This window comes from Arachis hypogaea, chromosome 8 (genome assembly GCF_003086295.3).
Source record: "Arachis hypogaea cultivar Tifrunner chromosome 8, arahy.Tifrunner.gnm2.J5K5, whole genome shotgun sequence".
Classification (NCBI taxonomy): domain Eukaryota; kingdom Viridiplantae; phylum Streptophyta; class Magnoliopsida; order Fabales; family Fabaceae; genus Arachis; species Arachis hypogaea.
In genome coordinates this window covers 10,671,998-10,744,086 of record NC_092043.1, presented here as the reverse complement: position 1 = coordinate 10,744,086, position 72,089 = coordinate 10,671,998, and the positions used below count along the sequence as shown (strand labels likewise).

The 72,089-nt window shown below is 31.6% G+C and overlaps 5 protein-coding genes across 5 annotated transcripts; 3 read left to right on the top strand and 2 right to left on the bottom strand.

The window, feature by feature from the left end:
- Positions 1–15,063: 15,063 nt before the first annotated feature.
- Positions 15,064–18,725, bottom strand: LOC112706055 (aspartic proteinase Asp1). The gene is made up of 8 exons (XM_025757146.2): positions 18,269–18,725; positions 17,587–17,701; positions 17,239–17,453; positions 16,763–17,014; positions 15,869–16,004; positions 15,602–15,769; positions 15,381–15,453; positions 15,064–15,280 (listed from the first exon to the last, which is right to left on the bottom strand). The coding sequence occupies exons 1-8, from the start codon at positions 18,484–18,486 to the stop codon at positions 15,141–15,143; spliced, it is 1,317 nt and encodes a 438-aa protein (XP_025612931.1). The 5' UTR covers positions 18,487–18,725; the 3' UTR covers positions 15,064–15,140.
- A 4,052-nt stretch (positions 18,726–22,777) lies between these two features.
- LOC112704989 (uncharacterized) lies at positions 22,778–25,809 on the top strand. Its single transcript, XM_025755852.1, has 2 exons — positions 22,778–22,804; positions 24,016–25,809. The coding sequence occupies exons 1-2, from the start codon at positions 22,778–22,780 to the stop codon at positions 25,807–25,809; spliced, it is 1,821 nt and encodes a 606-aa protein (XP_025611637.1).
- Positions 25,810–47,964: 22,155 nt separating this feature from the next.
- On the top strand, positions 47,965–48,730 carry LOC140174658 (uncharacterized). The gene is made up of 2 exons (XM_072200145.1): positions 47,965–48,159; positions 48,269–48,730. Exons 1-2 carry the CDS (start codon positions 47,965–47,967, stop codon positions 48,728–48,730), a joined length of 657 nt encoding a protein of 218 aa, XP_072056246.1.
- A 3,191-nt stretch (positions 48,731–51,921) lies between these two features.
- Positions 51,922–54,267, top strand: LOC112706054 (uncharacterized). Its single transcript, XM_025757145.2, has 3 exons — positions 51,922–52,204; positions 52,539–52,960; positions 53,602–54,267. Exons 1-3 carry the CDS (start codon positions 51,950–51,952, stop codon positions 54,041–54,043), a joined length of 1,119 nt encoding a protein of 372 aa, XP_025612930.1. The 5' UTR covers positions 51,922–51,949; the 3' UTR covers positions 54,044–54,267.
- An 83-nt stretch (positions 54,268–54,350) lies between these two features.
- LOC112706053 (aldehyde dehydrogenase family 3 member H1) lies at positions 54,351–60,794 on the bottom strand. The gene is made up of 10 exons (XM_025757144.3): positions 59,919–60,794; positions 56,886–56,954; positions 56,672–56,768; positions 56,367–56,573; positions 56,139–56,254; positions 55,931–56,035; positions 55,589–55,761; positions 55,402–55,492; positions 55,112–55,261; positions 54,351–54,746 (listed from the first exon to the last, which is right to left on the bottom strand). The coding sequence occupies exons 1-10, from the start codon at positions 60,138–60,140 to the stop codon at positions 54,504–54,506; spliced, it is 1,473 nt and encodes a 490-aa protein (XP_025612929.1). The 5' UTR covers positions 60,141–60,794; the 3' UTR covers positions 54,351–54,503.
- Positions 60,795–72,089: the final 11,295 nt, after the last annotated feature.

Here is a 72,089-nt window from a genome sequence, read left to right as displayed (position 1 = left end):
GTCCAATTTTCACTATATCAGCACATCATCCAAGCATGGAATAACCAGAGTAACATGGCTGATTACAATCATACTTTGCTAGCTCTGATTCCAAAAGTCCAAAGTCCCGAATTCATCAACAATTTTGTCCGATAGCTTTGTGCAACGTAAGTTATAAATGCATGACAAAAATCATTGTTAAAAGGCTGAAACCAGCTCTTGAAAATAGAATTGCCCCCTATCAAGCAAGTTTTGTGCCAAAGCGAAAAATACAAGATAATATATTGATAGCAAAATAAGTGGATCATATCATGAAGATGATGAAGGGGAGAAGAGGATTTATGACAATAAAATTCAATTTTGAAAAGGCATACGACAAGCTACGATGGAATTTTTTGGAGAGATGTTTAGAAGAATTTAATCTCCCTAGCTCTCTAACCAGGCTGATAATGAGCTGTGTAACTACTGCTACTAATAACGTGCTATGGAATGGCGGTATGACTGAAACTTTCCACCCATCACGTGGCATTAGACAGGGCGATCTGATATCGCCTTATCAGTTTGCCATTATCATGGAGAAGTTGTCACAACTCATAGAGGATCATGCTAAAACCAAAGCATGCAACCCAATTAGAGTTGGCAAAAACGGTCCACAAATATCACATTTACTCTTCGTAGATGACTTGTTAGTGTATGCAGAAGCTACTGTGGAGCAAATGAAGATCGTGAGCAAGGTGCTGACTGAGTTTTGTGCAGCCTCAGGATTGAAGATAAATTTAAGCAAAACTGCAATAGTTTTTTCCAAAAATGTGTCTGATGAAACCAGAAGGGCTATCACAAATCTAAGTATAATGAAAATGCTTATTTAGGGAGATATCTAGGGGCGATGCTCACTAACCATAGAAAGGGGAAGGACACATTTAAGAATGTGCTAGAGAGGATGCAAAATAAATTAAAAGGGTCGAAGTCACTGTCTATCACTAGCAGGAAGACTAACACTAGCAAAATCAATCCTGGGCACGGTAGCCAACTTTGAGATGTAGCACTCCAAGATCCCCGTCGAAATATGTAAGGAGATTGAAAAAACTAAAGAAAATTTATTTGGGGAGAAACTAGCAACCAAAGGCGCATCCATCACATAAGCTGGGAAACTCTATGTCAACCGAAACAACAAGAAGGTATGGAATTTAAAAGACTACAACTAGTTAATGAAGCTTTTATGCTTAAAGTGATTTAGAGAATCTGCACCGAACCCACTACCCTATGGGTACAAGTTTTAAATAGCAAATATGGCCAAAATCAATTGAGACGGAGTGGAGCAATTTATAAGAATATGGATTCTGCCTTCTGGAAAGAGTGGGTTAGAATATGGGGTGTTTTTAGTACTAATACTGCTTGGGTAGCTAGAAATGGAAAAGTAGTTAACTTCTGGAAGGAACCATGGGCTGTAAAGGTAAAAGGTTATTGAGAGAAGTAGCAAATAACCAAATTCCTGAAACCATATTAGAGAAGACTATTGTAGAATTTGTGAAAGAGAATAGAACTTGGAACAGGGATATTTTAGAAGGTTTTTTCGACCCGATGATGTGGAATAAAATTAATACAATTCCGCCTCCAACAGAAGAAAATGGAGAAGATAAAGTAAGTTGGAAATTATCAACAGATGGAAAGTTCACAGTGGCATCAGCATACAAACTACTATCCAATCAAGAAAGAACAGGAAGGGCTACATATTGGGAATATATTTGGAAATGGAAGGGACAGGAGAGACTGAAAGTTTTCATATGGAGAGCTACTCACGGGCGACTGTTCACAGCAATAAGAAAAGCTAGTGTGTTCGATTCAGATTCAAAGTGCCCCCTTTGTAAGGATGCAGAGGAAACAACCTTACATGCACTTTGGGACTATTCAAGAACCGCTTGGATCTAGTTTCAACTTATTCTACCTAGTGTGATTCCTATATTCTTCTCTATGGAGTTCCAAGACTGGATTAACTTAAATCTAAAGAATAACATGGGAAGAGGATCTCAAACAGAATGGCGAGAAGAGTTTATTACTACATGTTGGTGGATTTGGTATTGGAGAAACAAGGAAGTTTTTAATCCACCTTTCACCAGACCACCAAATGTTGTCAAGGTTATAAAGGAGGCGATCAAAAGAAGCAAAAAAGCTTTTGCCAAAAAAAAGTGGTATCTAATGAAAGATGGCATACTATCCTGATAAGATAGAAGCCGCCAAAATTGGGATGGGTAAAGCTTAATGTAGATGGAGCAAGGAAGGAGGAGGAACGTGCTACTAGATGTGGGGGTTTGATTAGAAATCACAATAGAGAATGGATTGGAGGATTTGAAGCCAGAATAGAAGATCAAGGCAGCATCGCCCATGTTGAAATTTGGGAAATACTCAAAAGAATGGAAACAGCACGGGATCTTGGTATGCAAAGGATGATAATTGAAACGGACTCGAAAGAAGCTTATGATTGTATTAACAGGGCTGAAGAAGAAGGAAGATATCACAATATCCTCATTCGGGACATTTTCAACCTCAAAAATAGGTCTTGAAAAATTAAATTTCAACATACTCTCAGATAAGAAAACAAATGTGCCAACTGGCTAGCAAAGGACAACTTAAAGTTAGACATATGGTTTTTATTCTTGGACATTCTACCTGTTGAGTTAGGATCTCTTCTTATTGATGATCAAAATGGGATGTCTGTGCCCCGTGAAACTATAGCCTTGTAACTCCTCTCTCTTGGGGTTAGGCCCGTTAAATAACCGAAAAAAAATAAAAAAAAGACAAATAGCGAAAAAGAAAAAGGCATGGAACAATTAGCTCAGTAATAAGAATTAAGAAGAGTAATAACAAACTCTGCAATAACCAAGAAGAGAACACACCAGCAAGAAGTGAACAGCATATCAAGAATCAAAGAGGAGAAGAACACCTAGCAGAATCTGATGAGGAACACGCTGGAACGCGACGGCCTGAGTGCGACTGAGTTGAGGAGCTTGGCAGCCACAACGGGAATGCGACGGCAGACCTGGCGAACAGAGTTCAAGTCGCGGCTTCAATCTCAGGGAGAGGACATAACGAATGGCCGGAAGAGGGGGAGAGCATGAGAAGATGGGGACGGCGTTGGCTGGAGAAGAGAGGGACGATGGCTGACTGTGAAAAAAGTGGAGAACGTTCTGTCAAGAGGGAAATTTAGAATTGATTCAATTAGGGATTTATTGTTTTTTATTTTTATTTTTATTTAAAATAAAGAATACTTTTTGCCTCTTAACGATTTCAAAAATTTTTAAAAAATGTTTAGTATTTAATATGATTTAATTTTATTCTTAATACTAGCATGATAAAACGTGTAGTTGTACGGAATTTATGTATTTTAAAATTTTTAAATGAAATATATTAAGATATAACTAAAATATGTCATAATACATATGTTGTATTAAATTTCGATAATACAAAGATTATCGCTATGTTAAAATAAAATAATAAAATATAACAATTATCTAGGATGTTAATGAATACTGTAACATGTTTCTTAAGATAATAAAATATAATGAATATTGTTAGACAAAAAAAAGTTCAATCGAGATGTATGTAGTTTACTATTATGTATAATCTTTAAAATATGGACCGTTAGATATCCATTGATAAAAAAACAAATATCTCCAACGCAATTTAACATATAATCTAAAATATGTGTAACATAGAATAATATATAGGAAGCCCTTTTTTATAAGGTCTAAGATCTTTTAATCAACAACTCTGTGCGGCAGTTTGATAAGGAGTCTAGCTTCAGAATAATATTGTTTCCTCTCTTTAACTTGTATAGTTTACAGTATTCTTTTCATTCAACCCCGAACTTTCATTCTCTATCTCTTCCTCCACTTTTCAGTAGGTGGAAAAGGCATATATTCTTGCCTATACCGGAAGGTGGACCAGTAATCTTCCAAACCAAACCATCTTTAGAGGGTTTAAGATATGCAGCAAAATTATAGGGTAAATACTGCAATGAATGATTCATAGTTAGGATCCAAAGAAAATTTTTCTATATAATGAATAACAGATACACAACCAATATTTCATAAATTTGTTAAAAAAAATAACTCTTTTAAGATCAACTTGCCAGTCTAGATTGATTCAAGTCCGAACATGTGGTGGTCTTCTTATAATAAGCATATGGAGTGTATCTGGTTCAGGATATTTAAACTTGTTAGTCACCATATTAAAAGATATCTATATATACCACGATATTAAAATGCAAGACATAAGAAAAAAAGTTGCATTTAACATTACCCGTTGTGTGACAGTTCTCTTGTTTCATTATTTTCTTCGCTTACCTCAACTGATGAATTGCTTGCACGAGACAAATCTATTAGATTATGAGGATCAACCCCTTCCAGTATGTCATTTTCATCGTCGTCTGACGGAAAGTCATCATCAGATAGTTTAGACCCAGACATCACCATCACATCAGGTGATAAAAGCTTTCCATTCTTGTTATACTTTATGTGGAACACTCTATATATGTTGTTCAGTATTTCTTGGTCTATTCGGTTAGTCACATAAGAGTTACGATCGGGGTGAACTTGAATTGATTGGTTCATGTAATTCTAAAATGAAATAAAAAATATTTCAAAATTCACGTATCTAAATTACACAGTTGCTCCTCTATTCACAAAACAGAAAAGTCTAATTTACTCAAAGGAGCTGTCAATTATAAGCAGTTGTTTCATGGTTTCTTTTCAACTTTAGCACCAGGCAATTATCCAGCACATCAATCACATAAAAAGTTGACCTTAATTCTTCTCCATAAGTTGATACAAAATTCGGTGAAAGAGCTCTCTCACCCTAAATTCGATATTATTGCTAAGATTAATTCATGTCTAACAAAGCACATTTAAAATGTATCGCATAATATTACATAATCATTTAGCAAAGAGCAGTATAAACACATTTAAATCTACCATTATTATTTATTGAGCAAGACCAGAAAATAAGAATCAGCTAAATAAAATATCATTGTGATCAACATCGCAAAATAGATAATTAACCTAGAAACACACATTAGGTGTTATTGAATGTCCAAAAAAAATACCATAGTTTTGAAAGAGGCTTTGTTATTATCTTGATACATTGTCAAAGTAAAATATTCTACCTAAACATCCAATCATGTGTTTTCATATCAATATATGCTGGATTTTCAAACTCACTATCACTATATATATCATTAGCAAACAATGTATTTATTTATTTTTAATTTACATTAATAATTTATCAAAATTAATCTTTTAGATGCATTTTGTAAGTCTATTAAGGTTGTTCTACTCTACACACATTTCAGATAAAAAAAATAACAGGTACTCAGAATTAGCTAATCAAAATTATCTAACATGCAAAAGAAAATACAGAGAAGAGAAAATTGAAAAGGCCACTAACTGAATATAAGCTAAAAACAAACCCTTTGAAGTTAAAGAGTAAACCCACCTCTTGAATGGATTAACATGCATCATATAATATTGCATAATATATTTGGTTACCTGATGATTAGATTTTTGACGGTTTAGAATTTCACCAATGAAGTCTCGTTGTAAAGTATAGTCTCTAAATCAACAATAATCCTTTCATAAAAAAATTTGTTTGTCACAAGTACAAACCCCTAAAATCTATAAACCGAAGTATTTAAATCTCGGGTCGTCTCTCAAAGGACTTGCAGGGTAGTATTCTTGTTATTGGCTATGGACTTGTTTATTTTGGGATTTTAGATGAAAAACATGAATAACAAATGGTAATAAAATTCCATTAACAAAATGGTCTTGGTAAGATTTTGGTTGTCAAGGGTCTTCATCATTATCACTAGCCACAATTATGATAGTTGCAAGGATTAATCCCACTTAGTCATCCTTTAATCAAGTAGCAGAGAAAAGTCAAGTGAGTTATATCAATCCAAGTACATAAATCCTAGCTTTCACTAATTTGATTAATGATGGCTAGAGTCAATGGCTATCAACTATCAATCGCTTGGGCATTAGCAACTCAAGAAATCCTAAGATACCTCCTCAAGCCAAGAACATAAAGTCTTACTCTAACATCCTTCCAAACATTTCATCAAACACTTGGAAGGTACAAAAGAAAAGTATAGCAGATTACAACAAGAATGAATTCTAACAATAATTGAATGCAAAGAATTAACAACAACAATTAAATAAATCACAATTATCATGAATTACCTCAAATTGCATTATTAAAAGAAAACTAAGAGAACAAGAGTATCTCAATTACAAAACCTAGAAACAAAATAAGAGAAATTACAACAAGAGAATAGGGATAGAAAGAAGAACCAAAGTGTAGCAATCACCAATTGAAGGTAGAAGTAGAAGGAGACTTGAATTAAACCTAGAACTATGAGATCCTAATCTAACCCTAATTCCTAATCCTAGAGAGAAGTGAGAGCTTCTCTCTCTAAAACTAACTAATCCTAATTCTAATGAGTGTGTAAGATCCAATGAATGAATCCCCCAAATCCCTTTCGATCCTTGGTCCTCTTAATCCTTCTCTAACAGAATTCCAGTGCCAAATGGGTCCAGAAACTCTCCAAAAATCACCAGGCACAAGTTGTTTTAATTAAATCACGTGCGGACTGTGATGCGTGCGCGCACGGCACGCGTACGCATCCCTACCCGATTTCGCAATGTGTGCGCGTGCGCGTCCTTGGCCGGGATCAATTCTTTGGCTTTTTATGCTTCTCTCCAATTGCATGCTTCCTTCCTTGCTCCTTTGACCCATCCCTAGCCTATTTCATCTTGAGATTACTAGCAAGCACATCAAGGCACCTTATGGAATCAAGAGAGAATTAAAATTATCAAATTAAAGACCTAGAAAGCATGTTTTTACAATTAAGCACAAATAAGGGGGAGATCACAAAATCATGCTAATTCATTGGCTAATTGTGAGAAAAGGTTAGCAAAATACTCTAAATTCAACACAAGATAAACCCCTAAGAATGAGGTTTATCATTACCTGCCCGTTGTAAAGCCAAAACCTGAAAATTCGTTCTTTTTCCTTGTTCCGGTGTTGTTATGTTGCTACAAACCTCCTGTTAGGACAGAATGGTATCATTATAGGTTAGAGTCCTCATGGTAGTTATTTTAAAATCTGATAAATGAAATACACATTTTTCATACTGATCTAATACCTGTTTATACAAAATAAAACGATTTGAACAAGTACATAAAGAGAATCAAAATCTAAGACTGGCACATTTTAAGCAACGAATCAAGTAACTAAGTATACAAAAAACACAAACTAATTATTGAACTTTATAAACTTTTACTGAAAGCTTCATCCCTCACTGACTACTGATTTTTAACAATAGCGAATACGAATAAAAAATACCACTACTCTTTAATTAGATACTTCTGAAATTCAAACAAACATAAAACTATCAACGGCATTAAATATTTAAAATATATTTTAATTTTATCGTTTATATTAATTTTTTGACAATAAAATGTATTTTTTAATTATATATTTATCACATACTCATCGTCATATTATACAATTTACTTTCATCTTTCCTCATTTCAGTAATCTTTTTCCACTTGCATCATTAGCATTAACTTCTTTTATACACTTTTCTTATTTTATCGCTACTCATTCTATTTCCGCCACTCCACTTTCATCATCAATATTATATTTACATATTTTCAAAATTTATCACCTTAACTTTCTCATTCTGTGCCATTGTCAGTGACCCACCTCTGCCCACCTTCTACTTTCAGCAAGAGAACCCAAGTTTACAATAGAAAAACTTAAGGTCCGATCAAGCTTAAATTTTTGGCAAATTAATCATAGAAACTTTGTCATTAGTATCACAATTGATTCTCAACCATTGACCTGAATAAGAGCTATATTCCGAGAATTATCTGAAACGGTAATTTAGATTTGAATGTGAGGTCTAAATTCTTTTTGATGCAGCGTACGACTTGTGTTGGTGTCGAGGTACTGCCATCCGAGTTTCTCATGCGAAATTAGGGGGTGATACCTGCAAGAGACTCCTATGCGTAAATTAACAAGGACTTTAAGCAAGTATTTAATAGATTAGATTTTGAATACACTTGAGGGTGTTTAGTATACCTATAGTATGTGGAATAACCACCTTTAAAATAATTTCACCTTTGATAATTGATGACCGTTTCTTTTATCTTAAAAATTTGCTGAGATCTCCCTTCTAGATAAAGTAGAGAGATAGAAGGAGATATTCCAAGAGGTGGTTACTTATTCATATAAGTAGGGTTGAATCACTCTTGTCATGCTAGACCTTTATGAAATCGGATAAGTAAATGAGACCACCTTTTTTGGATGGACTTTTATTCTCATTGAGTCTGGTTTTATATTTTTGAGTAAAGGTATAAATAAGTCATTATCAATTCAAAAGTATCCAATTTCATATTAGGTATAAGTCCAACTAGTTGGTTTCTGATGAGATTAATATCCTTCAATGAATCCAAGTCTCAAATATTCTCTAGAATCGACCCACTAAACTTGTTTTCGTGAAGCCACAAATTTGTCAGTAAAATTATAATGTCAACCACATCAATTGTCCCAATAAATTTATCATCCTATTAATTGTTCAGCCACAGAATTGTAATACGGTGCCATTTATTGGCAACAACGATAGAGTGAAAAAAGGTATGGTGATGAAGATTGGAGGATGCAAAAATAATATTAATTATAAAAGTGGGGTGTCGAAGGTAGAGTGAGCGGCAGTGGAGTTAGAAAGATATAGAGAGAGAATGTTAATGGTGATGATGGAAGTGGAGAGGCGTTGATGAAATGAGGAGAGATAAAAGAAAATGATATGATGTGATAATAAATATATAATAAGGGTATAATTGAACAAAAAAGTTTTGTATTAACAAAAAAATAATATAAAGAGTAAAATTGAAGTGTATGTTAAATATTAAGAATAAAATTAAATTAAATTAAACATTAATGATATTTTTAAAATTTTTCAAAAATATTAGAAAGAAAAAATATAATTTATTCTTTAATTTATTATCTATTATATTATATTAAAATCAAATTTTCATACTTATATATGAAATTGACGTGGTATACTTCATAAAATATTTATTTATTTATTTATTTAAATTTATTGAATTTAATTAATTATAATAAATTAATTATATCAATTAATTTTTAATTTATTTTTTTTAATTGAATAAATCAAATCAATTATACTAATTATTTTATATTAACTAATTAATTTGATAAAATTTTTTAAATATTTTATTTAATTTTATTTATTTAAATGCATTAATTATAACTAATTAATTATTTAATTTAATTAAAATAAAATATTAAATTTTATTTTTAACATAAAAATATAAAATTTCACTCCTTTTATTTTTATTTTATCATTATAAAATGTTATATATACTTAAAAAAAATCTCATCTTTTTACCAGTATTTCATTGTATAATTTTTTCAGCACTTTTTATTTATTTTGTTTCCTATGGTGCATTATTTTCACTTTTTGGTTCTTTGATAAACTATAAACCAGGATAAATGTTATTGTAGTTTATCTTTTCTATTTTTTTTATTTTGTTCTTATTTATTTAAACTTTTTTTTATTTTTTATTATGAATTTTATTATTTTTGTTTTTTATACATTAATTTATTATAACTTTTTATAGGTCATATGTTGAATCTTTTCAATATTAAAATTATTTCTCTAATGTAATAAATTTTATTGATTTATTAATTATGTAAAACGAAATTTAATTGTTACCAATTCGAATATTTAATAGTACAAAAATGATCAATTTCTTCATTTTATTTTTATTTATTTTACAACGATTTAATAATATTATGAAGTGTGAATTATTAAGATAAGACACTATTTTATAAACACAAATAGTTAGACATTAAATAAACCTCATTTTACCAGAATATTCATCTTCTTTTTCAGTTCCAAATTAACACTCCTCAAATAATAATTACATATGGAGCAATGCTAGGAAATCAAAAGGTATTAGTCAAAAATCAGCCAAATACTTTTGGGTGAATTCAAAATCTCTACGAGTTAATATATATGGATGTTTCTTCTGCTAAGTATCAGAATGTTTCTTTTTCATACTAAATGGATGTTCTTTTATATATTTTTCGAATTTTTTTGTATTGCAAATGTAAATGTCTCTATTTCTTTAAGAATTTCATATATTTTTTAAATTTTATAGATATTTAATTATTTTTACTAAAATGTAATTAAATGTTTCTTTTGTTAAGTATTAGGATATTTTTTTCATATTAAATGAATACTTTTTGAAGATGGACTATTACTCCCATGTTGTTGTTGTTGTTATTCAGTGGCTCCGCCACTTTCCATATTGTCCCTCCCAAACGCTAGGTGGAAAGAAATAAGCATCTGCCAGTGCAACAATGTGTTTATTCGGTTTCCTCAAAACTGCTTCAATGAAGCGCATACTGTCCCTAACTTGTAAGAAACAAATTCAATTTTTTGGAGATAGTAGGGGTTCATCGGCAATCATAATCACTACTTCGAGATGCACAAAGACGAATTTAATTTCCCAATAATGCAAAAATAACACTAAGATATCCTCTTCCACAAACAATTCAAACAAACTAATTCGGTTAATAATCTCGAGAGTGGCTCCAGCAGGCCTCACAGTTGCCACAGCCACAAAGATTTCCGCCCGCTCCTCTCCCTGGAAGGCCAGCACTGGAGACGTCCTCGCTGACCTCTCCGCCGCCGCCAAACTTGCCGGCGTTGACCTCGGCATCTACCTCTTCCTCGTGTTGAAGCAGTTGTCTTGGATGCGTTTATTGAGAGCGTCGCAAAGAGCATGGAAGTCGCAAAGAGCTTCCAAAAGCATTGGAGAGAGAGAGAGAGAGAGAGAGAGAGAGAGAGAGAGAGAGAGAGAGAGAGAGAGAGAGAGAGAGAGAGAGAGAGAGAGAGAGAGAGAGAGAGAGAGAGAGAGAGAGAGAGAGAGGTGTGATTGTTGAAGGTGGGTAGGTTAATGTGAGAGAAAAGAAGAAGGCTTTTATAGGTTTTAATTATGTTTACTTAATTAATTTTAAATTTTTTAAATTTTGAATTTAAAAAATTTAAAATTAATTATTAATATAAATTAATATGGTTTTGTTTAGTTTTTGGCCGGTAACATTTTGGTTCTATATACTTTTCCTTACATATTATTTAATTTTGTAACTCAAAAGCCTTAACAAAGTTCATAGTATCTATTCTTTCATGTGTAGAAATATCAATTTAATATGTGTTATTAAGAGATTCATCAAGTAATTAATCAAAAATTCAAAACCGAGGTGCCAAACAATGATTCTTATTCTCAATAGTCATCAACTAACCTGCATCATGACGCTATTTAATTTTATGGGTCTAGATATTTTAATGCTTCATGGATACTACCATCAAATAATTAATGACTCCCTTAAGCAGGATCTCTCCAAGATGAATAATGCTGACTTAGGTAACGATATGGTGTTAGGCTGTTAATATTGGGTATAATGCATGGGAGAATATATCATACATTCATACTTTAAAATTATAATAAAGGTAATCAAATTGTTAAACAACTGAAATTTTTGTAATGCTCAAATAATAATACATAAAATAAAGAATTTTGATTTTTGAGTGGATTAGTGATAATTATTCGTTTCATAAAGATAAATGTACGAAGAATAAAGTATTGTTTTTGTCTTCAAAGTTTAGGATAAGTTTTAAAGTTGTCCCTAACGTATGAATCGTCCTATTTAAGTTCCTAACATTTTCAAATTGCATTGACACAATGTTGTCCAGCCGTTAAGAATCTGTTAACGGAATTGACGGCAGGACAAAATTGAGATGATTTTAAAACATTAGGGACTTAAATAGGACGAAAATGTTGGGGACAAAAATGATACAAAAAAATAAATTTTAATTTTATCCTTCACTAATATCAATCTTTTACGGTACATATTTATTCAATTATTTTTTAATCACATTTAAGTAAATTACACTTAATCACATTACTTTGATCATAAATAATTTTTTTTATAATTTTACTCTTAAAGATTTTTATTCATCATGAAATATTTGTAAAATGACTAGAATCACATTACTTTATTATACATGTGTATCATTTTTTTCTCAAGAAATTTATGTACTAGTCATTATACAAATATTTTATAATGAGTAAAAATTTTTAAGAGTAAAGTTATAAAAAAATAAATTTATTTAGAATAAAATTAATATGATTAAGTCTAATTTACTTAGATGTGATCAATAATGGACTCAAAAATATTTAATAGTGGGGACAAAAATAATATAAATATAATTAAAAATAAATATTTAAAATTCAAAATATATTAATCACGTTTCCAATAACTTAATTAACATGCTATGTTAATTTAAAAATATTTTAATATAGTTATTATTAATACTAGAACTTTATTAGATATTCTATATCCATCAAATCATATTTTATTAATTTTTTATATAATACAAAAAAAATTATAGCTCAATAACTAAAAAAATTATTAGAAATATAATTTGAATGGACCAATTTAATTTTTTTTTTAGTTTTTATAGTTGTGTGAGAGAGATTAACAAAAAAAATTCAAATTTAATAGTTACATATAATTATATGATGATCGAATTTTGACGGTTTAGAATTTATCTAATGGAGTCTCGTTGTAAAGTATAATTTTTAAACCAATTAATAATTCTTTCATACAAAAATTTTGTTTGTCACAAAGAACAAATTCCAAATAAGAATTAAGCGGAGTATTTAGACTCCAAATCGTCTCACGAGGATTGCAATGAAGTGGTCAATTATTGGCTATGAAGGAATATTTTGGGATTTTTGGAATAAGAGACATGAAAAGTAAATGATAAGGAAATTCAAATAACAAAAAGGCCTTGGCAAGGGTTGGTGGACAAGGATCTCTATCCTTATCACTAACCACAACATGATAATTGACAAGGATCAACCCCATTAAGTCATCCTCTACTAATAAAGGAGAGTCAAATGAGCTATGTCAATCCAAGTCCATAAGTCCTAGTTCTCCCCCAATTCAATTAGTGAGATCTAAGGTCAATAGCTCCCAATCATCAATCACTTTGACATTAGCAACTCAAGAGTTCCTAAGTTACCTTCCCAAACCAAGAGCATAAAATTCTACTCTAAATCCCAACCAAGTATTTTGTCAAACACTTGGTGGGTATAAAAGGAAAGCATGGTAAATGTGCAAGAATAATAAAATCTACCAACTACCAATTGCAAAGAAACAATAATAACAACTCAAACCAACAATTAAATGAACATCAAACATCAAATTGCATTAAAAGAGATCCAAATCTAACATGAGCATTCATAAACATAAAAGGGACATGAAAGTAAAATTGACAAAAGAACTAAGAACAATAAAGGAGTAGAAGCAAGAAATTGTAAAGGAAATAAGATGGAAACAAAAATTGAGCTTAGATCTAAGATGAAATTTGGCCTAAGAACCCTAATTCTAGAGAGAAGAGGGAGCTTCTCTCTCTAGAAACTACACTACATGATGCTCATGCTACAAACAATTGTTCCCCCCTTTGCTTGGGCTTCAATCTGCATGAAATACACTCAGAAATAAGTTGGAATTGGGCCTGGGCTGCTCAGAAATCGCCCCCAGCGTTTGCCCTTAAGTGAGTCACGTGCGAGTATCGGCGCGTCGATTGGCTATTTCATCATCCGCGCGGACGCGTCATGTACGCGTGCGCGTCTCTATGCGAGATCACTTTTGCGCGTGCGCGCCTTGTACGCGTGCGCCCCATTGATGCATTCTCAATTCTTGTTTCCTCATGCATTCTCCACTTTGCATGCTTTTCTCCTCATTTCTTCCATCCAATACTTCCCTTATGAACCTGAAATCACTCAACAAACACATCAATGCATCGAATGAAATTAAAGTGAGTTAAAATCACCAATTTAAGGGCTTAAAAAGCATGTTTTTACACTTAAGCACAATTCAAAGGAGAATTACAAAATCATACTATTTTATTGAATAAATGTGAAAAAAGGTAATAAAATCCCCCAAATTAAACACAAAATAAACCACGAAATCGGAGTTTATCACACACACATATAATGTTTCTCTATTTTTTTATTAAATATTATTTAAGAATTTTTTTTATTTAATTGTAAAGTTAAAACCTATTATATTTATAATAGATGTTTGTTTGACAAAAAAAAGTCAAAACTAAATTAAAAAAATAATGAAAATAAATAAATAATATATAATATCATCTTAATTAACTTTTAAAAAAACTACTAAATACTAATAATATTATTTATATTTAAAAATTTAAGTTTGGTTTTGTATAATTAAATAATTGAATTATTATTATTATTGATATCGATATTATTATTATAGTTTCAATAGATTAAATTTATATATAGTTTTTTTCATTGTATTGATATTTAAGAACATAAATTTGTATCATACATCATAAATAAAAAATTTAAGCATGAGACAAATTTAATAAGATAATGGGCATTATATATTTCTATGTATATTTATTATTTTTTTTCTATAATTCAACGGGGGCAAATGTCTCCACAACTTAGTATGTGAGTTGGTCTTTAGATGTGATTAAAAAATAATTGAATAATTATATATTGTAAAAAATTAATATTATTAAAGGATAAAATTAAAATTTATTTTTATATATTATTTTTATCTCCAACATATATATTCGTCCTATTTAAGTCTCTAACGTTTTAAAATCGTCTCAATTTTATATTCCTATTAATTTTTGTTAACAGATTTTTAACGATAAAATAATATTAAATTAATTTTAAAATATTAAAGACTTGAATAGAATAATTTAGACAATTTTAAAATTTACCCAAAAGTTAAGAAGAAAGTCGATACTTTACTAATGAATGAAATATTGAGCTACAACTAACACTTGATGCTTTATAAGGATCCGTGTTTAACTTGTATTCTTGGTTAATAAATAATAATAACTTAATATGCGTATGATATCGCAAAAATAAATAAATAAAAATTCAAAGATTCTGCGTCCAATAACTCATCATCATTATTACTAATATTATTCTCATATCATAAGTTAATTACATGCATGAGAATTATTAGGACAAAATATTTCCTCTGTGATGAACTCGTAATGATTTGGCATTTGTAAATGGAGACGTAGCACAATTGTCAGGAACCCATCCAATCTGCATCTTCTCGTTGTCATAAACCACTAGCTTATCTTGAAAAGAGACGTCTATGGGGACCAAAAAAAAAAAAAAAACTCAAAATTTCCATATGCAAATAATTGTATATATGTACATAACATAATAGTATATTTGTAATTATTTTATTACCTCCAATTATGTTAGTATCTCCAAGTTCTTCTATTGAGCCATCTAAAATCCCTAAGCAGGTATTATGACGTTCCTGTTATTAAAAGACCACTTGTTAATTACACAAATTCATTTATTCTTCTTACCAAGAATATACTAAGAGGGTAAAATTGGCATGAACATTTTACAAGTTAGCTCCATTTATAATGTTACAATCAAATTCAGTATTAAAAGATGCTCACCGAGACAATGAGATAAGATTGTGGTGTTAGTACGAACTGAGATTTTGTTTTTGGGAAGTTCAGTACTATGTTTTTGAAATATCCAAAAAGATTTTGACCCTTCCAACATATTGCCAGTGTTGTATCCTCAGTAGCTCTCTGCACCTTATTTCCTAAGTCATTATTTATCTAACACACATAAAAAAGAATAATTAGTTATTGCATGACTAACTTTTGGCACATCAATTTTCAGATACAATAAAAGGACCACTGAATTTTCATTCTCACCAGACCAAACAAAACATTATAAGCTTTTTTATTGAGGTATGTGTATGTGCTTCCACTGTCAAAAACAACTTCAAGACCATTAACAGCTTGCTTCCCATTGAACAATAAATCTACAGGACCTGCCCTGTAGTGTTCTCTGAACAAAAAAAAAAAAAAAAACAGATTATAGAAAAATATATATAATTAGGGAAAGTCTAGGGATCAATATTTTTATTAAAATTTGGTCAACACTTAACCATAAAAAAAGTGAGTAATCTCACATCATTAAAAACACTAATAATGACTAATTAATAGATACAAATAACAAAATTTGTTGTCCCATAGTACTCCTCATTTAAATAATCTAAATCGAGGAATAATTTTATTTAATAGTTATGGATGTTTTTGGCTAATTTTCTTTGGTTACCAAACATTTCCGTAATATTTATACACAACGGTAATGTTATGGAGACAAAAAAAAAACAACTAGAACTTGTCTTATTTAACATTCATTAATTATCGCAATAATTAATGAATACTAAATACAGCAAATTATGGCTGTTTTTAGCTAATTTTTTTTATTACCAAACATTTTTGTATACCCAAATATATTATGACTGATTTTGACAATTGATTTTAATATATAAATAATATTTTTATTATTTAAAAATGTTCTAATAATAACCAACAATGCTAGGTATGTGAGTCACTAATATCAACTATTAGTATAAAATGCATGATAGAATATAAAATTAACATAAAAAATGAATTAAACAACACACAAATATACGTGATAATTGATTTTAGTAACAAATTTTAGCGAAAAAAAAAAAGTATTTTTGAATAACAAGTTAACAACATTTGGTTAATGAGACGGTTATTTTAAAATAGAGTGAGTGAACCAGTGACCCTTACATATTGGAGGAGGAGGAACTGCGCAAGATAGGTGTCCAAACAAGAGTCTTGGAGGTTTTAATATCATCATCACCAAGGAATAAACGACCTCCTCCTTTGGAACTCAAGCAATGGCCAAAGACATTGCGAATGTAGCCCAGAGAAGAAAGCTGAGACAAAATGCTTGTCTTGCCATTGCCAAGGCCAAACACACCCGCCGTTTTGATATGCGAGGAATGATGATGATTAGAAGGTGTTTGATCAAATCCACTCCTATCATATACACTAAAGTTAGAAAATAAAAAATACTATTTATAAAATCAGCCATTAAAATTAGTTATTAATGTATTTATATATAAATACATATATAATTTAATTTATTTTTAATATATATTTTATACTAGTGATTGATCTTAGAGACTAATTTTGGTATACAGATAACATGGTTGATTGAAAAAACAGATGAAGGTAATTAACTTAGCTTAGTAAGCACTCACCCGAAGCCAAGTTGAGGATGTAGAACAGAGCCATCGTCTAATCTAAAGGAAATAAAGTCCCTAACAAGCACCCCTGAACAAAATTCATTGTCTGCATACTCGATTTTATATTTACATGGCCCAGTTGGTGGAACGCAGTTTCTATTTAGCGCAGCACACAGGGGTTCTTTGCATTGGATGTTACTGTTGGGGTTATACGGATAATATTGTGAACGCTGCAAGTAATAAAGACACAAAAATCAAGGAGAATATATAATTAAGGTTGTTACGGTATAAATGAATGATAAAACTAAATTAATTTAAGATTTAAATTAATTTTAAGATTGATTGTTGCATTGCATTGCTTACAGGTGTGCAGGTCTTACAGGGTTTGGACTGAACCCAAGTGAGATCACTACCAGAGTCAATGTCAAGGTCGTATAATTGAGGTGGATTTCCAATTGCCACTTTCACTGTATAATATCTGTATCAATACAAAAAAGCAAAATATTCATTTAATTTTAAGGAAAAATCAATTACAATATAGTATACAAAGAAACTGCACAGAAAAAATTAAAATTTTACGTAAAATTAAAAAAATAAATTAACTACGTAAAATATAAAATTTTAACTAAATTTAAATTATAAAATCGTTAGAATTAGTATAAATTTTACAAAATTAATTGATTTATTTAAAATTATAATATTAAAAATTTTTAAAAATTAAATTGGGATTCCAGGTACTATATGCGTGCAAAGAAGCCACCGTAAAAATGGAATGATTTAATTTGGATACAAATTAAGAGCATTGTTGAAATAATCAATTAGTCAAAGACTTAACAAGGAAGTTAACTTTGAGAATAATTGGTCAGAACAAAAATATGGACTAGAAATTATTTAATTTATTTTATTTATTACTATAATGGAAACCAGAATGGTAGAATCAGCATCCATATCATTTCTTCTTTAAACATAGATGGTGGATGGTAGATGCATAAGCTAAGAACATAGTAAAAAAAAAAATTGAAGGTAGGAAAAAAAAAAACCGTACCCAAGAGGATAGACATTCCCTTGAATGGCGAAATGAAAAGTGTGGCCAGATGATCTAGAAGGAGCTGCGGGTTTTGGTTGTGGCTTCTTGGCGTTGAGAATCTGATCATTTGTATCATTCACTTTTGACAAAGAAACTGAGAAAATTGCACAAAGGATTAGAACAAGAAACAACACCTTCCTCAATGGAACAACCCCACTTGTTCCTTTCACATCCATGAGAGAGAGGAAAAAAAAAAAAGAAGTGGTTGTTTTAATTTGTTGCCAATAGTAATGTTTCAATTTGTTATGTGATTGTTAGAGACCGCGTGAATCTTATAGGGAGATGAAAGTGATGAAGTGATGATCCATTGACTTTTGTTACTTTTAGTTTTGGTCTTTTTTCTATATAACCAAGAGCTATATATCTAATAATAATATTGGAAATTATTTACCTTCTACTTGAGTATTTTCTGTGTGCTTTGTGGTTGATTGAATATGTGATTTTTATATTAATCGGTAGTTAGTTTGGTTAACAGAATATTCCATCTATTTTTTAATAATTGTCCAAAAAATAAAAAATATAGATCAAACACAAATTTCATAATAGTAAAAAATTATATGGATAGAAAAAAATACTCTCATACGAAAATATAATTTTTCCATTAATATTATAATAATTAATTTTAAAATAAATGAGATATTAGTATTAGAGATCATTTAAAAAAAATACTATTGAATATTATAGTAAATAGGATGAATTTTTTAAAATCTTAAAAATATAAATGAAATAGTATGCATTTTTACGGAATGAAAGAAGCGTTTGGAATTAATTAAGGTTTATAATTGGATTATAATTATTTCACATTTAATAAAACATAGCTTCTTATTATAAGTGATCTCTTTGTAAATTTGAGTTAGGTTTTCAAAAACTAAAAGAACAAAGATTTGTGTTAGAAACTAGAAAGAATTGGGAAGCTTCCTAGACCGCGTTTGGCTTCGAGAACGCGGACTTGCGGGCAGTTGGGCACTGCCCCTGATATTGATGGCTCATGGCTGTTACTTCATTCTAAATTTCTAATTTGAATTTCTAAATGTCAGTTGCCACCTAAAGAGTAGTATTTGCCTATTTGGTAAATACAGAAAAGCTCTCCATACAAGCTATTAGGGCTTGTATGCTTTACAAGTTCATTAACCAATAAACCTTTAAAACGCGCTGCAACCCTACGTCCAATACACGCACTATATAACTATCAAATTTAAAAGATTTGTTTCCTTTCTTCATTCTTCTTCTCGTTCTTCTTCTTCTGGTTCTTCTTCTTTTCGTTCTTCTCTCCTTATTTTCTAGATTTGTTTCGTTCTTCTCCTCGTTCTTCTTCTTCTTCTCGTTCTTCTTCTTCTCGTTCTTCTCTCTTTTAACTCCAGCTTCGTTTTCTATCGATTTTTGTTTACTGAAATCAAAGTTTGGATTCGTTTTGAAGATAATGGTTGATTCAACGTCAGATTCTCAGCTGAATCAGAGCGAAGTGGATTATGAATTTGAATCTAACGAAGTTCCTGAGGTTTGATTTACATACGTTTACTCTGAATTTTGTTGTAGTAATTTGTATAGCATTGTGTAGCTGAATAATTCGTTAACATTGACTGTGAGACTAACGCGTCAACATAAATCTGTGGATTGAATGTAATGTATTAGTTTTGATTGATTTTCTGGAATTCATAGCAGACGCTCGAGTATAGATTAGAATTTTTTTTGGGTGTATTTGTTTCGGTAGTGTGGGTGTATTTACATTTATGGCTGTTTCTGTTATTTTAGCTGAGTTGTTGTCGTTCGGGTGTATTATATCAGACATGATTAGGTGTGTTTTTAGTTTTTTGTGACGGTGTATTCTGCAGCATGTGTGTTTACAACTTATGGCTTTTATTGTCATTTTAGTTGAGTTGGTGCCGTTCGGGTGTATTATATTTGCAATAGTTGGGTGTATTTATAGTTTTTGACATGGTGTATTCTGCAACCTCTCTTTGTTGTTGATGACCAGTTTGTTCCGAAGGTTGGAATAACCTTTACCACCCTTGAAGATGCTGAAAAATTTTACAGGAACTACGCCAAGGTTGCAGGTTTTTCTACAAGAGTTCGGAGCACAAATAGGAAGGGAAACGAGATTAAGAATCAATTGATTACATGTAGTAGAGAGGGAAAATGGAAATCTAAAATATCTCTGACCGAGAAGACGAATCTGACAGCCGGTTTAAACTGTCCTGCAAGAATTTATATACACACATTGAAGGATGTCGGTGCTTGGATCATTTCAAAGGTTGTGCTGGATCATTCACACCCCTGCTGTCCAAGTAAAGCAGAGATGCTCAAACAGCACAGGGAACTAAGCATGTCCATTCGTCGTACAATAGAGAATAACGAGGAGGCCGGCATCAGACCAAGCAAAACCTACCAATCATTTGTTGCGGCTGCCGGGGGTCACCGCAAGTTAAATTTTATCGAAAAGGACGTGAGGAATTACATTACCAGGGAAGTGCGGAATGTTTCCGAACAAGAAGATGTAAAGGAATTTGGAAAATATTTGTTAAGAATGAAAGAGAAGAATCAGAATTTCTTTTTTGAGCTTGAACTCGAGGAGGATCAATCGATTAAGCTGGCTTTTTGGGCCGATGCAAGAAGTAGAGCTGCCTTTGAGTATTTCGGAGACGTCATTTCATTTGACACCACCTACAATACAAACAGGTAACAAACTGCCCCTGTTTATGATGCTAAATTAATGTATTTTTATGAATCCGCAGCAGAGGTGTATATTGGCTGTTTTTTGGGTGTATACGAAGAATGTGTTGGGGTGTACCTAATGATTTTGCATTCTGCACTATGGTAATTTGTTTCAAGTATAATTTGGTCTGTGGTTCTTTTGTCGGGGTGAATCACCACGGTCAGTCAATACTTCTCGGATGCTCTTTGATGAAAAACGAAGAAATTGAATCATTCAAATGGTTATTTCAATGTTGGCTTCGTTGCATGGGAGGAAACGCTCCGAAAGGGTTTCTCACCGATCAATGTGCATCAATGAAAAGGGCTTTAGAGGCCTGTATGCCAACAACAATTCACCGTTGGTGTATTTGGCACATCATGAAGAAGATTCCAAGCAAATTAAACGGGTACAAGGGACATGCAGATATTGAACAAGAAATGAGCCAAGTTGTTTGGAACTCTCATAGCAAAGACTCATTCGATAGGAATTGGAATGATTTTCTGCTGAATTTTGGTCTTGTGGACAACAAGTGACCTTCAGGTAATGTTTGTTTAAAATCTGCAGCAGAGGTGTAAATGCATATTTTTTCGGGTGTATTTATTGTCTGTGCTTGGGTGTATTCTGCATATCTGTATGAAGACCGTCATATATGGGTTCCTATCTATCTGGATCACCACTTTTGGGCAGGGATGAGAAGCACACAAAGGAGCGAGAGCATGCATTCATTTTTTAACAAGTTTATCACCTGGAACAGCTCGCTTATTCAGTTCGTCAAACAATACGATAATTGCCTCGGAAGCAGGGAGCAAGCAGAGAGAGAATCAGATGCTGCAGATTTTCATACGGTCATACCGTGTGCAATCAAATCCTCCATTGAAGCTCAGTTTCAAGATATGTACACTCATCAAAAGTTTAGGGAAGTCCAAGCGCAATTCAAAGGAAAGGCGAATTGCATCACTAGATTAACGAATTCCGCTCTAGGCTATTCAGTATACGAAGTCAGAGAACAAGTTTCCAGCTCAATATTCAACAAGTTTGTGGTTACTTACGACTCAGTTGCAGCCGAGGTAAAATGCCAATGCTTATTATTTGAGTCGAGAGGGATACTGTATCGTCATGCACTAAGCGTGTTAAGCTTTGAACAAGTAAGCCAAGTGTCACCTAGATATATATTGGAACGATGGAGCAAGAAGGTAAAGAGATGACACACACACATCAAGAGCAGCCACGACGAGCCATTGATGGAGCCAAGAAGCAAGAGGTTTGACCAATTGGTTTTTCGTTCGCAAAATATTTGTGAATTTGCATCCGAATCGAAGGAGTTGATTGCAATTCTGCACCGTGCGTACGATAACGTCATGGCTGAGATGGAATCATTAAAAGCCAAAAGGAAGGGGACATCTTCTTTATCTCACGAAGATGCCAACTTGGAATCCGTTAACGAGCTTCAAAGCCCCCCAAGGATCCGAACAAGAGGACGTCCAAAAAATAGGCTAGGTTCAAAGTTGGACAAACAGATTACAAATGCCACAAAGAAGAAGAAAAAAAAAGTTTTAAGCGAGGTAAAAGTAATGTTCTTTAAATTTGTGGTGATTGAGTTCATTTTTCTTGTTAATAGTTTAGCTAATATGTGAGTGTTATATTCAGATAAACCTATTTGATGCTGCATCAGTGGTGCATTCAAATTCCAGCCAATATCAAGGACATGTTATGAATTATCAGTTTAGGATACCAGCAGTAGGGGATAACTCTTTGGGTGTATAGTTTTACAGAATATGGGTGTAAAAGCACCAGGGGCGCAGGTAGGTATAAACAAAGGGGGGCAATGGCCCCCCCAAAATTTTAGCTTTTATTCAAAAAAAAAAAAAGTCTGATCCCCTTTTTTTTATTTCTCAGCCCCCTCTCTTTTTGTTTTATCTTTTCCAATCCCCCTCCCCCTCTCACTTTTAATTTCTACAAAACCCAGCCCAATAGCCCATCTGCCCATTCCCTATCCCTTTTCTATTTTCCAATCCTTATCTCTTTTTTATTTCCCAACGTATAATCACTAATCAGTTCCCCAATCCCCTTTTTCTATTTTTCAACATACAACCGGTCTCTTCCTCTCCCTCTCTTCCCACCTTGGCTTTCAAAAAATTTAGGTAACAATTTTTTCTATTCTTCTTCTTCTTTATCTCTTTAATCTTCTTATCTTTTACAATTTTACCTTTTTAACTCTTTTTTTTGTTTTTTGCAGATTAAAAAAAAAGAGTAGTTTAACAAGTGATTTTTCACTCCTCTTTCTCAAAAAAGGTTCTATTTTTATTCTTTTTTATATATTTAGTTATTTACTTAATTAGTTAATTTATTATTATTTGTTAATTAAGTTTATGTTATTATATGTTAGTTTGTATATTTAGTTTTTTTTATTAGTTAACTATTTAATTACAATTTTATATTATTTATACTAAGATGTTAGTATTATTGTTCTGAATTTTAATATTTTATTTTAAATTGAAATATAATTTTTATATTTTATAAAGATTTAGACTGTAATTTATACTTTTTGCTAAATATATTTTAAATTATAGGAACTTATTTGGCCATTTGAATTATGAGTAAGTTCAAAATCATTGATACATTTTTTAAAAGAAAAGATCAAGAGAATGAAGATGCTTCTACTATTACTACTCCAATACTTGAGGGGTCATCAAATTTCATTACTTCAAGTTCTTCATTGAATAGCTCAAAGCGTCCACGACTTCTTCCAAATCAACTGGATGTTTTTCGTTTGGAAAGAGATCCTGGAATGCGACCAATGATTTGGAAGTTTCCTCCAAATAAAAGAGATGAAATCCGTCGGGCTTATATTAAAGTTGGGCCAAATCAGCCAATTCTTGATAATTATCCATTTTCTGGTGATAAAAGTCATCGTCGCTTTCAAGCTTCATGGTTTAAATTGTTCCCATCTTAGTTAGAATATTCTATAGAAGATGATGCTATATATTGTTTTCCGTGCTTTCTTTTTGCTAAGGAACCTTCAATCAATACGAGTTCAAATGCTTTTATTGAGAATGGTTTCAGGAATTGGAAGAAAGTAAATAGTGGAAAAGAATGTGCTCTTTTGAATCACATTGGCAAAGGTCCTAACTCATTCCATCATAAGGCGCTGAAATCATGTGATGATTTGATGAAACAATCACAACATATTGACAGACTTCTTCATAAGCAAACATCAGAAGAGATTGAAAAGAATCGAATTCGACTAGGAGCATCTATAGATTGCATTAGATGGTTGACATTTCAAGGTTGTGCATACAGAGGACATGATGAAAGCCAAAGTTCAAGCAACAGAGGTAACTTTTTGGAAATGTTAAAATTTTTGGGATCTTACAATGAAAGAGTGAAACAGAATGTTTTGGAAAATGCTCCAAAAAATGCTAAGTATACTTCAAATGATGTCCAAAAAGAAATTCTACATATTCTTGCTACTAAGGTGAGAAATTCAATTAGAGAAGAGATTGGAGATGCCAAATTTTGTATTATTGTTGATGAAGCTAGAGATGAATCTAAAAAGGAGCAAATGGCCATTGTTTTGAGATTTGTTACTCTAGATGGTTTTGTTAAAGAGAGATTTTTTGATCTTGTACATGTCACTGATACTTGTGCAACAACTTTAAAGAAAGAATTGATTTCTGTCCTTTCTCATTATAATCTCCAAGTTGAAAATATTAGGGGTCAAGGGTATGATGGTGCTAGCAACATGCGGGGTGAGTGGAATGGTTTGCAAGCTTTGTTTCTTAAAGATTCTCCACAAGCATACTATGTGCGTTGTTTTGCTCATAGGTTACAATTAGCATTGGTGGCGGCTTCAAGAGAAGTACTTCAAATTCATGAATTTTTTACTCAATTAAACTCTATTGTCACTATTGTTAGTGCTTCTTCAAAAAGACATGATCAATTACAAGAAGCTCAAGCAATTGAAAATGCAAACTTGGTTGCTCAAAATGAATTAGAAACAGGCAAAGGTGCGAATCAAATAAGCACTTTACAAAGAGTTGGGGATACTCGATGGAGCTCTCACTTTAATTCTATTTGCAGTTTGGTAAAAATGTTTACTGCTACCAATATTGTTCTCAATAATATCATTGAAGACGGGACAACTTATGCACAAAGAGGTGAGGCTTATGGTGTTAGTAAAATATTATTGTCATTTGAATTTGTTTTCACTTTGCACTTGATGAAAGAGATTATGGGAATCACTAATGTCCTTTGCCAAGCACTGCAACAACAATCTCAAGATATTCTTAATGCAATGCATATTGTTTCTACATCAAAGTTACTTCTTCAACAATTAAGAGATGGTGGATGGTGCAATTTTTTTGCAAATGTTAAAGATTTTTGTGAAAAACATGAAATTGAAGTCCCTAATATGAGTGCACAATATGTTTTTGGAAGAGGTCGATCTCGTCAACCAAGTGTGACAGTTGAGCATCATTATCGAATAGATGTATTCTTGGCAACAATTGACTCTCAAATACAAGAGTTGAATAGTAGATTTAATGAGCAAACAATAGAGCTTTTGACTTTGAGTTGTGCTTTGGATCCTAAGGACAATTTCAAATCATTCAATATTGAAGAAATCAGCAAGTTAGCAGAGAAGTTTTATCCCCTTGACTTTCCTTCTAATGAGCTAAATATTTTGAAATCTCAGTTGCAACATTATCAGCATGATATACCAAATCATTTGAAAGGCATTGGTACACTTTCTGAATTGTGCAACAAGTTGCAAGAAACGGGAAAATCAATAACTTTATCACATGGTTGATAGATTAATACGTCTTGTTTTGACTCTACCAGTGTCTACAGCAACAACAGAAAGAGCTTTTTCAGCAATGAAAATTGTTAAGACAAGACTCCGAAGTAAGATGGCTGATGAATTTCTTGCAGACAATTTGGTCATCTATATAGAAAAAGAATTAGCAGCTATTTTTGACACAAATTCAATTATAGATGATTTTGAAAATAGAAAAAAACGTCGAATAGCCTTTTCATGATACAAAACTGTAAGTAGTAATTTTTATATATTATTGTCTTATTTTGATTGAGATTATATATATATATATATATTTTTAATTTTATCAATAGAAATAGTAATATAAATTATAACACCGCCCCCCCTAAATAGTTAGCCTAGCTCCGCCCCTGAAAAGCACTATTCTATTGGGTGTATTTTTGTGAATTCACATTTTACATTTTAAGTGTTTAGGGTTCAGGGTTTTAGTCTCAAAGCATCATGGGGGGGATAGATTTCAGGGTGTATATTCAACTTTATTTGGGTTTAAAAAATCACAGGTTATGGGTGTATATTTGATTTGATGTTTTTCTTCATATTTTAGTACCTGTAATTCATACATTTTGAATACAGCACAGACAGTTTGGGTGTATATTTTAAGTAATCTTGGGTGTATATTAAACTCCCATTGGGTGTAAAATTTATAATCTGTGTTTAGATCTGCCTTGATATTTTCCTTCATATTTAACCACCTGTAATACAGCTTTTGAATACAGCACAGACAGTTTAACAGCACATATAATTTAACTATGGAAAAAAATTTCATTGAATAGAAGTTGTTTATAAATGGCAATTTTTTACAGCATTTGTTTAATTTATTGATTTAACTAATAAATTATTAGTTGAACCGATAAAATCGGTCTCATATAAATAAAAAATATAAAATAATAAAAAATTTAAAATACATATATTCACTAACATTTTATGAAAAATCAAATCTTAAATTTTAAAAATAACTAATATAAAATTTTATAATTATACTTTGTTATTATAAAATATAATTAGTCTTTAAATTACCTAATCAACAAATTAAAATATTAAAATAATAATTTAAATAATAATATATAAATTAAAATTTCATTTTTTTAGTTTTTATATTTTAAAAAAATTAAATAATCTTTTTATTGTCAATACAATCAAATGTCTCTTTTTTTATATATGTCGTTAAATAACGATTTAAAAATTCATCCTTCATATGATTACAAAATCAATTCTTTATAATCATATTTAAAAACGTTTTTTTTTAAATGATGTTTTTCCAAAAATAACTAAGGTTAACTTAAAAATAAGACACCAATAAATAAACAATACTATTTTGATTTTTTATTTTATTATTATTATTATTATTATTATTATTATTATTATTATTATTATTATTATTATTATTATTATTATTATTATAGATTTAACCATTTTTTATTTAATAGTCACTATAAGATTAATATTTTATTATTCATTTTTAATTTAATATTAATATTTAATAGTTATTTTTCTATCGCTAATAAAAAAACTCTAAAAGATGTTAACAACAAATAAGTCCTGAAAAACTAGATATACATTATATATATTCTAAAAAAAGACTTTAGATATCATATTTTGATGTAATTTTTTGCAAGTAATATTAAAAAATAAGATATTTTTATTTTTAAAAGTTTATAATTTTATGTCAACTGAATTTTTTAAAAATTTTTTAATTGTGAATGATTAAATTTTTTTAAAAAAAAAATCTAGAAATCAAATTTTGCTCTAAATATTTTTGTGTATCTTCTAAATATTTATTCACATATTGGCAAAACAATTTAGATTAAATGAATATGTCATTTGTCAAATAAAAAAGTTTTTTTTGTCACTTTTAATAAATATAATATTTATTAGTTATTTTTATCACAATTTTTAAATCATTCAACGATTATTTTGTTTGTGCCTGAATTTTTTGAATATTAAATTAGTAGTTACCTCTGTTTTAAACAAATAATCAAATATATATAATATATATACACGGCATAATAGTGATATTCACTAAATATATAAATAAAATTTTAAAATTTTAAATTTATTTATTAATTACAATTATAAAATAACAAATCTATAATTATTTTACTCTTTTTAAAGTTATTGTAATAAATTTATTTAAATCTTAAATTACTATTTATTTTTACATAATTAAAATTAATGAGTGAAATTAAATTATAATAGGATCAAATTTAATTATATAGTGGGGGCAAATAAATTTTGTTATTATGTATTAAGTAAAAAAGTTTTAAACTCTACTAGGGCGAGTGCCCCACTTACTTACACATGAATCCGTCCCTTCCCTCAACCATCATGCTTTTTATTATTATATATAACAAATATTAATTATATAGTATACATTTAATTACACAATTTTATAGATATCTAATTTAATTTAATTTTATACTTTCTATTTTTTAAAATAATTATATTTTTATGTACTATTATTAATATAAATATAAATTTCACTAAAAATTTATTAATCTGTTTAATTTATTTTAATGTTAATATTGTGATTAAAATTATTTATTTTAATGTTAGTATTAAAATTTATTGATATTATAATTAGATGATAAATTTTATAAATTAATTGTTACTCTTATTGAAAATTAATCTTATTAGGAATATATTTGATACAATTTAAAAGTTTTGGGAATAAAATTAATTAAAATAAAATAAAATTTAAGAGTATTTTTAAATTTTTAATAAATTTTAAAGATAAAAAATTATATTTTATTTTATATTTAAATATTTTTATGCTTTTTTTATTTTTAATTAATTTTATTGTACTAATAAATTATTGTACCAATTTAATTATCAAAATGACTTAATCATCTAGTAACTAGTATCACCATAAAAATAATGAAAAATTGGTTTTGATTTTGATTTAAAAAAATAAAATAAATTAGTTTCTGATATATTAAAAAGAGAAATTATTCTCTTAATATGATTTTAAAAAGGACAAACTACATACAACGTAACTTTAATTTTGATTATGAGCTAAGTTGTCTAATACTCTAATATATAGCGTAAAAAACTAAAAACATTACATGATTAATTTTCAGTTTGTTTTTATAATGACTAATTTATTAGAAAAAATTGATCGAGACTATTTTAAAAGTTATTGTATTCTTTTGGGTAAAGTAAAATTTTTGTACCCGTTTAAAAATATTCTTAAATTTTATTTTATTTTAATTTTGTCCTAAGAGTTTTCAATTTGTATCAAATATATATTCAATGGCTAAATTTTCAAAAAATTTAAGACTAATCTAACAACAATGCATGAAAATTATGCTTGATTTGCTTGTATTGAGGGTTGTTCTTATAAAATTATTGTCGAATTGGTCTTAAATTTTTTGAAAAATTAGCTGTTAGGGTATATTTGATGCAAATCGAAAACTTCTGTGATAAAATTGAAACAAAATAAAACTTAGGAGTATTTTTGAAACTTTTGTCAAACTTCAGAGACAAAAAGTATATGTAACACCCTACTACACAGAATTTTACGCTTAAGTCGTAGAACAGAGGTAGTGTGGTATTACGGACCTCTAATTATAAAATATTTACATATAATAGTGGAAAGATATAATATACTAAGAGCCTTGAAAAATGGATAAAACAAAATCACAAAATAAAAAAAGCGCAACGCTCAGAAAACGGAATTACTTGCGTGCTAAGAAACCTAAAGGTTATAGATATGAATAAGCAAAAGAGTGAATAGAGAGTCAATAATACAGCATAACTAGCTCCTGACTCAGCCTACGAAGCCAAGGCTGGCTAGAGAATATATATACATACATATACATGTATCCCAAAATACTCAAAATACAGAAATAAGACCCTAACTCTCCTTCAATCTCTACGAGAAACAAAATAATCAAGTTTCTTAGAGAGCAAGCTAAGTACATATGTACATATATATACAAACTGAAATCCCAAAATATCCCAGGGACTACTCCACTTCAGGAATCCAGACGCTTAGCGAGGAGCCTCTCAACCTGCATCTGAAAACAGTAACACAGTATTGGGTGAGAACCAGAGGTTCTCAGCATGGTAGAGGTGCCACACATATAATATATAAGGTCATGGGAATGCTAGAAGCAATCCTAGAACTTCCGACATACAATTATAAAACTTAAGCTCTAACCTAAGTATCCTAAACTTACTTACTTTAAACCTAACATTTAACACCTAACCAATCCACCCTTTCTTCGCTCCTCCATCACCCATGATTCAGCAGAGACAAACAACTAAACAATTTCACGCACAAGTAGGAAACAGATAATGCAAGTTGCAAATATAACAGGTAGCATGATATATATTCAGTTAGGCAAGCCTAGGTAACGCATAGCAGACAAAACAAACAAATGCACATGTATAACTGTCCTATGGCTGATGAGCCTCATCTGTCGGTTATCCAGCCAACCCGACAAGTCCGAAAACCTTAGACTGTCCCCCGCCGCGCATCCCCATGAGTCTATGCATAGATTTCACATTCATTCATCATTTATACAATCATTCATTCATATCTCACTCAATGGGGGATATCCATTTCCGAAAATTTATACTTGTCCTGTCACCCTTACGACGTAGGGTCAACATAGTATCGAGTTCAACTTGAAACACGTGGTGGCAAGTCACGATTCTGTTACCTAGGAAAACTCGTATCTCAGATATCATTAATTCATAAGCCGTTTAATATTCACAATCATTATATAATCATTCATCATAGCCATGGCATCATAACTTCATTTAATACCTACCTCTTTTTTATAACTCTTCATGTTTTCCTCTTTCTTCATTCTCAAGTACCTTATTTTCCTAGCTTCAACTAGCTACTAGACTTAGTACTATACCTTATGTCTAAAAGGATGCAAATGGAAGTTTAGAAGTCAAAAATCTGGTTTAAAACACAAAAATTTAATTTTGCAGGAAGTATGAGCCACACGTGCGCGTGGACCACGCGTGCGCATGGTAGCATGAAAAGGTAGCACGTATGCGCATCCCTTATCATGCGTACGCGTAGGTGAGAATATCGTGTCACGCGTACGCGTGGTCATGCATGTTGGCTCATCACGCGCACGCATGGGCTACTCACACATGTGCAGTTTAAAATACCATGTCATGTGTACGCATGGGTGTACGTTGTTCAAAAAAACACAGTTCTCCCAGAAAGTTGCATAATGCCAAAAAATTTGCTTTATCCACCTGCATAACATAATCCACACCTAAACTTCTGATACTCATAACTTTTGCTACAAAATTCCATTTTTCACAAAATTTATACCGTTCAAAAGCTTGTAAAACCATCTTTTAGTTGAAACAGATTTCACCTTCAACCAAAATCTGAAGCTCCAGTTATGAGTCGTCGAAATTCGGCCAAAAACCAATCTTTTTAAAAAAGACTTCAAACCTCATTTTCTTTTCAAAATCCATTCCCACTCAATTCAACATACCATAACCATCAATATAACTTGCCCTTAACCATAACACAACAATTTTTGCAACCTTAGCTCAATAACATCACATTTCAACCCAACTTTACAAGTTTTAGTCACAAACTAACATATTACTCTATATACACATATTGTCACCATCATGAAACTCTTCAACTATCATCACAACATTATTCGTTATGTCAATACCAAATCCAAATAAACACCACTCAATCTCAACCATATCATTACAATACCATAATCATAAAACCTTCAACCATCATCATTATACTAGCACGCGCACACACACATATATCAACCTACATTGCCAATTGCTCAACACAAGTCCAACATCTATTTATCCATCAATATCATAAAAACTAATCATTTAACACATTTAACCATTTTAACTTATCCTATAATTCTCTAGCCTAAGTTTTCACAGAGCCTTGCATATTAAATGCGCGAAACATAAATTATACCTTAGCCGATCACCACGTTTGGTCCAAGGCAGCCACACTAGTCACACACACAGCCCCTCAAGCTTGAGAAATCAATCAAAACCTTAGCACCACTCATCCACCAAGCCTCCAACTGTCCACAATTCAATTCCAATGCATGTATATATACTTAATTCATACCTAATACACATGTATACTTCAAATTCAGATTCACATAATAAAATCAAGAACTGGCTTAGGTTTAGGTAATCCTTACTGCACCCACGCACATAGCAACTCAAATCCGATAAGCTCCGCAAGCTAAATCGAACCTAGAACACCGAATTTGACAAAATCTTATTACAATGACTCAATTTCAAGAATCAAAAGGGGGTAGAGAATCTAAGATGAAATAGTGGCTTACCCATGAAATTAATCCAATAGAAACGTAGAGCTCGACACGCTGGACGCGGGCCGCGAACGGTGAGGCGATCGGAACTTAAACGGGGAAGTTACAGTAGATTGTAGCCATGGTGAGGGTTTGGAGCTCTCCTCTCCCCCTTGCTGTCTTCAGCATGTTTTGTTGCTGAATGGGGGAAGGAGATGCTTCTGCCCATTTAAGTTATGGGCTCCGTTGGATCCACGGGTCCTTTTCAATCGGTTTGGCTCATTCCGTCTAATTTTGGGCCAAATTTTTTGAAATTGGTGTCGAAATTCTCATCTTGAAGAGTTCTATCCTATTTTGATATTAATTTTATATTTTAAAATTTTCTAATTAAAATTTAATTTATTAACCAATTATTTACTAATTTTAGCGGAGTTTACAGTATACTTTACCCAAAAAATATAATAAAGGATAAAAAAATAATAAAATAATAGATATGTTATTTTAATTTTTTCTATGAAGAATGAAGTAAAAAATCTATAATAATAATAACTTAAAATATTGATATTTAAATTTGTTTTTGAAAAACTCTACATAAATATTTAATTTAGAATGTGAAAGATACAAATTAAAATTACAAAGAGATTAGAAATATCAAGTTTAAGAGTATTTTTAATGGAGTATTTTTATAGTATTACTTTTAATATTTTAAAAAAATAAATTAATTTAGAATTAAAATTTATATTGAAGTTGATAGGTGAAATGAAACTGATATCACCTTAGAAATATGATATTATCTTAATAAAAACTAAAATTTTTATTATTCATATAATTATGTTGATAAAATTATTAAAAATAATATAAAATTTTAACTAAATTAAGATTAAACACTAAAAAAAAATTATTTTTAATTTTAAATTATTATTTATTATATAATTTCATAAATATTTATGTATTATTTTATAAGAGTTAAAGTAAAATAAAAAATTATCAACAAATTATAATTTAAATAGTATAATCTCTTCATATCCATTTATATTCACTTAAAGGTTGCTAGTTCGACACTTCTAATTAAAAAAAAAAATTAAAATTTAACCTGAAGATGCTCTAATTTTTCTGTCACAAACATTGTGGTGGGTCCAATAATAATTCTCATTCCCAAAACATGGTTAGTAGTAATTAATACCGACCACTATACTATACATCTTAATTTTCTAAAAAAACAAATTTTCCATACTGTGACGCCCATCGAAAACTACTAGCAATTTTGACTCAGCAGTCAGCATTATATTTCTGATTCAAGAAGTACTCTGATCCGATCTAGACCAACATCATCGTCATCATTAATTAACAAAAGTTTTTTTTTTCTTTTCCAAGATGCAAAGGCACTAAAAAGGAAGAGACGGACGAGGGGTATTACAGGGATCCACGAATTTGTGAAACTTACAACATAGTACATTAAATTTTATTTTGAGAGATGATAATAGGATAGGATTCCGTGGAAAGTGGAAACAGGTTCAAAACCTAGGGCTTCATTAGCGGATCTGCTGATGAATAGTATCTTCCGTTAGGTGGATTTTTTTGCCATTACTAACCACGTTTTAATTGATGGTGCAACTTGCACGCATGAATTTACAATAATAATCACTAATGTGATAATAACATTAATAACAGATGACCGAAGTTATCAATTTTACATGTAATCACTCATGAATCTGAACATATAGTTTAGCATAGTTGAAAAAGTGAGTCGGAAGGTCTACAAATTAAAGGCTCTAGTCATAAATCCTTATTCTAAGCTTACATCTTAATAACATTTTATTATAAAATAAACTGATAGAATTATAACTGCATCAAATTGATCTAAGTCAATGAATCAGACCCCAAAAAAACGCATTTTTTAAATAATAATGGGTGTCGCATCATCATCATCATCATCAAACCATTACACTTATTACAAAAAGTGTATGGTACAAGCTTAGTAATCCAAGATGAGAATTGTCGTATAAAAGTGGAGCCAACGACGAGAAAGAGAGTTATAGAAGGCTTTGGATAATGAATTAATAGTGATTTTTATGATATTTAAAAGTGTTTGTTTATTTATAAAAAAAATTAAAAATTAATATTTAATTTTAAAAATATAAAAATAAATAATTATTAAATATTTAATTTTTTATAAAAAATAAATTAAACAAAAATTAAATACCAAATTATAAGCACCATAAAATTTAAAAAAATAAAAACCTTGTAGAAGAGATAAAAAATTGGGCAAAATAATAATTAGCAACTGGGCAGCCTAATGTGTTATTTATGACATGCTCCCGTTAAAGCTCAGTAGCTCACGACTACCAAAAAAAAAAAGCTCAGTAGCTCACATGTTTTTCTCGGACTTCATTATTTTAATTTTGATTTTATTTCAATACGTTCAAAAGCTTGCTCACCTTTTAATATTCCATGTTGGCCCTTTGATATTCCAATTCCAATTATAATTGGGCCTTTAATTTTCTTATTTGATAATAGAATAACCTAATTAAGAGTAACTGAAAGAAACTATTGAAACTGAAAAGGAACCTTTTCTCTCTTTATTGCTCTACCAACAAATTCTATCTACCACCATGAGAGGTAGACATTTACGAGTTCATGATTCAGGACATTTTTTAAGGTAAGAGCAAGATCATATACAAAGAAGTGTGAAAAAAGTAAGAAAGGTAGGCAAAAGTAAGGAGTTCTCAAGGGACATGTCCTTAGTCCCCAGAGAAAAGGAATGAATGGTAGGAGATTTTGGAGACCAAGACAATGAGGTTCCATAGAAAAAGTTTTTTGTGTCAGCAGTTAAAGGAGAAAAGAATCCCATTGTCATGAAGGAGGATGACAGTTTTTTTTTTTCATCAGATGAAGATACGAACAGAGCAGAAGAGGATCCTGAAGAACCAGAGATCAAGGTTAAAAAGGTTGGAGGGATTGTTAATTTTGTCCTCAATGAGGCAACGATGAAAAGCATTAGAGGACCTTGGAGGAAAATCTTGGTTGTTAAACTGTTTGGAAGGAAAATCTATCTTCTAGCTCTCATAAGAAGATTGGAAGCCATGTGGGGAAAGAAAGGAAGCTTGAAAGTTGTTGACTTGAAAAATGAATACTTTATAGTGAAGTTCTTCTTCCAAGAGGATCTTGATTTTGCCTTAACTAAAGGACCTTGGAAGATTATGGATCATTACCTAGCCATAAGCTTTTGGAAACTAGATTTTAATCCATTTAAAGCTACTATTGACAAAATAGCAGCATGGATTAGACTTTCAGGACTGACTATTGAATATTATGATGAAAGTATGTTGAAAAAAATTGGTAACGTAATTGGGAGAACACTCAGAATTGACTCTCACACAACTGACAAATGTAGAGGCAAATTTAATTTGCCAGATTATGTGTGAAATTGAATCTTGATGAAACCCTCATTTCACAATACTCAATCAATGGAACTCGCTATTATGTTGAATACGAGGGCCTCTATAATATCTGTTTCTCATATGGACTCTTTGGTCATGAAGGAGAAACGTGTCCAAGGAAGCAAATGGAACAACAGCCGACACAGAACCAACCGGCGAACACAGGGGTAGAAGCTGGAAAGACGGTGGAAGAAAGCAATGGAATAGAAGAAAAAAAGGGCAATCCGAAGAAACAAAAATGGAGAAGGGCAAACAAGTAAATTCAGTAGAAGAAGAACCATATGGACCATGGATGGTAGTGCAAAGACCTGTACGGAAAAGGAAATCAGAAAAAAAGCATAGCTAGTACAAGGAGTGGGGCGGATGGGAGTAGTAGAAAGAAATTGCAAAAAGGGACAGAAGGTACGAGGTTTACAATATTGGGAGAAGAAGATTCGAATCCTAATGAGAAGGCACAAATGAAAGCAGAAAATGACAAAACAAAAGAAGCACAACCTCAGCCAAATACCATACTGCATAATCAGAAGAAAAACAAAGTCACCCAAAAGAAAAGTACAAGCCCAAAACAGCAAAACTCAAAGCCCAAAAATGTGACTAGTAATACTCAAGGTCCAAAAATCATACCCGAGCCTCCCATAATAGTTATTTCCTCGGAGAACCTAACACAGCCAAATAACCAGAATAAAAATGTAGCCTCATCCCTGCCCAACATAAATAGCCAGAACCCAAACAGAAATAATCCCAGCAATATAACATGCAACCCACATGCCAGCCCATATCTCAATGAGAATAACCAAATACACCAAGACAACACACAGTCCACCCCAGAAATACCACAGTATATTAACATGTCAGACATTTATGTCCCTAAAATAATTCCAATGGAAGCAGAGATGAATGAATCACCTGATCCTAAACCTCATGATATGAACTCTATTGAGAATGATATAATGTTGGAAGCAGTATTGCAATATGAAAGAGAAAGAGAACTCCCAGAGAGGCAAGGATAAAAGCAAGAAAATGAAGAAAGTGAAAAAAGCAGTAGCATGGAAATGGAGGTGAATACAGAAAACTCCCAAAGTGGAGTTGCCAACTTAGCTTAAGAAGAGGTATGTTTTGCTTAAACAACCCTGTTTAATCATGATTATTATGACATAGAACTGTAGGGGTGCGACTAACCAGGCGTTCTGTCGCACTCTAAAGGAATTATCTAGGATTTACCATCCGGACTTAGTAGCTCTTTTAGAAACTAGATGCAGTGGGGACCAAGCCCAGAGGGTAGTTCAGAGATTGATTTTTTCTTATTTTCACGTAAAAGAAGTTAGAGAATTTAGTGGAGGAATTTGGCTTCTTTGAATAGATCCAAACCTGAGCATAAACATAATTCAATCAAAGGAGCAGTTTATACATACAGAAATAAAACAGGGAGGTTTGAACAGGTGATTTTTTACTATAGTTTATGCTAGTCCCCAAGAAAGAGGAAGGAGAAGCTTGTGGACTGATTTAAAGGACATTGCAAAAGGTATGAGTGGAGATTGGATGCTGGTGGGAGACTTCAATGAAATTGCCTACGTGAGTGAGAAGAAGGGGGACAGCAGGAGTGACCTGAATGCTTGCCAGATGTTTAAGAACTGGATTAATGATTGTTCTCTGATCGATTTGAGTTTTGTGGGCACAAAGTTCACCTGGAGGGGACCACAATGGGAAGGTCATGAGAGGGTTTTCAAGAGGTTAGAGAGGGCACTAGTGAATGCGAATTGGAGAATAAGATTTTCAGAGGCTAAAGTTGACATTTTTCCGCGCACCAACTCTGACCACTACCCTATCTTATTTAACACTCAACCAAGAGAATACAACAGAAGAGAATGCCCGTTTTGTTTTGAGGCCATGTGGAACCTTCACTCGGAATTTAAAAATTTTGTAAAACAAAACTGGGAAAGGTAGCTAACCTTGCCACCAGCCTTGGGGAATTTCACTAATAAGCTAAAAACGTGGAACAGAAAAACTTTTGGGCATGTTGGAAAACTGAAGAAAAGACTTATGAATAGAATTAGAGGAATACAATGTGCTACCAGCTATGGTAACAACCTTTTTCTAAACAGATTGGAGAAAGAGCTATATAAGGAACTAGAGGAGATCCTGGACAGAGAAGAAGTGATGTGGCTCCAAAAGTCAAGAGAACAGTGGATAGTTGAAGGCGATCTAAACACAAAGTACTATCACACTCGCATCAACATCAGAAGGCGTAGAAATAAGATTCTCAAATTGCAGGATTGTCATGGCAATTGGCTAGAGAATGAAAAAGATCTCATCATTCATACCATTAATTTTTTAAAGACTTGTACAATGATGATTCAGCAGCACATCACCACCTATACACTAACAAATTGTACCCAAAGCTTGAAGATAAACTAAAACAGAGCATGTATAATACACCTACTGCTACGAGATAAGGAAGGCTATTTTTAGCATAGGTTCTTTGAAGGTCCCGGACAGTGATGGTTACCCAACCATGTTCTATAAAGAATACTGGGAAGAGATTCATGATAGTGTGGAGAAGATGGTTTGGCAGATTTGGAGAAATCCAGGTGAGATAAAGAATTTGAACCAAACTCTAATTGCATTGATCCCTAAGGTTCAAGTTCCAGAATTTATATCCCAGTTTAGGACTATTACTCTATGTAATGTGAGTTATAAATACATTTCAAAGATTCTAGTGAAAAGATTAAAACTGACTCTTGAAGAGCAAATTGCACCATTCCAATCCAGTTTTGTGCCGAGGAGAAGGATTCAAGACAATATCTTAATTGCAAAGGAACTTACCCACTCAATAAGAAGGATGAAGGGAAAAAAAGGGTTCATGGCCATAAAATTTGATTTTGAAAAAGTCTATGATAGGCTTAGATGGGGATTCTTGGAGGATTGTTTAAAGGAGTTCGGACTAACAGATCAATTTATAGCTATGGTTATGGCGTGTGTCTCATCGGTCTCGTATGATGTTATTTGGAATGGAAGTAGAACTCAAAATTTCAACCGTATGAAGGGCCTAAGACAAGGGGATCCAATATCCCTTTATCTTTTTGTTATAGCTATGGATAAACTATCGCAACTTATTGAAGATAGAGTGGAAGAAGGAAGATGGTTACCTTTGAGAATCAAGAATCAGGGACCGACCATATCCCACCTTTTGTTCGCTGATGACCTCCTTATCTTTGCAGAAGCCACAGTGGATCAAATTAAAAATGTGATGGTGACTATGGAGAAATTCTGCAATGTTTCAGGATTAAACATTAATCCCACTAAAATAACAGTAGTTTTCTCTAATAATGCATAACAGAATATAAAAAATTAGATAAAAAATATGTTCGATTATCAAGAAAAACCATGTTTAGGGAGGTATTTAGGGGCTTTGGTCAATAACAACAGAGCCAGTAAGAAAAAATTTAAAAATGTCATAGAGAGAGTTCAATCGAAGCTAAAAGGATGGAAGGCGCAGTGCCTATCCCTAACCGGAAGGATCATGCTAGTAAAATCTATGCTTAGACCCATTGCTAACTTTGAGATGCAGCATGCCAGAGTTCCCAAAGGAACCTGTCTTGAAATTCAAAAGGCACAAAGAAGATTTATTTGGGGGGAGATTCAGGACCAAAAAAGAATGCATCATGTGAGTTGGAAGACACTTTGTTTTCCTAAATAGCAAGGAGGGCCTAGTTTCAAGAAACTGAAAATAGTTAACATAGCATTCTTGTTGAAGATTATTTGGCATTTAATTACAGAATCCAATTCTTTATGGTCACAGCTTCTGCTAAGCAAATATGAAAGAGAAGATATAGATAATATAAGCATGACTAGCAAAAAGAGTGACTCACCTCTATGGAGAGAACTCTCAAAACTATGGCAAATCATGAGAGGGAGTTTAGAACAGGTGATAGGAAATGGACAAAAGGCTGACTTCAGAGAAAATGTATGGATTAAAGGAGAAGGTCCCTTGAGAATACAGGCTACTTGTCAGATCCCACAAAATCTGAGCAATAGGATGGTTAAAGACTTTGTGAATGAGGAAGGAGAGTGGAACACTTCCTTACTTATAAAGTTTCTTCCTGAAATAACAATCCAAAAAATCAGGACCATGCTAACACCAAGAGATGATTTAGGAGAGGATAGCATTGAATGGAGACACACATCTAATGGGATCTTTTCGATTGCATCGGCTTATAAAGATTTAGAGCAGGTAAATGCAACAGGGGAGGCTAAATAGAAAAAAAAATATGGTCTTGGAAAGGACCAGAAAGAATTCAAATATTCATTTGGAGAGTTGCTCATGGCAGAATTTTAACTACAAAAAAGCCAAAATTCTAGGGACAAACCCAAATTGTATCAACTGCTCAAATTCTGAAGAAAGTATTATCTATGCCCTATGGGACTGCCCAAGAGCAGAAGCCATTTGGATCCAGCTCCTCAGTCCTAGTGTGATTAATGTCTTCTTCAACCTACAACTTCAGCAATGGATTGAATTCAATTTGCAGAACAACATAGAAAGGTCATCAGATTTCGATTGAATCGATGTTTTCTTGGTTAGATGTTGGATGATCTGGAACTGGAAAAACAAGGAACTATTTTTCCCTCCATTTACCAGACCCCAAAATACAGCTGAAATGATCAGAAATACTATTCACATGAACCAAAAAACGTTTAAAAAACAAGATATTATTAAGCCTACCTTAAGATGGACTAGCCATAGAACAACGTGGGAAGCTCCACTACAAGGGTGGATAAAGCTTAATATAGACGGATCGGTCCAGGAAATGGAAAGCAAGGTTGTGTGTGGCAGATTGATTCGAACCAACACAGAAGAATGGGTTGGAGGCTTATGGGCAAATGTGAAAAATTGCAGTGTGTTTCAGGAGGAATTATGGGGCGTGATTAATGGCATTAGAACGGCTTGGGAATTGGGGATGAGAAGAATGATAATTCGAAATGGATTCTTTGGAAGTTTTTCAATGTATTTGTGAACAACAGGAGAGAAGCACACAATTTAACTCCATGATAAACGAACATTATTGAGATGTACAAAAAAAATCTATGGGAACTAAAGTTCATACATGTGAATAGAAAAGTCAATAAGTGTTCAGATTGGTTGGCAAAAGAGAGTGTCAAAAGAGGAAAAGGAGTTGAATTCATAAATTTTCTGTCGAAGAAATTGATCCCTTTGCTGCACGAGGATACTAAGGGAGTTGTAACTCCTATTTTGATAAGTAAATAGTTTGGTTGCTGGGCCCAAACCCTGGTTGTATTCCAAAAAAAAAAGTAACTGAAATTTTAGTTGAATGGCGAAATATAGTATCTTTTAATATGATCCACATAAATTCAAACCTTAATAGTAGTAGTCAAGTAGCTGATAAAACTGTTAAATATAGATATGAGTAAATAGTGTACACGAATTTATAATATCTTAAATTGAGGAAAAAAATTAATTAAGAGATATTTAAACCTCTAAACTTCACAATTAATTTTTTTCCTCATATTTGAGGAATTAAAAATTTTAGTTTCTACCAAAAAATTATAATATGTGAAAATGAGACTAAATGAGTTCATATCTTATTGCATAAAAAAGTACAATAATTTCATTTTATTCGATTTCAATTCACATCCTCTTATTTATTTTAGTTTTTATAATTAGTTTATATAGCACTACTGTAAAACATAGTATTGTTAATAATAAAAAATTAATTATTTGTATAATATTTTAAATAATTTGTTAAATCTAAATAATATTTATTTTTTATTATATTATATTGGACAAAAATATCTAACCACAATTTATATTAATACTAATGTAATTTTAATTAAAATTAATTTACAAAAACACATTAATTTAACCAATGTATATAATTCTAGATACAACAATTATACTATGTATATATCAAAATCAGTTATCAAAACTAATTATTAATATAAAATAAGATAAAAAACATAGATAAAAGAAATAGCATCCAATATTACATGAATATCTTAAAACTGAAAACATTACATGCATGTCTTGGTTTTTCAATGTTTATATGTAAATCGAAATCACCTAATTCGATTTACTATGAATTGGGGCCTCACTTTTCTTTTTTTGAAAAGTGTTGGAAAAAGAGGAAAAGAATGTGTGAAAATGTAATTCGAAACGACAAAAATTTGAATTGTATATATAGGTATAGAAGTAGTAAATTAAACTCCCCCAATTCGATTTATTACGGATTGGAATTCAAAGTCCCCTATTTCGATTTAGTAGAAATTTACTTCATTCCAACATTTTTTCCTACTAATTCAAAATTGTGTGTCTATTTACCTTTTTGCATACTATATTGAATCTTGTCGATTCAATTTATTATGAGAAGTTCTAAATTGAATTTTCCTAATTCAATTTACATAGAAACACTAATAACATATTGATTGTGTACTAAAAATATAAAACCTTTTTTGTACATAAATAATTTTAAGAATGACCTACAAACATGGTCAAATAAGAGTCAAGTTCCTCCTAAAGGTATTGGGTAAAAGGATGGAACCTAAAAGAACACTTTGAGGAGTTGAATTTCTATTTGGCGGGAACTAAATTGGTGGAAGTGGATTAGTTGAATTTGGAGTATAAAGTGTGTCATCTAGTTGAAAGAAAACTAAACTAGATGTCCCTTTACTAATGTCACATGTCATGAGCTTTAGTTTAACTTGTGGAAATCAACTTCTTCCATTGAACAGTTGAAAAGACTTGAAGTGACGAGAATACCTAAAAATATTTGGGGTAAAAGGAGTAAATCAAATATCAGACTATAACCATTGGACAATAAACTTCCTTTTCAAAATGGTTTTACACTATAAAAGAACCTCAATCCACCTCTTTAAAAGACAAACCTTTTTTATTTCTGAAACTGAGAAGTTAAAAAACCCATCTTTTTCTCACCCAAAATTCCTCTCATTGTCTTCATTTCATTCATCAGTTTCACGAGTAAAAACTGGCATTCGGGTGTTCCACCAGAACACTCAATAACCATTAGCCAGCCCCTGTCCACTTTAAACAAAGCTCATTCATCCTCTTGTGATATTAGTGGAGGTCTCAACACTTGTTCTCCACCTCTATTTCTCATCATTAGTTCTTGTATTGCTTATTTGTCATTAATAGAAGTGTTTTCCTCACAAGTATACTTACCCTAAATCTCTCATCTTAGCCTTTTTTTTACACTTAATCTATTTTCCACAAAACTCACCCAAATCACTTGGCGACTCCACTGGGGAGGAACACTTCGACGTGATGGTTGAGTCTAGTAATACTTATTATGGGCAGAATCAACTACCTAGATGATGCTCAATAACCCCTCAACCTCAACTTGAGATCACCTCAAGATGAGGACGGGCACAACCAAGAAGAAGAACATATGGAGCAGCAGAATCTGGGTGCAGGAGGAGAAGGAGCTCATGCCTACGCAAATTTTTTCACACCCCATGTTGGAGGTACCACTGGCATGCACACTCATGTAACCATTCCTGCTCATGTGTACAACTATATGATAGACAACCAAACAAAGACGTAAGCTTTGATCACGAAAATGATGGCTAGAGATCAATCGAGGTATAGAACACCCTCACCGCCTCCATTCGTGAATCAGGAGAATATAAAGGAAGACGAGAACACCCCAGTCACTCATAGGGAGTTGGCACGTATTCTAAAGGGCAAAGGAGAAGCAAGTGAACCCACTTAGGAGATAAGTCCACCATTCGGGCATCATATTTTGGCAAAATCATACCCTAAGGGGTACCAACCACTTGCCTTTCGTAAATTTGATGGTATCAAAAGTGTCAAATAACACATCCTGTCATTCTTGGACGATCTCGGGGTGTTCAGGAACCACCAGGAGCTCAAGATCAAGGAGTTCTCAAAATTGCTGACAGGAAGGGTGTTCAACTGGTATTGCAAGTTGAAAGCTAATAACATCAACACCCGGGAGCAATTAGTAACGGAGTTTTGTAACAAGTTCCTAGAAGAGGAACTCTCTATGTACATCATAGACCTGGGGAAAGTGAAACAGAGACAAGGAGAAGGATTGGTTGCATTCATCAAGAGATACAGAGATCAAGCTTTACTTTGTATAGACACTCTTCTAGAGCCACAATTGGTGTATGGGTGTATTAGAAATGTAGAAGATGGATCCCAAATTTATCTTTCTATAAGCAACATAAACACTTTCTCTGACCTCTTAAAAAGAGCATCTGACATAACCGAGGCAATAAAGTGCAATGGAAGGGGATCTAAAGAAGTTTCCCTCTGGAGGTGTGTGCCGCTGATGGCAGGGGTAGAAGGAGTTCCTATTCTAGGGGTGCTAAGAGAAACAGTCCTCCACCCCCGCTAACTCTCTCCAGAGCTCAGGCCATGGTTGTCGTAAATGGATAGAACATTAAACCCCAGAACAGATAGAGAGCCACCAACACCTGAAGACTTGAGAGACCCAAAATATTGCATGGTGCACCGAAATAAGAACCATGGGTTGACTGATTGTTATGTGGAGAGGACAATGTTTCATAGGCAAGTGATGGAAGGGAAGATACTCGTAAATGGAGAACAAAACCAAGAAGGTGTAAAAATCACTCCTTGTTCTCAACATGATGTTGGAATGATAGGCGTTGAAGGAGAGGTAATGCTGACAGGGATTGTAGATGAAGCAGAACAGATGGTCACCATGGAGGAGTCCTTGGATGAAGATACATTGACAAAAGGTCTTTTGAAATCTCGAGGTTGTAGAATCATGTTCAACCAACTTGGCTTGGAACCCCACATTCAGAAAGAGGTGGCTAGAGTTCTAATAGGAGTTATTTAGAAGCATGAAAAAAGTTTTGGAGGTGTCAACGCTCCGCTCACAAGATTAGCAAAGGCCCATGCAAACGCCCTGGTATTTCGGGAACCTGACTCATTCAATGGGGAGTTCTATCATAATAAACCATTGTACGTGGAAGTAGTGGTAGAAGGCATGAAGGTCAGAAGGGCCTTGGTGGATGCTGGCTCAGGGGTAAATATCATACCCACTCATATATTTCTAGAATTGGGAGGTTATGCTGATCAGATAAGGCCTACTCAAGTAGGGCTCAATGCTTTTAATGGGGTGGGTGTGAAATCTAGAGGATATGTTAATGCTGTCTCAGAAGTTGGCCCCATAAAGACCAATAATAAGTTTTATGTGGTGGATGGAATTGAAGCTCTAGCTACCACATCTTACTGGGACGTCCATGGATTCATTTACATCGGTGCATTCCTTCAAGTTGGCATCAGTGCATAAAGTCTAGCTGGAGAGGGAAGGATATTAGCATCTTAGCCACTGTAACACCCTTTGATGCAGGAGAAGCACATTTAGTGGATGCGAGTTTTTATGAAGAGCTTGCATTACCAGGGGTCAATAAGATAAGGCCTGTGTGGGAATACGCCATCGAAACACCCAGACAAAAGGCAGTACGAAAGAACACCCTGATGGAGGAAGCACCAAAAGAAAGCACCAAAAAACAAGCAACAGCAATCGAAAACCTAGGGCTTCGTAAGGAAATTCTCCCAGGTGGAGGATATAGGCGGTGTATCCTATAGGAACTTGGGAGTCCAGTGGAGAAAAATTATCAGAACTCCCCTGGCCTTGACATCCTAAGTGTACAAGAGAAAGAACATATGCAAAGCAACATAGGAAATGCCCCTCTCCAACTCCAAAATGAAGCAAACTAGAAGGAGGAAGAATTGGAAGAGATTAATTTAGGGACTGAATAACACCCGAGGCCTTTGTTCGTGTGCAAAGCTCTAGGGGAGAAGGAGAAAAGGGATTTGATAGCGCTATTAACAGAGTTCAGAGATGTGTTCGCTTGAAACTATGATGAAATGCCGGGGTTAGACCCAAACCTAGTAACCCACAATTTAGCTGTGAGGAAAGGAGCAACTCCTGTCAAGCAAGCTCCTAGAAAATTCTCCAATGAAATAGAAGCTCAAGTAAAGAAAGAAATCGAAAAGTTACTTGCAACCAAATTCGTCAAACCAATACAACACCCCTCTTGGTTAGCCAACATAGTACCAGTAAAAAAGAAAAATAGACAGATCCGGTGTTAGGTGGATTTTAGAGATCTAAACAAAGTTTTTTCTAAGGATGATTTTCCTCTACCAAATGTTGATAGAATGGTAGATGCTACAACTGGATTTGAAAGGTTCTCCTTTATGGATGGATTTAGCGGGTACAACCAAATTAGAATGGCTTCAGGAGATGAAGAAAAGACAGCATTTCGAACACCCGTAGGTAATTTTTACTATACTGTCATGCCTTTTGGCCTAAAGAATGTTGGAGCAACCTACCAAAGAACCATGACTGCTATATTCCACGACATAATGCATGACTTTGTGGAAGACTATGTAGACGATTTGGTTGTCAAGTCAACATCCGAGAAGCAACACACGGAACACCTCAGAGTTGTATTCACTAGATGCAGAAAGTATAAACTCAAGATGAACACCATGAAATGTGCCTTCGGGGTGTCATCTAGAAAGTTCCTGGGATTCAAAGTCCACAAAGGAGGCATTTCAGCTGGCGATGATAAGATTAAAGCTGTCCAAAACATGGAACCCCCGAAAGACATCAAGGGACTTCAGAAGTTCATAGGCAAGCTGGGTTACATTCGAAGGTTCATACCAGCATTAGGGGAGCTCTTAGGACCCCTAAGACCTTTGTTGAAAGGGAAGAACACCTTTAAGTGGGAACAACACCACCAAGATGTAATGAACAAGATCAAGGACGTTTTCACATCCACTCACACCATGACTTCCCCTCAACCTGGTGCACCATTGAAGGTATACTTAGCAGTAGGAGAAGAAGCAGTTAGCGGCTTGATTGCACAAGAAGGTAAAGGCAAAGAGAAATTCATCGCCTATGTCAGTAGAGCCATGAAAGGGCCAGAACAAAGATACTCCTTACCAGAGAAATATTGCCTCGCCCTGATGTACATCTCACAAAGATACCGACACTACTTCCAAGCACACCAAGTAGAAGTTGTGTCAAAAAATGAAGGCCTCCGATTTTTAATCGAAAAGCCAATGTTGACCGGAAGAATGAGTCGTTGGGCACTCCTATTAAGCGAATACGATGTGAAATTGGTAACACCTACTACCATTAAGAACCAAGCTTTAGCTGACCTCTTGTCAATATGTCCTGAAAAAGCAACGATTAAAGAGTTGTCGGATCAGATTCCAAGAACAATAGAGACTGTGCATGCTTGCAATGAAGAGAAAACATGGACCCTCATGTTTGATGGAACACCCTCGAATCCTCAAGGAGGGGCAGGAGTCGTCCTTGGGGCAGGAGTCGTCCTTACAGACTCCCATGGAAGAAATCTGTTCTTCATGTTTCGATTGGATTTCTCTTGCACCAACAATGAGGCAGAGTATGAAACAGTAATGCTTGGTCTAAAGATGACTCAAGAAGTTGGTATAAAAAAACTCCATGTCAAAGGAGACTCCAACCTAATAATACAACAAATCCAAGGAGGGTACGGCATGAAGAAAAGAAGTATGGCCTTATGCAGAGAGCAAGTGTGGCGCATGATAAAGGTTTTTGATAAGATCTCATTTGAACATGTACCCCGAACAGAAAACAAGCATGTGAATGCTTTAGCAACATTGGAGAGTAGTGTCACTATTCAAAATGGACAACATACTTTAGAACACCGGGTAGTTGAAAGTTCTGCCAAAGAAGAAAGGATGTCCGTAGAAGGAAAAACCAATGATTGGCAAACGCCTATACATGAACAGATCAGAACGCTCACATCACCAAAGAAACAAGAGGATTTTGTCTCCTCAATGAGAAAATGTTCAAAAAAAAGCAATAATGGACTCCTCGTGAAATGTGTAGGAGAAGAAGAAGGAAAAGAAAAAGCATAACAACTGCATGGAGCCACTTGCGGAGAAGAGGGCCCTGATTTGTACCGAAGGCTCCAGAGGTGGGGTATTTATTGGTCGAAAATGAAGTCTCATTGTGATGAATTACAAGCTTCCTGCAAGGCTTGTCAAGAAACAAAAGAAAGTACGCAGATATGTAATGTTCACAATTGGCAACAACCTATTATAGAGTACTTCGATGTTGGAGTTTTTCCTTCAAAAAAATAGAAGCTGGGAGATTGAAGAAGAGATCATAACGCTACTTCTTGCAGAAAAGTGAGTTGTTCAAAAAGAGTTTTATCAGAGAGATGCTAAAATGCGTTCGAGATGAAGAAAAAGATAAAGTCTTGGAAGAAGTCCATCAAGGAGTACATGGAAGACACCAAGGAGGAAGGGCGTTGTGGTATGAACTAATCTGGATCGGCTATTATTGGCTAAAAATGAAGGAAAATGCAATCAACTGGGCCAAGAGGTGTCCGCAATGTCAAAAGCATGTAAACTTGATACATGCGCCAAGCGTGCAGAAGAAAAGTCTCAAAACACCATACCCATTCCATACATGGGGGGTCCGATCAACCCCCCATCAATGGGAAAGAAATGGATTCTAGTTGCAACAGAAAGTTTCACTAAGTGGGTGAAGGCTGTGGCCGTCAGGGAAGCAAATGTTGAAGCAGTAGTGAGATTTATCAAAGAAAATATAATATGTAGGTTCGAGCTGCCAAGCATTCTAGTGTCCGACAATGGAACCCACTTTGTTAACCAGAGTGTGGGGTGTTCTTGAACAGTACCAAATCAAACATCACAAGTCTTCCCCCTACTACTCGCAAGGCAATGGTCAGGCAGAGGCTACTAACAAGAGCCTTTTAAAAATACTCACAAAGATGGTGACCGATGTCCATAAAGATTGGAGTGAATACCTACTACTTGCTCTTTGGGCTTACAGAACAACTAGACATGGAACAACTAGAGTAACACCCTTCTCGTTGGTTTACAGGGTTGAAGCTGTACTGCTAGCAGAGATTGGAGTACTCACCGCCAGGATGTTGTTAGACGAAGCAAGGGATCGTGAAGCTGAGTTGAAAGAATTGGAAGAAAAAAGAGAAGTTGTGGGAAGCAAGATGGAAGAATACCACCGGAGACTAGCATTAGCTTATGACAAGCATGTTCGGCCCAGGGTGTTCCTAGAGGGTGATCTAGTACTAAAATTAGTAGACGCAGTAATGAGGAAGATGTCTTTGCCAAAATAGGCTCCCAAATGGGAGGGTCCTTACATTGTTTCTGAAGTACACCCCAACAGACATTGTATCCTACTGGACCCAGATCATGGAACAACCACTAGCCCCATCAATTTCAAGTATGTCAAGAAGTACTATGCCTAATTTTAGCTTTAGTAGTTAAAATTTCAATTCCAAAAGGCTTCTTTATCAAGAGCCAATGTTTATGTTATATTATTCTGCAAGCATCTTGCAATGCATGAAAAAATTGTATTAGCAATCATACACTCAAAAGTTGTGAATGATGCATCTTAAGAAATTTACAGTATAAAATATTTCTAAAAAGTGAAGTGTCCTATCCTCTAAGCTCCTTAAAAAATAAGAGAGAGAGAGCATAAATAGGGGAAGAAAATACTAGGTACCTTCATTTTTTTTGGCCTAAAAAAAAGACAAAAAAATAGCTGTAGATAATCCTGCTCTTCTTAGAAGCATGCCCTCCCCCTGCACACAAAAAAAGTGTATCCAAATAAAATGATCACACAAGCAGGTACAGAAAAATAAAATCCCTGGAGGAGTATGCATAGTATCAAAAAAGGGGGAAGCATAACACCCAAAAAGAGGTGTACAATGAAAATCATAGAAGCAGCAGGACAAAAAAATACTTTGTCAAAGTGTTACATATTTTACAAAATAAAGTGCTGAAAAACTATCACAGCTTCAAAATATCACTGTAAAAAATCACAGAAGAAGCAGCCTCCTTATGCTTGGCTAATTGCTCTCGCTCCAGGTTGACACCGGCTAACCTAGATTCCATGGTGTTCAAATCAGATATAAACTTGTCAACCTTTTCTTGAAGAGTAGAAATATCAGAAGAGAGAACATGATACTCTTTAGACAATAATTCTTTTCTAGCAAGATCAGATACCCCAAGTAGAGGCTCCAATTTAGTAGAAAGGTTCTCAAGCCAACGACCACTAAATTTAAATAACTTAAAGTTATTTAGATGATTTTCTACTATATCCCGATGAGCACCCCACAAGTCTGCAAGGAAGTGTGAAGTAAAGAAATTCCATGCGTTTAGGAAAGCTTGATACCCAAGCTTCTTGAAAAGACAGTTTAGGTCACTTGGAAGCATAAAGGAAGGAGCCCAGGATGCAATCTCAGATAAAAAATTCTTCGCATCACCATCAAAATACTCAAACTCATCACAGACAAAAACTGAAAAGCAAAACAAACAAATAAGAAAACATTTTTTCCATAAAAAAACCTACAAAATGCTGGCACACCTAACAAATGAAAAGAAATACAATGGGACACACCAGAAGAAGCACTAGTTGAGGGTTCCTTCGTGATATTAGAAGTGCTTGAAGCTTAGAAAGTGGACTCAGAAACAATATGAGAAGCTGATAAATAGCAAAAGATACAAACATACACACAAACAGCATCAACAAAATCATGTATGCGAATCTCAAAAAAAAATATAAATAAAAAAAAGAAGAAGTGGAGTAAAGCAGTTGTACCTAGACCAGAAAATATCGTTCGGATGGAAGTAACATCACTTCTAGTAGGATTCCCTTGGCAGGTAACACCCGGCTCAATGTCAACATTGCTCTTAAAATTTGCTATTACTCGTGGGCCATCTCGAACAACATCTTGGGTAGTACCCTCATCAGGGACGTTGCCAACAACAAATGAATTAGGAGAGTTCCCATTGACCCTTTCTTGAGAGCTCTCATCGCTTACATTTACCGGATCAGAAGATGCATTTGGAATTGTTTTCATTTTACCCAAAAGACGATGAGACCTACACTTTACAGCACTTCTAGATAAGCTAACCATTGGACAATAGACTTCCTTTTCAAAATGGTTTTACACTATAAAAGGACCTCAACCCACCTCTTTAAAAGACAAACCTTTTTTATTTCTGAAGTTGAGAAGCTAAAAAACCCATCTTTTTCTCTCCCAAAATTTCTCTCATTGTTCTTCATTTCATTCATCATCTTCACGAGTAAAAACTGACATTCGGGTATTCCACCAGAATACTCGACAACCATTAACCAGCCCTTGTCCACTTTAAACAAAGCTCATTCATCCTCTTGTGACATTAGTGGAGGTCTCAACACTTGTTCTCCACCTCTATTTCTCATCATTAGTTCTTGTATTGCTTATTTGTCATTAATAGAAGTATTTTTCTCACAAGTATACTTATCCTGAATCTCTCATCTTAATCATTTTTTTACACTTAGGTTTAGTTTGGTAAAGCTTTTACTTTTCAAAAGTAGCTTACAAAAGTTAACTTTTAAAAGATAACTTTTTAAAAGTTGTAGCATTTATTTTTGGTAAATCAAATAAAAAATAACTTTTAATAAACATAAGCAACATCAATTGTGTTTGGTAAAATAGTTTTTAAAATTTAAAAATATTATAATAGACATAAATGCAAATATTAAATTTAAAAATTAGTTAACAAATGAGGTTATATTAGACTTTTAAATTTTGAAAAGTACGAGCCAACTTTAAAAGCTCTATCTTAGGTGCTTTCAAAAGTATCTCGATCTTTTAAAAACTGCAAGTACAAGCATATGATTTTTTTATTTACCAAACACAAAATAAGGAGTTTGAGCTTTTAAAAAGCACAAACACCTCTTCAAAAAATTTTACCAAACCAAGTTTTAATCTATTTTTTCACAAAACTCACCCGAATCAAACATACAAGTAACATTTTCGATTTCAAAACATTTATGTAATATTGGATGTCATTTCTTTTATTCATGTGTTTTACTTTTATCCTACAAAATATATGTTAAAAGTTTAAAATATACATTAATAATGAGATAAACATATATATATAAATATATAATAATTAATTTTAGTGTATAAATAATATTTTTATTTTTAATATTATACGTAATAAAATTTCAAAAGGTTGGAAAAGAAATTCATCAGATAAAAAATTGAAAAATGGTTGAAGATTGTATGCTCATCATGGATGGGTTACGTTGAAGTTAGTTAGATGAAATGAACGCGGTAATTTAATTCTACAACTACGGTTAGTAGTCAAATCCCAAATCAAATGTGATCTGTATGTTGACCCCACAAAAAAATCTGAGCTGTATGTTTTAAACACCGGGAAAAGTATTTAATAAAACAAGAAAAATTAAATAAAGTCTTCGCTTTGCTAATAACAGATGGAAGTAGCTAATAAAAGCCTATATATATATATAAACAGGCACCACCAATATTTGGGTTTCCATGCATTCGTTCACCTCTCTTTGTGGACGTTGTTACTCTTACACGTATTCTCTTCTACCTCCCTCTCTTTCTTTCTTTCTTTTTCTCCTTCTTCTCATGGTGCAAGCTTCCTGCGTCGTTGGCTTAGATTCCCTTCGTAAATTATGCAAAGCCTACAAATCAATCTTCAAAAGATGGTTACGTCGTAAGAAGCAACGATTTTCATCCTCAACGAGAAAATACAACCAAGAATCTCACAACCATCTTCATCATCAGGTAATCACACAAATAGGGTTATCAAATATACGATGATATATTAATATTAATACATAAAGATTTAGTTTAGCAATATGTTACCAAAATGTCTTCATAATAATCTAGGTTTTCCATGATTAATTAGCTCCATTTTGCAGCTGATTTAATATAAAAATTCATGTGCAGTTATCTTTGTCTAAAACTAATAGTAAAAAATTATTAGATTATAATTTAGTCAAATATTAAATTATTTAACGATTCTCGATAATTAATTTTATACAAGACAATTGCACGTGAATTTCTTGATTTAAAAATAGACCCGTCAATGAAAAATCTATTTTGATCCTTGCAACAGAAACATTTTGATGAAGCTAGCCAAGCGGGTGCCTCCTTCAACGGAAACAATGACAATTTCAGATCGAATAACGACGATGGTTCTAGAAACAACAATAATGGTCCATCAACGAGTTCAAGAAGATTATCAAGCTTGCATTCACAAAGACATAGGGCTAGCAGAAGCTGTGAATCCATACCCGCATCACTGTTATGGAGCAAAAATGGCAGCGGTTGCAACAGTTTCAACCTACCGCCGCCGCAACTCTCGAGAAGCTCGAGTGCTCGGAAGAGCTTCTCTTCTACAATCATGTATTCCAGTTCATCGTCTGCGATGCTAAAACCGCAACCCATCGAGATGACGGTTGAGTGCACCCTTGAGGAGTTGTGCCATGGATGCATTAAGAAGTTCAAGATCAAAAGAGATGTCATCACTCCTAATGGGTTAGTATTTGTATTTCTTGTTTCCAATCTTTCCTCCTCTTTCTAATTTTTAGCAGAGAAGTGTTAGCAGCAGATTTTATGATTTGTAGTTATCAATTAATTATCATTAGTATGGTATGAGATTATATTTAATGACGTGGAATTACTCATTTTTCTTTTGCTGGTTAAGTGACTGCAAGATTTTAATAAAAATACTTGCCCTATCTGACATTCGCAACAATCAATTAATTTTACATGAAAATAACTGTACTTGAGTAATTACCTTAAATTTGTTAGGAAGTAACTCCATGATAAAAGACTATATAATTTATTAAGAAAATTTTTCCTTAGTTTAATGAAAGCAACAAAATGTTAGTTCTATTAAAATAAAAAATTATATTTAAACAACCAAAAAAAAAAATTATAATGTGAATTTCACTTGTTCATTTTTTTCTTTGCAGAATCTATATATCATATGTAACAATTGTAACATTCAATGGTTTTAACTACTTAACACTTCAAGAACTTCTAAAATGCAGTTAAAATAATAACTAGAGTTGGAACTATAAAGCATGTAACGAGTTTTACCACTTTGATAATTTATCGAATAAATCCTATCCCTCATAAATGATAAATCCTCTTGATTTTGATGGTGTGTATAGGGAAATGTCTCAAGAAGAAGAGATCGTAACGTTAAATGTGGAGCCAGGATGGAGAACTGGTACAAAAATTACATTTGAAAGTTCCGGAAATGTTAGAGCTGGTTTATACCGAGAAGACGTAATATTTTCTATATGGGAGAAAAAGCACCAATTATTCCGAAGAGAAGGTGATGATTTGGAATTGGTGCTTGAAATTCCCTTGGTAAAAGCACTCAGTGGAGGCATAATACCGATCCCATTATTGGGGGGAGAAGAGATGAACGTGAGTTTTGAAGAAGATATCATATTCCCTGGTTTTGAGAAAGTAATCTCTGGCCAGGGCATGCCAATTTTCAATGATCCAGACAAGAGAGGAGACTTGAGAATTAAGTTTCTTGTTGAGTTTCCAACATATCTCACTGATCAACAACGGGCTGAGGTTGTTAGCATATTACAAGAGTAGTCTTCATTCTCAATAGCAGTTGGAGTTTTTTTATTATTATTATTTTTTTATTCATTTTCATTCATTCATTTTATTTATTTATTTGTTTGTTTATCCGTATTATTGAATAGATTAAGTTTTCATTCATCAGGTAGGTTAAGATTTGAGAATGAGAAAGATGTACATTTGTAACGTTGCAGATTAATTGTTAATTAAAGTTGTAGAAAAGAAACCAATTTAATTTATCTGCTTGCATTGTTTACAATTTCAATTTGATTATGGTCAAGTTCATGCTATCTCAAGAGTTCTGAAAAACACAAAAGAAATATTTGCTATCTCAAGCACAAGCCTTGCTTATTGATTTTCTCATTAAACAAAACAAAGAAAAGAATATCACACATTCTTAGTACACAAGGAGGCGAATTAGAAATAAAGTAAAAAAAAAAAAAACGTTAATATGAGACACAATTTATGGAACAAATTAAGCCTTGGAGGACCATCCCAAAAGAGCACCAATGATGCTAAGAATACCACCACTAACGAGTGCCTTCATCACCCTCTGTTTTGTTTCTGTGTATGGTGGATACCTTAGTGATGCGTCTCCACCAAAACCACGATAAAGAACTGCTTTCTTGTGAGTAAATGCTTCAAAGGAGAACCTTCCATGGTATGAACCTGTTCCACTGTCTCCTACTCCCCCAAATGGCAACGTGGGAACAATAAGCTGCACCAGGAAAAGAGAACAAAACAGAGATGAACAATATTCTCACTTCATATTAATATTAATATTTGCATATTTTAGGAATACATAGAAATGATTATAAATATTCTTCATATATGGATGCATCCTCAATCTTCTTAGCTGAGATGCTTAAATATTTTGGGGGAGTGAAACATAAACATTTTATGAGAATGATCTTTAGAAACATTATTAGAAGGTTATATTATATCATGATTCTTCTTCATTTAAAATGGAAATAAGGGTAACCCTCCAACTCTGAATGGTTATTTAGTTCTTAGCACACACACACATGCAAGCTCATGCATTGATTGAAAAGATTATAAAGAAAAAAGACAAATGAACATTACATGTAAGGCAATGTCATTGACAAGCATGCCCCCTGCAGAAACATTCTTCACAAACTGCTCCTTCAGCTTCTTGTTGTTTGTAAATATATATGCAGCCAGAGGCTTTGTTCTTGAATTGATCAGATCAAAACTTTCTTCCAATTTATTCACCTGTTACCCAAAAATCATGTATCATCATTATTGATCTTCCAAAGCAGCACATATCAATCACTATTGCAGATTGATAACAAATTGCAAAAACAATGTCATATAAAACAGTTATTTAGGTGCCTTGATTAAATTATTCCTACCGTGATGATGGGAAGCAATGGACCAAATATCTCCTCACCCATGATCAGAGAATCATGTGGAACATCCAATAGTAAAGTGGGAGAAATCCGCCTGAAATTAAAGTGATACAAGAGAATGATGGTGTCAATATATAGTACAATTTCACAGATGCTATGAAGTTAGTAAAAATGCAAAATGGGTACTTACAATTTGCTTTCATCCTTTTCACCTCCATGAATAATCTTGTCGGAAACCTTCTCATCGTCCAAGAGCTTCGCTACGCGAGCAAAGTGGTTGTGATTCACAATTCTGGATATATCTTTTGATTCCAACGGATTCTTTCCAAAGAAGTTCTCCAACTCAGTCTTCAGAGATTCCACCTAGAAATAAGAAGCACAAAAACACAATAAGCTATGAGAATATCATCCTAAATCATGATTCTAAACCTCCATCTAAGTTTTAAATAATGAATATTTTGGTTTCTCTTTTATTATTTCAAGATAATAAAAGCATTCGAATAATACTTTATTTCGAAAGAATAAATCATACCAACTTGGGAGCAAAGTCTTTTGTTGTAATAACATAATCAGGAGAAACACAAGCTTGTCCATTGTTGAGTCCCCACTTGCCAGAAATTAAGCGTCTAGCTGCTACCTAGTTAGATAAAAATTAATTTGAGTCAAGAATGAGATTCAAGAAGACCTAAATGATAGAATGTTACTGAAGAAAGATCAAAATCATGGCCAATGGTCAATACCTGTAAATTGACATCTGAATCAACAACTGCTGGACATTTTCCTCCAAGCTCCAGAACAACAGGTGTAAGGTGTTTTGCAGCAGCAGTCATGACTATGCGTCCCACTCTTCCATTACCTACAAATTCAAGAATTAATTATGACTTTTTATCCATGCAGAAACTCGGATACTGCAACATTCTTACTTCATCCAAGGAAATTGGAATAATGACAGGGGAGAAGTGAAGAACCTGTGTAGAAAATCTTGTCCCACTTTTGATCCAAGAGTGCACTTGTTTCATCAACTGCTCCTTCAACAACTCTAACACATGAGTTATCCATGTACTCTGCTAACAGTTTAGCCATCAGTAATGAAGTTGCTGGAGCAATCTCTGATGGTTTTAGAACCACAGCATTACCAGCTGCAATGGCTCCAACCACTGGATCAAGAGACAGCACTGGAAAAAAGAAGATAAAATATATAAGTAATATGTAATCGTCATATAGGTTGTTAGGATCAAACATATCAAACAAGTTCAACTGAATAATAACTTACAAATTGGATAGTTCCATGCAGAAATGACCAACACAACCCCAAGTGGTTCAGGTACTATTTCAGCTGAAGAAGGAAATGTTGATATTGAAGTTTTGACCTGAATTAAAAAGGAGAAAGGAAATTCATGTCATAAATTAAATAAACTGTGTAACCAATAAGGCATATTAATAATCAGTATCCATGTCAATTCTGATGTGCTAATGAGGCAAAATACCTTCTCTGGCTTCATCCATTGTTTCAATTCCTTCAATATGACTTCACATGAGTTTTTAAACATTCCAATCTGAAAAAATAAACAGGGAAATTAGGATTTTCCTCCACATTTGTTTCTATCAAGAGTTTCAAAATATGTTTGCTTTAGTAGCAACTGTCACAAGTTGAAGCTAACATTTAACAAAGATTTTAGCATCTTGATTACAATAGATTATTGTCCTTTTCCAATTACTGCAAAATCACACGTGTTATTTGTGTAAAAACTCACACGACATATTCGTGTGAATATTATAGAAAAATCCATCCTCTAGTTTGTCATGGTTTTACCTAGGGATGTCAATGGGGGGGGGGGGCGGGAGATGCCTCCCTGCTCCCATCCCCGCCCTCAGATTTGCTCCTCATCCCCGTCTCCATTTCCCGCCGTGGGGGAATATTGATCCCCATCTCCATTCTCCACGGGGATCCATTCTCCGCGGAACCCCATTCCCCATTTACATAATAGTTATAACTAATTATTAATTTCCATATGAATAGAGCTGCAAGTATCTATCTTATACAAAAACTGCACGAATTTATACAAAAGTCTAAATGACACGATGATGACTTCTTTCGAAATGACACAAGAGGGGGGACGCAACGACGAGCCAAAGGACAAAGCAGTGGACGAGGTGGGAGACGCGGCAACAGAAAGAGGAGAATGAACACGACGGCAGAATTACAAAAAGGAACGCCGCAAATAGAAATTACGAACGCGGTAAGAGTGATGACACAGTAAGGTGTGACGATGCGGTGAGAAGGGTGGCTATAGAGAGGTTTGATGAAGTATGGACAGCGTTTGGAATCTCTGAATTGAAGAAGGGTTATGCAAATAAAGATTAGGAGTTTTGAGTTTGTATATATATATATGTGTGTGAGAAATGACTAAAAAACATATACGAGAAATAAACTATTAAGGATAATTTAGGAAATTCATAAATTTCGGGGAATAGCGTGGACAGGGCGGGGATCCCCGCTCGGGTCCCCGCGTCTGCTTCAGGGGAATTTTGTCCTATCTCCATCTCCGCGAGAAAAATTTCCTACAATCGGATCCCCATTCGGGACAGTCCCCGCAGAGATCCCCGCGTCTCAGTCAGTTTTGACATCCTAGTTTTACCTTTATATTAAAATAAAAATAATATTTTAAAATAAAAAAAGGGTTGACCGAAGTGCTAAAACTCGATCAGGCCACACGCTTACAAATACTGAAATAAGCATTAAGCAACATACAATTTAACAAAAATCCAAAAAATTATTACAGGCTGGGCTTTAGAATTATTAATTCGCTCAAATTTATTTGTTTGCAACTTGATTGGGTTGACAAATTAAACCAATTTCTTATTAAACTGATGGACTAGTTAGTCACTGTTGGACTTGAACCAGAGAACAGACTTTGAATTTTGGACGTTTTAGCTTTCAAATGTATATTGGATTTAGCTAAAAAAAATCTCTTTTTGGATTTCTAAGTTAGAAAGAATTAGAATATTTTTGAATTAAGGAAGGTAAGATAGAATTAATGAGATTCACATCATACACCGATTTGATTTCTGATGTTTCAACTGCATTGCTGTCATCTTCAGATTGAACTCCAGACACTTAAAGATTTAGTCTAGAATTAATATGAACGTATATGAATTAAAAATTTTTGACTTAACACAGTCATATACTTGATCAAATCATCAACCCTCAAAAGAAAAGCTATTGAAATAATGCTTTAATAATGCGGAACATTTATTAATATAGTATATTTTAAAAGGTGAATTTTATAGTATTTATAATTTGGTGTTTATCTTTTTGTCTTATTTATTTTTTATAATAATTTTTGAATATTTAATAATTATTTATTTTTATATTTTTAAAATTAAATATTAATTTTTAATCTTTTTTAATAAATTAGACAAACACTTTTAGATATCATAATAATTATTATTCTAAAGAGTAATCATGATTATACTTTAACTTTAAGAAAGCATATTTTAAAAAAAATAAGATACGTATATTTATAATTTTGTCAATTCTTAATTTTATATATTTGCCAAGATTTTTTCCTTGTAATTTCAGTTTCTAATAATACATACATCGTGCTTGAAATTTATAGTAATATATTTAAAATAGTTATAACTAACATGAATTAGGCCGGTAAAAATGATTTTATTTATTTATTTATTTATTTTAGAGTAGAATATACAAGATATATTAAGTGGAAGAGTCATTTATTGCAAATCTAACATTCATGCATCGACAATGGAATATTTTAACTAAATAATACACACGCAGACAAATATCATTCAAGAACTGAGATTTCATCTTCTACCAACTAGAGACCAATGATTATTTAATTTAGAGGAATGTTAGGGGTAACAACTTTCATATTTTGTAATTATCAATTAATCATTAATAATGTTTTTAACGGTGTAAGATTATATCTAATGATAAAAAATTATTTACTTTTTTTTATAATTAAATATTGGTCAAAAAACACAAAAATTACTAACTCCCTAGATTTTTTCTTTCATTTATTTTTTCTCCTATCTCAATTCAGAAAGCAAGAACAACACTTCCCAAATTTTAATTAAGGGGGAGGAGGGGAACTAGAATGCAAAAAATAGAACTTTCAGAAATAAGTAAGAAAAAATTAAAAATAGAATTATAATTTTAGTATGCTTAAGTGTAAAGTATTATTTGTGTAAAAAAAATCTAAAAAATTAATTATAATATAAATTAATTAAATTAATTTTTTATTTTTTATTTTAAAATTTAAAAAATTATAATAATAATTTTTTTTGAAATAGATCTATTTTTTAACTAATTAGTTTTAGTTAGTTAGATTTTAATTTAAATGACTATTTACATAATAAATATAAAAATTAATTATTTTTATTAATGTACAGTATGTACTGTTACTAATTAAATGTAGGTATGAAATTATTTTATAAAGATACACTGTTGAAAGAAAATTGAGATAAAGGGGGAGAGAGAGGAAAGTGAAAAGATTGACCTCGTAGACGACGGTTTCGAGCGGTGGCTTGGCGAGGTCGGAGAGAAGAGCATCGATGATCTGTTTCTCGTTGTCAGTCACCATCTTCAGCAGTGCCTTCACCTGCGACACTCTCCACTCGTAGCTTCTAGTCTTTCCAGAACGGAAGCTCCCTCTCAGCTCCTTCATCACCATCGACGCCGCTTCTCCGTCAAACACAACCTTCTTCTGCAACGACTCCATATTCAACGGTCGATCTCTTTTCTTTTGTTTTCAATTTGATTTAATTTCGCTGACGTCAGAAGAAATAGAGTTGTTTCTTTAATCTGTTGGGAGAGAAGTGGCGTGGTAAGGACTCGAATTTATAGGGTGAAGACGTGAACGTTATGTCTTATAGTTTTGGCGGTGGCCGGTGACGATGGTCAGAACGTGTGGCGTTACACACGCAAAATCTTTTTTGGCCTCTCCGCTGTATTTTAAAATGCTTTTATATATTTAAAGATAAGATGGAAATAAATTTGATTTGTGATTTGAACACTTGCATCATGTTAACGTAAGAGTGCGCTAATCAAAACATTATTATGCCATGTAAGTCAAATTATCTCTAGATTATCTAATTGACAAGGTGTTATGTGATGATTTGTACAAATATATAGTAATGTATTCACATGTTAGTGAATATAATGCATTTAGTTTGACCTATTTTCATTAAGTATCTCAAAAACGTCAAAATTTAATTGGACGTTAGTATAAATTTTTATTACAGTTATATATTAGTGAATAATAAATATTTTATTATTAGAAAAAATAGTTTATATACAAAATAAATTTAGAAGAAAAAAATATTTGTAAACTTAGTTTGATTATGTCTTCCATTTAGATACTTCTTCAATCATTGATTAAATTGTAAACTCTACCTAATTTATTTATTTCATGTTTTTCATCCTTAAATTTAAATTGATATTTAAAAATAGGTAGGTTTCTGGTGGCTATATTCTTTTGGTGGCTAAGGTGGCCAAGCTCAATAAACCAATTTGAAATTGACATATGTTACATTTAAAGAAAGTGGATGTAGGCTTTAACCCTTCTAACCATGATAACTCTACTAATAATCCAAGAAAAATAAAATATTTCAACTCTAAATTATAGTAATTAGAGAAGTTTTATTGTGGTATTAGTTTTGATGATTAAAAATGGTAAAAATTTGACTTATAAATAAAATATTAACACATAATAAAAATATTAAATTTAAAATAAAAATAATTCTTTCTTTTATAATTTTTTATATATGATTATTTTTATCAAAATTATTTCTTATAATTATAAAAAATAATTTTTAAAAAATAACACAAAAATAATTTTTTAATTATAATTATAATTATTATTTTATTATTATTTTTATTTATAAAAAATATTTTTATAATTATTTTTACTAAAATTATTTTTTTATAATTATTTTATTATTATTATTATTATTATTATTAATTTCTAAAAACAACACCAAAACTATTTTTTTTAATATTTTTATTTTAAAAAATAATTTTTATTATTATTATTAAAATAATTTTTTATAATTTCTTTTGTAATTTTTAAAAACTAACACTAAAATGATATTCTTTTTCATAATTTTTTATGATTATTTTTAAACTAATACCAAAAGACTGAATATCATTTTGGTGTTAGTTTTTTAAAATTACAAAAAAAATTATTATAAAAAAATTATTTAGTAAAAATAATAATAATAAAAATAATTATAAAAAATTTATTTTAGTAAAAGTAATTATAAAAATAATTATAATAAATTATTTTTTAAAATAAAAATAATAATAATAAAAAATAATTATAAATATAATTATAAAAAATTATAAAAAAGAGAAAGAATCATTTTAGTTTTAGATTTAATTTTTTTGTTGTGCCATATGTTAATATTTTATTTGTAAATTAAATTTATGCTATTTTTAGTCACTAAAATTAATGCCATCAAAGAACTTCCTATAAAATATGGCTGAAGGATCTTGTAATTTTGTATTTTTATTCTATAACAACGTAACATTAAAGAAAAAAGGTCCTTCTTCCCATAAAATCGCTACATTTACTTTCACTCAACTTATACGATCATCTGAAAAAGACATTCAATAATAAACATCAATTTTTCTAGAGAAAAAGACTACTTTATACAAATTTGTCAATTTGCTTTAAGAAAAAGATTTTTTTTCCTATATAATATTCAATGCCTAATCAATTATAATTTGAAGTTTTGAACAACATTATTGACTAGCTAGAGCTTTCAAAATCAAATTATTCATATACACGCTATCTTGTATCTATCTTATAGTCTATTCTAATCTATCTGAAGAAATCATTAATAAAATAAGGCCAAAAAATAGTATTTATAAAATATTTTATGTATATTTTTTATCATATAAAAGATAAATATTTTTTTTAAATTAATTTGAATAATAAAAAAATATAAAATATATATAATATTTCTCAAATTAGTAAAAACAAAGAAAGATATTTAAAAATTTGAAATTGAGTTGAAAGTAGTTGGATGATAATATAGAATTTTTTATTTTAATATGGAAGAGTGAATAGAGTTTTAAGTTAATGTTACAAAAAATAGAGTTTTATCGTATTTTGAGGGTGTGTCGTATTGCACTGCAGACTATGTATTATAATTTAATATTAAAATAATATAAATTTGTGTATTGTAATTTAATATTAAAATAATACAATATGCAGTCTGCATATTATCTTTATAAATTAAAAAAAATTTGATCTGACAATTTACACTCTGCGAATTCTATAGCTCCCAAAATTTTGTAAAACACCATAACTTCAATATTAAAGGATTACACCAATTCTTATCCAATATCCAAAAAAATTAACCGATAATATTATTCAACCATTTTTAACTATCAACTTTATATAAAAACATCTCCGTGTTATTTACACGTGATCTTAAAAGAAAATCAAAATCTTTTATCCTTTGTCGTTTTGTGAGGTATTTTACAAATCTCTACCTGGAGGTCAAGGATTGTTTGCCAACCACGACGGTGGCCCATTCTGTTTGGCTTCCCATTTTGGTTTTCATTAAAAATTAAACTAAATAACGATGTTTTCCTAGTCTGAACCTCTTTGAAGAAACTTGGCGCGTTCCGAGTGGGGATCACCAATTCACCATCCATCCCTCTCAATAATTCAGAGTTTGGAATCTTGCAAACTAGATCACTAATCACATGTGTGTGTTTTTAAACAGAGTACGAGACAAGAAGGGAAAGGATAAGGAGCTGTCTTCTCCAGAAAACTTCATTTGAACTTCAAGAAATCAAGATATATAGAATTATAGATACTTCGTTATCACTTATTGGGAATTTTTAAAACCAATCCAAGTACAATCATTGGCTCCATTTTTATTATCTCCATTAAAAATAAAAGATACAAGAACTTTGTTCTTTATGTCATATCTTTGTGCCTGATAATTAGTTTATTAGCCTATTTATGTAATAACTATAGATTAACAATAAATTTTTAAATAGAATTTAGATTCAAAAAAAAATTAGTCTTTAATTTATTAGATTGATAAATACGGTAAAAAAAATATGAATATAAATTATTAAATAGATTTATGTACTAATTATTTAATATTTTTATTGTTGAATAAATATGTGACTTTTATATTTGATTCTCTGTACATTTTTATTATGTTAAAAAATAATTTGTCAGACGACTGTTCTCTCGGTTGTTTAGAAAGTAATTAACTCTTTTATAATAATATTTTAAAAATAAAAAGTGAAATTATATTTAAAATTTAATTTTTAGTTTTTAATTAAATTTATGACTATGAAAGTTGCTTATGAATATGGGAAAATTATCAGGTATTCCGTTCTGAAACAGCAGAATATGGTGTTCTGTGTACGAACACGTAACCTGATATTAATTTGTCCGCTAGTGATTGAAAAAATGACTAAATTAACCTTGGTTACGAATGTAATATGTCGCAACTGATCCGCTTAGAAACAAATTTACTGGGTCGTGGCTTAGAAAGGGTTTAGTTAAAAGTGCGCTTGCAGTCGTGTATATCAAAATCCTTTATCTCTGGATACACTGTAGTCTCAGGTATAGCTTCACATATATTGAAGCATTTTAATTTTTAAGTTCAAATATTATTGTTACACTTCGAAAAACAAATATTTCACTTTGTTTTCTTTTTGCTGTTCTTTTTTCGGTTTCTAGCTACTCATATTTTCATATTCGATAATAAAATAATAATCAATTTTCACTATAAACATTAAACAAATCAATGTTAAACAAATTCGTTCGTCTTAAATTCTTATAATATTTAATAGTGTGGTGAGGAGCTCCAAATTTTTCTTTTTCTTTATAATCAATATTATAGTATTGTATATTCCGAAATTGAAATAAACTATGTTAATATAAATTCTATTATATATATATATATATATTACAATATTCATCCTTTATTTAATTTTCTCAAGCTTTATTATTTTGTGGATTTTTATTACTTAAGTTTTATGCTCTCATAAGCTAAAGTAATATAACACATAACATTTTTCATTCTAAAAAGGCTTATTTTATATATTTTTAACTAATATTATTAACTTAATTCACATGATGGATTTACTTTAAAGATTGTGGGGATAAGTGCTCCTATTACTATTTTAAAAAAATATATAAAAGTATATGTAAATATATATATATATATTTATATATTTATATATATTATTAAAAAATTGTATTTATTTCTATATTATTAAAAAATCAATCATGCTACACATTTATGTAATTTTGTATCCAAGTTTATTCAAGTTGGCCCAACACTAAAAAAACTCAATACCATTAAATAAAACGTGAAAGACACGTGTCCAATACACACAAAACCGTTCTTTCCCAACACTTCTTCTTTTCTTCTTCTCTTCTCCCCTATGCTTTTTCTCACCCTCGTTTATGCATGAAGCGTTTTCTTCTTCTTCACCTTCTTCTTCGCGTTCCTCCTCCTCCTCATTTCGTCCTTCTTTTTCGCGTTCTTTCTTCTTCACGTGTTTTCTCTTTATCGTCGTTCTTTTGTTGTTGTTGCTACTGTATTTTTTGTTTTTTTCTCCTTCTCTCGGGTGAAGAAGCAGTAGAAGGTGAGGAGGAAGAATTTTGAATTGTACATAACAGAAATGAACCGAACATATTATTACGATGAAATAATTGTATAGTACTAAATGAATAGAACATTATTCATTATATAAATTCAAATTCGAACATCTTTCTGCATAAGGAACCGAACACGTACTCATGGTGACACAATTGTATAATACTGAGTTAACGAAACATAATCCATTATATAAAATCAAATTCAAACAGCTTTGCCTACAATACAGATTATCATTTCAATTCAATTCAGTACACCTCCGTCCATTCAATTCAATTCAAAATTGAATAATAAAAAATTCGTTAGTTTGATTCGTTTCAGAAGAATAAACCAAATCGCTCTCATTCAACTGATTTGAAGTCGAGTCATTCATTGTTTCGATTCAGAAGTGCAGATCGAAGAAGAAAATGAAGAAGAATAGGAAGAAGATAAATGCAACGTAACCAGATCGAAAGAAGAAAACGAGAAGATGAACGCGACCAAAGGAGAACGACGAAGGCAATGCAGATCAATAAAGAAGAACGTGAGCAGAGAAAAAGAAGGAGAAGATGACGCGAGTAGAGAAGAAGGTTACGTTGAGCAAAGCTTTAGGTTGCAGCACATTATATGTAGTGCGCGTATAACAAACGAGTGAGGAGAGGAGAGGAGCGTGTCTAACTAGGGGTGTTCGCGGATCGGATCGAATCGGATATGGCCGAAATTTCGATCCAATCCGATCCACACAATTTTTATCGGATCGGATCGGATATGATATCCGCGCTTTTTAGTGTCGGATCCGATCCGTGCGGATCGGATATCGGATATATCCACATAATTAAACCTTCTCTTTTTAATCATATTTCTATGTAAAAAATTCAATAAAAATATTTCTTGCACACTTTTAAACTTATTTATTCTTAAAATATTTTTAATCAAACTCTTTCTAAATAAAAAAAATAAAATAATACAATATATGAATAATAATTACTAACTAAAACATACAAACAAGTAAATATAATACCAAACACATATATATTTATTTATCTTTTAATTATTATTGTACGGATTGGATATGCGGATGTAGAGCAAATATCCGATCCGCAAAAGGTGCGGATCGGATCTAATCCGATCCGATCAATTTGCGGATCGGATCAGATCTGCAATTTTTGGATCGGATGCGGATATTTACCGCGGATATGCGGATACGATCCATTCCATGAACACTCCTACGTCTGACCAATATTACTTGGATAACTTGGATGCATTTTGGTGAATTATAAGGTAAATATGTAAGCTTATAGATCATCTTTTTATGAGATGAAAGAGATATTGAAAAAGATAGGATCCACACTTTGAATAGTAATAAAATAATAAAAAATAATTATAAAAAATTATTTTCTCTTTTTATACTACTTTATAGAATGTCCTATATATTTTTTATATAGATGTAGAGTATTATTGTTAAAAAATTATCCATTAAATTTTTTATTAAAATATATTAAAAATTTTGGAAACCGCCTGTAAGGTACTTTTAAAAGTACCAACAAAAGGAAGGTTTGACAAAAATTATTAAAAAATATTTTATTATTATTATTCTCTTAACATATTTTCTTAAAGTATTAATTAGCTAACTTTATATTTATATATATATATATTAAATTAAATTTTGATATAAATAAAGTTATACGTGCATCTAATTACGTAATATTATATCATAAAAAATAATTATCGTTTATATTAATCATATGAATGATTATCTAAACAAACTGACAATTAAACAATTGTGTAAAATATTTTATCGCAATATATCAAAATTAAATTCTAATTTATATCTAAAAACATAAGAAAAAAATAAATATTAAATCAATTTATTAATATATAAAAAATAAAACATTACTGTAGCATTATAAATTAATGAATTTATTTATTTAAAATTCATATACTTGAGTATTTTTTACTCAATTTTATTATTATTATTATTATTATTATTATTATTATTATATATTTAATTTGTAAAAAGTTAACTTAATAACTACGTTATTACTTAATATTTAATATTTTTATATTATTTATTTTTATATATTTTGATATATTTATATAATTTTTTATTATTTTTATATGTGTTGCATATTTACTCTCATGATTTAAAATTTTTAGATTCATTACTGTTAATTTATCATAAAATATATAATAATTTCACATAATAACAAAATATATAATAATTTCAGATAACAAATTATCACTATTTCTTTTTTACAAAAATTATTACTTAAACTCATTCAAAAAAAATTACGCCACTTAATCAATTTTTGTCAGCCTAATTTGGATTCCTTTTTCATAGAACAATCAAACTAAGCCAAGAAATAATAACAAAAAAGGGAAAACAAAAAAAAGTCTAGCAATAATAGATCAGCTTGGCTCAGCTAAACTAAATTTTACGCCTACAGAGACCCACTTTTAGACTAAGCTGGACACAAAAGACATCTACTAACCTATTATATATGGCAACATCTCAACCGGTTGCAGGTCTTTCGTAAATTTTCTCTTTTAGTGTCCACTCAAACCAACATCATATCAATCTGCACCATTTATATATTTTAATTTATATTTTCATGGTCAGAACGAACTGGAACATCACGTTCCGCTCCGTATAGTGCGATACCAGAACCCCTTCCATATGATATGATGGCATACTCGCTACAACCAACAGAACTTATCCTTTTAACTGTGTTGCCTTTATCATATCATCATTTTTTTTTTATCATCATTTTTAAGACTTTTATGAATCACTTCAAAATTTGAAAGGAAAGTAGTGATAAGAGGCGTTTTCACATATACATTAATTTTTTGTCTCTGTCTCTTTGAAAAAATAGACTAAATGTTTAAGTATTTTATTTTTGTAAGTCACAAAGTGATCAGTAATTGATTTTGGATTTTAGATATTAATATGTATTATTGGATCTCAGATTTTATGATTAGTATATATGATAAAATATTTTTTTTATTTAAATATTTAATGATTAAGACCTGATTAAATTATATATACATCTTATAAAAAAGATTTGCATATTCATCTAATTTATTTGTTGACTAATAAATTCATCATGATGAGCTATTTTTAAGTACTAAATTTCTTATATAAATATTATCTCTTCTAATTACTAGACTTATAACAACTATAAACTCAAAATAAGTATATATTTATGTGAAAACTCAGATGCAGTGAACTTTACGTGAAGTTGATATCTAAAAATCGATGATTGATTTGACTAAATTTTTATCTAATAACTCTCAGATATCAACTTCATGTAAAGTCGACTTCACCTGAGTTTTCACCATATATTTATCTTCTATTTAGTATTTCAAATCTCTGGTATTAAATCCCTAATATCTAACACATGGTGCCCACTCCTTATTAAGGATGGCCATATTCACATTGCACGTACAACACAGCAGCCATTCAATAATAATTAAGTTCAACGTCTTTAGTCTTTTCATTCATGCATCTTCATTCCCTATACTGCCAATTAATCACTATTGTTTCTTATTTCAATAGTTAGAAATTTTTCTTCTTATTTTTGTTTCTTCAACCACCATTATTGACTCTTAATAGCTAAAGAGTTTCCCTGATGTTTTTCTTCTTTTTCTTAACACACATTACTATATACATAAATTACAAATATAATTCAGAATTTTGTTAATTTCAACACACATGAAAAATTTACTTACTTATAATAAAATTTATTAAAAAATTAGTTGTTTACATATTAAAATTTTTTATTAGAAATAGCAAAAGAATTAATTTGTCTTCTCATAATTCTCAAAAACTTTTAAAATAATAAATATTTGTTTAGTATTAACATGTCCAATAATCTAAAATGCATTAAGAACTAATTTAAATATGAATTTAGTTTAAGGTATATTTTAAACATATAATAATAGAATTTTTAAGTTTTTGATATATTTAATGTATTGAAATATAAAAAAATCTCTTTTCAATAATTTTTGGTAATTTTTTTTAGAATTTAATTTTAATGAATTAATTTTTTACAAAAGAAAGAAAGCATGGAGCTAAAATAAAGACAAATAAAATTAATTTATATATATTCTAAATGATACAAAAGGTCTTTTTAAATTGATTTTATCCCTTAAAAATAAAAAATTTTATTAAGTAATAGATTATTTTTTAATAAAAAATATTTTAAAATTATCTTTATAATTCTCCGTCCATTGTTTTAGGTTACAAAAAAGGCTTACATATATTTTTTTAATTTATTAGAAAAAATTCTCTCTCCAAAAAAAGAGACAGAGAAAAATCGACAGGGTTATATTATTTTTGTTCTTATTAATCTTTTTTTGTGCAAATCAAAAGGAGATATATACTTACAAAAAAATTAACGAATTATTTCGTTCCAATAATTATTTATTTAATCAGTGGATATGAGCATACTTTAGATTGAAATTGGGAGAAAACTAACTTCTGTTTTCTACCAACTTTAAGTTCCAATTCAGTATTTTTTATTTAGATTATGTAAAAGGATTTCTTTTGACAATTTACATATTATTCGTAGTACAAATGAATATCTTAAAGAAAAATTACTTTTTTATGATTGCCAACAAAATCATAACACAAAATAAGAATTAATAAAAAAAACTCCAAAAAAGTAGTAGAATAAAAATTTGTATGATAAAATAAAATTCATATCATAAAATCATTAAAATGAATAAAGCATGGCTCAATAAAAAAAAAAGATTAATTCTTTGTTATAAATTTTTTTCTTATAAGATAACAATCAAAATTTGATTGTCATAACTTTTGTTTTTGAACAAAACATCAATTTACATTTGATTTATGTTTCAATTTCAATTTGACTTCACTTAAACAATAACTCTAATTCTTTTTAGTATAAAACGTTTTACATATTCGTTCAATCGCATCTAAAACATTTTGGATAATTATTCATACATCTCAATATAAATAATAGTTATTTTTATTATGTGAGATTACATAATTAAATACAAAAATAAAATTGTTTTACACTCACCATATGTCAAAATTAAATATATTATTTACTGTGTATTTAAAATATATGTTTTAGCAAGACCTTTTAAATATTTACTCTTAATTTTTTTTGTCCCAATTTTCAAACACTACTCTAAACCTATAATTAAGGCTCGCTTTATCCCCTTATCCAACTCGTGCTTTTTTATCTACTACAGACTACAGCCTGTAGGCTCATTAATTTGTCTTAAAGAATGCATAATCACATCAAAATCTTACTTTTGTTAATAGGATTATGATGTATAATTTAATTTTGATGTAATGTTAGTATAAAATAGTTTTATATATACATCTAATTACATAATATCACATCATAAAAAATAATTACTATTTTATTTGATGGTATAAATAATACAGATGAATCTGATTGCACAATAATATAAAATAATTATATAAAATATTTTACCCTATCAATACATCAAAATTAAACTCTATTATGTATGTGAAAGTTTATTTTATATGCCACCAAGTTGCATTTGTTTAATTTGCCGTGACAAAAGTGTATGTGTATGTAGATATTTGTGGCAAAACTTGAGGAGCGTTTCTGGTCAAGATTAGATGAGTGCATGTTTGTTTGGGTACGGTTGGTAGCGTTTGGGAAACTGAATCTATCACTAGTGTTATAGTTTGGTTTTTGTTTTGATGATAATTATTTTTTTGCAACTTCCTCTCTTCTTTTCTTTTCCTAGCTTCAATAATGGTAACACCAGTAGTAGCAGTATGTATTGTACCGAACTCTATCTACCTGCATGTGAGCTTGTGTTTGTCTTTTTGCTTTTTAATGATAAGATAGAAGTTTAAGAATGGGTGTAAACGGAACGGATCCGTTCAGATTTGGGAAAATATAGAATCCGATTTGTGTTTAGCATGTTGGATCAATTTGGATTGAATTTTAGCTCTTTTTTTTTTGGTGATTTGATGATTTGTTTTATATTTTGAAATTTAATACTAAATTGTTAATTTTTTTTAAAATTAATTATTAAAATTTTTTTATATTATTATAAACGGTTGGTACAAAAACATGAATATTTTTTGATAAGAGGACGTTTTTGACTACTAATAATTTTGACTACAAAAAGTAAATACACGTAAGTTGAAGTTGAAGAAAAATGGTACAAGGATAGTTGTTTCGAGGGTTATCTGAAACTGTAGGTCGATCTCGGACGAGATCTTCTGTACTAGTCGGAGCTGTCATGCTCGACTTGTTGGACTTGGTGATGGTGCCGATCCGTCGTCACCGGAGGGTGGTGGTACCTGCAAGGGACTCCGACTGCAAGGGTATTAGACAGATTTTTTGTAGAATCAGAGAGTGAGTTATACCTGGGTGCTCCAATGTATTTATAATGGTGTAGAGAGACATTTCTTAGATAAGATAAGTTAGTTATCTTATCTTATCTTTATCTTCGTGCGAGGTTATCTTATCTCTAAGGGAACCGCCTTTATCTCTATAGGCTTTGAGCTGCCCTTGGATTCGGGTCATGTTCCTCTGTTTGGGCCCTTTACTAGGCTTTCCTGGTAATTTGGTCGAGCTCTTTGAGGAGAGGTCGAATTGTCCTGACATGAAGAGGTCGCGGTCGCTTTGCCAATAGAACTTCCTAGGTCGGACAGCTCGACCCAGAGTATGAACAATAGTCGAAATCGAAAGATAGTTACTTCCTTTTTTTAAGTATCAAGGCCTGCTATTCGACCTTTAGAATAAATATAGGTGCTAAATTTAAGGAGTAAACTAAAGAAAATGTGGAATTTGAATATTAAGGAAGATGTAGATGTCAAAATTTGGGAGACAAGACAAAAGTAAGGTCATGGTCGAGAAAAAAAGGAAGTAAGAAAGTGGACAAACATGTTTTATAACAAGCCTATGGTCTATAAATAGTAGAAATTTAGAAGAAGTGAGGAACTTCAACTAATAATACTAGATCATCACGTAAGCTCACAAAATTCTCAATTTCAGCGACGCAACAGAAAAATGGAGTATAAGTGTATGTGAATA

Bases quoted from the DNA above. Each gene is read 5' to 3' on its own strand.
- LOC112706054 (XM_025757145.2), top strand. From the start codon at position 51,950: ATGCATTCGTTCACCTCTCTTTGTGGACGTTGTTACTCTTACACGTAT. The intron at 52,205-52,538 runs GTAATCACACAA...TCCTTGCAACAG, and splicing joins ACAACCATCTTCATCATCAG to AAACATTTTGATGAAGCTAG. The intron at 52,961-53,601 runs GTTAGTATTTGT...TGGTGTGTATAG, and splicing joins GATGTCATCACTCCTAATGG to GGAAATGTCTCAAGAAGAAG.
- LOC112704989 (XM_025755852.1), top strand. From the start codon at position 22,778: ATGGGTGTAAAAGCACCAGGGGCGCAG. The intron at 22,805-24,015 runs GTAGGTATAAAC...CTTTTTGCTAAG, and splicing joins TAAAAGCACCAGGGGCGCAG to GAACCTTCAATCAATACGAG.
- LOC112706053 (XM_025757144.3), bottom strand. From the start codon at position 60,140: ATGGAGTCGTTGCAGAAGAAGGTTGTGTTTGACGGAGAAGCGGCGTCG. The intron at 55,493-55,588 runs GTAAGTACCCAT...CTTTAATTTCAG, and splicing joins GAAAAGGATGAAAGCAAATT to GCGGATTTCTCCCACTTTAC. The intron at 54,747-55,111 runs GTAATGTTCATT...TTCCTGGTGCAG, and splicing joins TCAATGACATTGCCTTACAT to CTTATTGTTCCCACGTTGCC.
- LOC140174658 (XM_072200145.1), top strand. From the start codon at position 47,965: ATGTCAAAAGCATGTAAACTTGATACATGCGCCAAGCGTGCAGAAGAA. The intron at 48,160-48,268 runs GTGAGATTTATC...GTTCTTGAACAG, and splicing joins AAGCAAATGTTGAAGCAGTA to TACCAAATCAAACATCACAA.
- LOC112706055 (XM_025757146.2), bottom strand. From the start codon at position 18,486: ATGGATGTGAAAGGAACAAGTGGGGTTGTTCCATTGAGGAAGGTGTTG. The intron at 16,005-16,762 runs GTAAGGGTCACT...TTTTTTGTTCAG, and splicing joins AGTTCCTCCTCCTCCAATAT to AGAACACTACAGGGCAGGTC. The intron at 15,281-15,380 runs GTAATAAAATAA...TGGTCCCCATAG, and splicing joins AGATACTAACATAATTGGAG to ACGTCTCTTTTCAAGATAAG.